The sequence below is a fragment of the Cydia splendana genome, chromosome 16 (assembly GCF_910591565.1).
Source record: "Cydia splendana chromosome 16, ilCydSple1.2, whole genome shotgun sequence".
NCBI classification, from domain to species: domain Eukaryota; kingdom Metazoa; phylum Arthropoda; class Insecta; order Lepidoptera; family Tortricidae; genus Cydia; species Cydia splendana.
The window spans coordinates 12846026-12918114 of NC_085975.1; the positions used below are offsets into that span (position 1 = coordinate 12846026).

A 72089-nucleotide genomic window follows, 5' to 3' on the forward strand; every position below is an offset into this window, starting at 1 on the left:
AATGATAACTGATAGTTCACTGATATGTGACATGTGGTTTTATTACAAAGCATAATTTACAAATGTTTTTACTACCTCACTTTAGTATGTCAGACAGTATTCTTATAAGATTCTAATTTGTTTACACACATGATGTGCTAAAGTTGGCCTAGTAGTTGAGTAGCTAAAGTACATGGCATACATGGTATACTATATGAATATAAAACACTGTAGTAATAGTAGTAATAGTAATAGCCTTTATTTCATGCGTTTTTGTTACACTTTCATTGTTATTACATTTATTTATTAAATTATTTTCTTTAACTTTTATTGTTTTTCAATTTATTTTATTCATTTGCATGTCGCGTGTGCGGAAAAGGCCTCCCCCAGTTTTTCCCATTCCTTTCTATTCTGGGCTGTTCTCCACCAGTATCTGTCGAAATTTCGTAGCTCATCTCTCCATCTTGTATTCGGTTTTTTCTGTTTTCTCGGTGTGTCTATTAGTAACCATTCTGTGATATGTTTGGTCCATCGGTTATCTTTAGTACGACATATATGGCCAGCCCAGGCCCATTTACTCTTTTTTATTTGCATGTATTACATCTTTTACCCCAGTTTTCTCTCTTATAACTTCATTTCTGATTCTGTCTTTAATTTTAATTTGTAACATGGACCGTTCCATTGCCCTTTGACAAATTTTCAGTTTATGTGTGTGTTTCTTGATGGGGCTCCAGGTTTGGGCACCGTAAGTTAAGGTAGGTAGGACTGCAGTATCGAATACTTTTTTCTTAATGGCCATTGACATGTCACTCTTTAGAATTGATTTTAGAGACCAGTATTTTTTCCACACTCTACTAATTCTGTAGTCTACTTCCTTGTCGAGTCTGTCTTTGAAGGAAACTATTTGTCCCAGGTATGTGAAATCTTCAGCATATTCCATATTGTTTCTTCCAAGATTTATTGGTATTTTATCTCCATTAGTAATAATTTTGCATTTTTTCATAAAACACTGTATCTAAATATAACATTTCTTATGTAAAAGATGTACATTTAAGTATGGTAACCATACATCGGGGTTTTCGGTGCGGGAATGTTTTACACTAGCAAAATAGCAGGTAAAAACTGTAAAAAACGATACTAATTTAACATTTTTAAGCACATTTGGACCTTACTACCTACGTTTAATTCATAGTTTGGTAATTATTTTACGATAAACAAAGTTATAAATACATGAAATCATTCCCGCACCGAAAACCCCGATGTATGTTGATAACATAAACATAATATGCGAAATGTGTATGTATTCAGGTGAATACAACATATTTGTTCAATTTAACAACATGATCATTGTGTGGGTATCTATTACTGGCTGTACATCAAAATATTTTCATCAGTTAATACTCAAGTTCATTAGAACCATTATTAGTGCATTCTTTATATTCACCACTATCCTCTTAAGTCCCAGCCATACGAATGAAAGTTCCAAAATTTTCCACAAAAATTTGAACCTACAGTGTAGGAAATAGAGTTGACTTTTCATTGTTGGAAAATTGAACGAAACAAAGCAAAAGCGACTGTGTTCCAATTGAATAGGATTTAAATTTCATTGAACTGAAGAGGTACTGTAGGTAAGACCTTGGGCCTTAGGAGGCTACAGTTGTTCAGCATGCAACTTAAGTTGTACAGGGCAATCTAAATATAATTTGATGTCTCCAATACATGAGACTGATTTGATTTTAGCACCAAATATGTAGTTTATAAAATAAGAAACAATGATAAGCCCTTGTGAGTCACTTTTCAGTGATTAAATTATATATTTGATACACTGTAATTATCAATTTATTTTATCTTATCTTCTTTACATTAAACTCATCAAATTGATAACAAGTTGTAATATTGGTTTAACGAAGCCATTCATATTTTTATAGCAACATGTAAGAAAATATCTTCCTTCAGATTTCTAGTTCTCTTCTGTGTACTATATTAATAAATTCCAGCATATATTAATGTTTTTATGTGAGCATGTGACTGAAACACGCTTTGAAAGAAGACACTTTAGTGAATCTTTTAACTTATTTAGTGGAAACAAAACAGAGTAATGCAAGTAGTCTCAAAATGGAGTCCGTTCCACTTACTGTGCAAACCTAGCTAACTTTACATTACAAATCACATGAGAAACAATTTCTATCAACATACATTTTTCATATTAACCCTTCCATGGAAGAAAATATTTTCCTTCAGATTTCTAGTTCTCTTCTGTGTACTATATTAATAAATTCCAGCATACATTAATGTTTTTATATGAGCATGTGACTGAAACACGCTTTGAAAGACACTTTTCTAAATCTTTTAACTTATTTAGTGGAAACAAAACAGAGTAATGCAAGTAGTCTCAAAATGGAGTCCGTTCCACTTACTGTGCAAATCTAGCTAACTTTACATTACAAATCACATGAGAAACAATTTCTATCAACATTAATTTTTCATATTAACCCTTCTTTGCATGATTTTTTATTTTTGCCCGAAAAGAATATATGTGTCACGTAATTGTTTTCTGATTCTGGGAAAAATAGTAAAAAAAATTATATCCTCGATTTTCACTGCGAAATCAGTGTTAGAAGTTGCATAGGCTAAATCATATTTTTGTAAATATATAAGTATTAGTATGTGAAGTCCCCAATCCGCATTGGGCTAGCGTGGGGACTATAGCCCAAGCCCTCTCGCGCATGAGAGGAGGCCTGTGCCCAGCAGTGGGACGTATATAGGCTGATTATTATTATTATATTATTATAAGTATTAGTAAGTAAGGGGTATAGGAAAAAAAATACTGCCATCAGAAAGGTACACTATTTGTGATATACCTATCCTATGATAAAGTTTGTAAATATAAAATAATTACAAATCTGCCCAAAATCACATACTAAAAATCATCAACTTCCAGGTTTTTCCAAGTTTTCCGACATTTCGTCTTTAAACAAAAATACTGCGTAAATTTATGTAAAAAATCAGAAAATGGATTAGTGTTGGAAGTTGACAGTCTTAAAAATAAATATCAATCACCTCCGAAAGCACATTTCATAGGAGTGTTATGATGGAAATTTCCATCACCATGCAAAGAAGGGTTAAATTAAAAAGTAATGTCTTTTTCATCAATCTAGCATAATTCCTGCAAATTTCATACTTCGTATTGATTAAGCACAGAAAAGTATTTGTTTATTGTTGTTGGCTGTTAAGGCGCTACTGACAATCAATAGTGGCGTAATGCACATATATGTTAGTCTGTAAGGTATTTGTAATAATATGGGCCTTATTGCCTTGTGGCAAATTCACTGATCAGGATCACAGCATGTCTGGTCCAATTGGGGATCCTCTTGGGCCAGGCACCATGGCATTTCGCCCGCTTTACCACCCTATAGTTAGAGTCCCTATAGTAGTGCGGAAAGACAAGAGTCGTGGAATGTATGGGTCCCATACATTCCACGACTCACATGGCCACATAGCTATGTATGGGTCATTAGTTGCCTGAAATAAAGAAAATCATTCATTCATTCACAGACTCTAATCAACTAAGTACTAACAATGTCATATTCAATCTGTCATAAAAAATAATCAGTAATTTATTGATACTTGATAGGCTCAAATTGAAACAGTTTAATGACCTCATGCATGAATCATTGATTCACAATCAGTCACATTGTGCGGCTGTTTCGCTCCACTGATCGATATCCTTTGCATTGTTGTTTGTACAACACGAAAAAAAAGCTAGACGTTACTGCCATAGTCCGGAGAAACATTTCCGTCGCTAAAAGGGCGCAAAGTTCAATTCTTTTTTATAGATCACCTATAAAAAAAATGAACTTTGATACACTTTATAGTACAAGATCAAGATTCACACGTTTCTTGAATGAAGATTATTCGTACAATTTTACATGAAACTTACTCACGTTTCCAATAACAGTATGGATGTAATTTTAATTTATTGCATGTTCACCAATAAGTAAAAGCTTATCGTACTCTAGTCATACTCACACTTGATCCGTCCTTGCGCAGAGTAGCTAGCGGCTAGCACATCTTTCCACGACTCCCGCAACTTATCAATTCTCGCCAATGGGTTCTCGCGTGAGACGTGCTATAATGCTTGTAATCTAAGCGACTTTACACAGACTTTCAAGTGACAAAGTTGACGGGTGCCACTAATCGGTAACACACATAAACGTTATATTTTCATTAGTGTCCAACCAAAACCAGATTTTTGCTTAAATCTAAACCGAAGGCAAAGCTTCCGAGCCTTGCCTTCGGTTTAGATTAGGTTTTTTTTTCAAAACCCCGAAATCGCCCAATATTATTAATTATTTTATGCTCTTTAACGTAGGACTGGATCATGTATTTAGGTAACAACGTCGTATTATTAGATTGTCCCATTAAAAATGAAATAATAAACCAAAGATAGAAAAATAACGTAATAATACCGGTATTTTTTGTATGAATAAAAAACCGGTTCGGTTTTGCTCTAGTTTCGGCTGAAAGCGAACCTTCGACCGAAACATGGCGAAACGCGCGCGGCCGTTAGGTTCGGCAGTTTTTTGGCCGAAATAGAACCTTCGGCTGAAACATGGTACCTATACCTACCGATACCGAAATTTCGGTCGCACACAAATTTTCATAGACATTTACGACTGCAAAATCTCAGCAGTGTTAGCTTGACTCTAGCCTACTTGCAGTACCTATAGTTAGTCATATTAGCACAGCATGTGTGTTGTCATGGTTACGCGTTGAGTCATGTCCTCGTTGTTTACCAGCGCTGTGCACTTAATTATCATTATTGAGTGAGTAACATTTGTTTCCATAAAACAAGGTCACAATGATAACAGATTCTTTTTAGGCATATTTGTTAATTTGAAATTTGTGCAAATAAAAAATCTTTAAAAGATACGACAAGTAAGCGAAACAAAGTGATCATCAAATATTAAATGAATAAAGGGAATAATTTCAGCCTATATACGTCCCACTGCTGGGCACAGGCCTCCTCTCATGCGCGAGAGGGCTTGGGCTATAGTCCCCACGCTAGCCCAATGTGGATTGGGGACTTCACAATCTTCACATACACCTTTGAATTTCTTCGCACGTGTACATATGCAGGTTTCCTCACGATGTTTTCCTTCACCGAAAAGCTAGTGGTAAATATCAAATCTTATTTACGAAATATCATTTGATTATCAATTTATCAAATATTTTCGGAATAATCTATCTAGAGAGAGGTAGAATACCTAAGTGGCAAATTACGCACTTATTTGAAATGTTGATAATAACATACTACTTAGTCGTTTTCAGTGAAACATACAGTTGACTAAATATAATTCGCTCTGTACTCTTGAATAACGTGTAGTCGAATCAGTCAAATCAGTGCATATTAAATTTCGTCGACAATACTCTGCTTTTCCTCCATCCATAATAGTGTTGCAACTTAATTAGATCATTGCACCAAAGCTTTAGCACCAATCACTCATTAACCTCATTTGACTGGAGTATTAATACCACTAACCTGTTTACCAAAATAGTACACAAACGTGCATGCATATCGACGCCTGAAAGCAAACACGTAGTAACCCACAAAAACCAAATTGTTCACCAGAAACGAAAAACTTTTCGAGTTTTGAAAAAAAAATCATAACTATCTTGTTTATGAACATAACTTACTCAAAATTGGAGGCAATATTCCAAATTTTTTGGACTTCAATTTTATTTAAATAAATTTAATCGCAAGTTGTTACAAGTCCAGATTTTGTGGGTTACAACGTTTTGATATTTTTTACACAGTGCGCAAACTCGTAGTAAACGCCAGTACAAAAAATGTATGGGATAGCATATCCTTAAATTTTGTATGGACAGCAATCACGCAGTAACCCACCTGAATGTGACAAAAGATATCCGTAATAAAGTCTTAAACGTTGTGGTTTAGAAATTTTGAGTGAACAAAATGTTGTAACAATATTTGTTTTCTTTTTGTAAGCAATTTATAATGCATTAAAGGTATTGCCAAAAATTTTACCACACCCTTAAAAATGACTTTAATGGCATCTTAAAGTAAATTGCACGACATTTCAAATGTATACTTATAAAATGTGAAGATGTTTCCGGGATTCATAAACGAAAATAAACATTTGTTATGATGATTTGAACTATTAAAATCAATATGAGCATTCTTAAGCCCAAACAAAACACATAACCTTTGTTTTATATTCAAGAACATAATAAAATATTATAATGTTATTGTAAAATCAACTAAAAAATAAGAAGTCCACTTTGGAAAAGACATAACGTAATGGGAGATCAAAATCTAACCGAAGTATAACAACGTCGTTTGGTTAAAAAAAGTGATTTCTACATTCTCTTATAAAATAAAAGTCGACTTTAGACAAAACAAACTTTCACCAGATACCATAAGACCAAATTTTGTTTAAGTACCATAAAACCATAAAATCGATACACACACCGTAAATATAGCAATTTTACATGCTTACGATTGAAAAAAAAACTTAAGTTTCTTAAATAAAAACAATGAATTTATCCAAAATCCCCCTAATATTTTACTTAATTACAAACACGTCGACTCACTTTCACCCCCCGAAGCGCACAGAGCGACGGCGCAAACGTTCGAGTAATGGCCGCGATAGCCGCGTTAAAACGAAATAAGGCACAGGAGTTTAAACCTTACGCCCTTTTTTACTTGACCCTTGTAAACGTAGTTAAAGCATGTCTCTCAAATTTTAATAGTATGAGAATTTGTGTTAAACCACTACTCTACTAAACATTATTTCCCGCCAAATAGCGTAACTGCAAGACATTCACATTCATGAGCGGCAAACACGTAGTAACCTACATTTGCGTCAGAACAACGGAGGTTGTAAATGACAAAACTAGAAAATGTATGTGCTGTAAATACAACGATTTAAATTATTGAGTTTTTTTTGCCATTTACTGCGTGTTTTCTGAGTAAATTTCAAGAAAAACGAGAATGTTAGTGTTCCTATTCCTATTCCCCATTTTTCATCGTATTAGCACGTGGATTAGACCTATCGACGCAGAAAAATTTAGAGATTCCAAAAATGCAATAAATTTTTTTTTGACCTTGTGTGGGTTACTACGTGTTTGCTTTCGGGCGTCGATATTTAGAGCTATTACTGGTAGAGTCGGACCAACTCTGCAAGGCATTTGAAATGACAAAATGTGGCACTATCATCATTGGTGTAAATTTTCTGATGAAAAGAAATGATAATATGACGTTTATAATGACACTCCTTCACTTTGTTCTATTAAAGTCGGCACAAAGTTATATAGCTTATCAATCAATCGTCAATAATAATTTATTTCAAACCAGCTTAGACGGACTCTACTTAGTTTGATGTCAGAACCTTTGAGAGCTTCAAGTCTTAACAGATTTATGGGTCTGTACACAGATTCTAAAATACAAGTTGTCCTATGCACAATAGTTAACACCTTGTGTGCATTTATTTCATTTATGGTTATGACAGGTTAGATATTAAAAGAAAATGATTAGGAGTTTCGGTCAGAAAATTAAGCTATAAGGTCGGAGGACGTACAGGGATTCACCAGACAGTTACTCGAACCTAGAACGTGGACCCTTAATGCTATTATTTTAATTTCGTTAAATAAACAATACATTTTCTAATTTATCCAGGTGCGTAGCAAGTGGCGTGTGATATGGTGATGGCGGCGGGCGGCATGGGCGATGCGCGCGAGCGGCTGCCGGCGCTATGGCGGCGGATCGAGGACGCGCATTACAGCTACTTGGAAACGGATGACAGCCCGGAGAAGTTACAGCAGAGGAAGAAGCTGGAGGGTGAGTGTGACGGCAATATTGCGCAGCTACCGGCACTACGGCTACCTCGAGACGGACAACTGCCTCGAGAAGTTATACTAGTGGTAGAAGCTGGCGGGTAAGTGTGACGGCAATATTGCGCATCTGCCGGCACTACGGCTACCTCGAGACGGACAACAGCCTCGAAAAGTACAGAGAAAGAAGCTGTAGGGTGAGTGTGATGGAGCATGGAGCGGCTGCCGGCGCTGTGGCGGCGTATCGAAGACGCGCACTACAGCTACTTGGAGACGGATGACAGTCCCGAGAAGTTACAGCAGAGGAAGAAGCTGGAGGGTGAGTGTGACGGCAACATTGCGCAGCTCCCGGCACTACAGCTACCTCGAGACGGACAACAGCCTCGAAAAGTACAGAGAAAGAAGCTGTAGGGTGAGTGTGATGGAGCATGGAGCGGCTGGCGGCGGATCGAGGACGCGCACTACAGCTACTTGGAGACGGATGACAACCCCGAGAAGTTACAGCAGAGGAAGAAGCTGGAGGGTGAGTGTGACGGCAACATTGCGCAGCTCCCGGCACTACAGCTACCTCGAGACGGACAACAGCCTCTATGTTCATATCGCTCGAATCCGAGCCTACTTATGGAATTCTATTCAAAAACAATGCCAATTTTTAGTAGGCAACAGTCCTTTATAATAAAAAAACTCGTTAAATCCAGTTTTTGAATTAATCAACGCTAAACGCAAGTTGTCTAACATCATATTACGTTGTTGTAGGCTACATAATGGAGTACCTGTCGATCGTGCCACACGAATGCAAGTTCGGTCTCGCGGAGACCGGCAAGGTGTTCCAGCGGACGATAACGGAACTGTCTCAGTTCAGTGCGTACCGCGCCGGGCAGGGCTGGGCCGCGATCGCGCGGTACGCGGCCAACCTGCTGGCGCAGCCCTGGCGGTTGGAGTACCGGAATATTAGGGTAAGTGTACATAGTACATGTTGTTTTAAGGATGCAAGCTCGGTAGAGACGACAAGGTGTCTAGCGGACTATAACGGAACTGTCTCAGTTCAGCGCGTACCGCGCCGGGCAGAGCTGGGCCGCGATAGCGCAGTACGCGGCCAACCCGCTGGTGCAGCCCTGGCGGCTGGAGTAAGTACCGGAATATACGGGTAAGTGTAGTTTAGTTTAGGATTTGTCGTCAGTGCAAGTTTTGAAGTTCGATCTCGCAGAAACCAGCAAAGTTTCAATGAACTGAAATATCCCTGGCGGTTGAAATGACCGTAAATCAGTATGAGTCACTGATAAAAGTCATTTAGTGCGGCCTTGACCGATGGAAACTATCTAAAACCAGCAAAGTAGTAGTTGGTGGTGATTACTGCGAGCAAACACGAGTACTTTGCCTTTTTCTTGACTCCGCATAAAATAACCTTTGGATATCGCGCAAGAATGGCAAAGGAGAATATTGACTTAACTAAGCGATCACTGTTCAAAAACAGATTGAAAATTGATAGTCTTGAGCGTGGTTGTAGATCGCGGGACTAACCATGTTTTACGATAATACATCACCTTTTTTCATGTTTTCACAAACCTTTTTATCAACCGTTACAGTTATACAGCGGGTTCTACAAGCACGAGGTGGAAGCGCACATGGTGGGCGCGGAGAGCCTGCTGCAGGCGATGGGGTACCGCGCCGCGGGCCCGGGCCGGCTCGCGCTCGAGGGGCCCGTGTGCCCCGACATGGCCGCCGCCATCTGCAGGGACGCCATCATCGCGCAGTGCGAGTGCCAGGTGGGTGCCAACAACTATAATAGCCGTAACACACTACCGCACCGTTCAAGGTCACGGTGCGCCGCACCCGTAAGTGAAAGCGAGAAAGAGATATCTGTTTCTCGCTCTCATTTATTCATGCGGCGCACCAAGGTCGCGGTGCGGTGCGGTAGTGTGTTACGGCTTTAATCTGGCACAACGACCTTGTGAGCTAAAAAGGCGGCAAATAAAAATGCTGGCGTTGATCTTCCATAGAAATTTGAATTTCGCGCTTTTTTCTACTGACAAGTTGGGAGTGTTTGAGTATAGTAATTATAGTACTAAGAGCGCGATGCATCCTCACTATAGCTGTCTCACTCCAGAATTAAGAGCGTGATGGATCTTCAGATATAATATCTAAGGATTAGCGTTCTCTCGAATTTAAAAGCCTAACTAAATAGATGGTAACTTACGATAGAGTTCGGCATTTTTTGACAACTGTGAAAGAACTAACGTGTAGGTAGCTGTCAAATTTAGGACATGATTTTTTATGCAGCCTTTACACCAGTTCTATTATTTATTATGGATTACTATCCAACTCATGAGATGATGTGACTTATCGAGAGATGCTGATCCATGTTTTATTTATTTTAATTTAATAACACTTGAGAACTTTTGATTGCGCTTTTGAATAACTTAGTGTATTATGTTAACAGATAATGGCATCTGTATGGGAGGCGGTATGGAGCGGCGGCGGGCGGTGCACGTGGCCGAGTGTAGCTAGAGAGCGAGCGGCGTGCGCTTCTAGCGCAGCGGCGACTGCGGCGAGGCTGCTGGCACCCGCGCAGGGGCAGGGTTAGTACACAGCCATACATTACAGTTGTGTGGAGCGGCGGTGGGCGGTGCACATGGGCGTCCGTGGCCAGAGAGAGAGAGGCTTGCGCTTCTAGCGCGGCGGCCACCGCGGCGAGGCTGCTGGCACCCGCGCAGGGGCAGGGTTAGTACACAGCCATACATTACAGTTGTGTGGAGCGGCGGTGGGCGGTGCACATGGGCGTCCGTGGCCAGAGAGATGGAGGCTTGCGCTTCTAGCGCGGCGGCCACCGCGGCGAGGCTGCTGGCACCCGCGCAGGGGCAGGGTTAGTACACAGCCATACATTACAGTTGTGTGGAGCGGCGGTGGGCGGTGCACATGGGCGTCCGTGGCCAGAGAGATGGAGGCTTGCGCTTCTAGCGCGGCGGCCACCGCGGCGTGGCTGCTGGCACCCGCGCAGGGGCAGGGTTAGTACACAGCCATACATTACAGTTGTGTGGAGCGGCGGTGGGCGGTGCACATGGGCGTCCGTGGCCAGAGAGATGGAGGCTTGCGCTTCTAGCGCGGCGGCCACCGCGGCGAGGCTGCTGGCACCCGCGCAGGGGCAGGGTTTATTTATTTATTTATTTAAACTTTATTGCACAAAAGAAAACTTATCGTACAAAAGGCGGACTTAATGCCAAAAGCATTCTCTACCAGTCAACCTTAAGGCAAAGCAGAGAGATTGTGGGCGGTGCAACTGCTACTACTACTAACACAATTTAATATAAGGACGCAACGCTAATTAAAGAATTTTAACATACACATACGCAAGTACATCAAAATATACACGATACATATAATAAAAATATAAATATACATATATATATATATATATACCTAACATTAAATATATACAATAAAATATATAACTTATATAACTAAAACTAGGAATCCTTCATTCTACCAGCAAGGAAAGCACGTAACGATTTCTTAAAAGCGAACTTGTTTGGGGCATTTTTAATACTAAGGGGGAGTCGGTTCCAAAGGCGCGCTGCCTGCACGCAGAACGAATCTGACATAAAGCCAGTGCGATGTGGAGGGATGGATAAGGACATATTGCCAGAAGAGCGAAGCTGACGGTTGCGAGAAACGCCGTAGTATTGAAAGAGGGACCTGAGGTATACAGGAGAGTGTGGATCGTTGAGGACAGAGTATAGAGTGCACAGCATGCGAACACTGCGTCGTTGACGGATGGGAAGCCAGCCAAGCTGGGAGCGGTATGAAGAGACATGATCGTATTTACGCAGACAAAAAATGAAACGAATGCAGTTATTGAGAAGGCGATCCAACTTATTGAGAAGTTCTTCAGTTAGGTCAGGATAACACACATCACCATAATCAATTATAGGTAGAATTAGAGTGTTTATAAGGAGAATTTTAGTCTTGATAGGCAAAAAGTGCTTTAGCTTATTTAGTGAATGAAGAGAACCCATAACTTTTCGGCTGACCTCAGAAACCTGCGCTTTCCAATCCAACGAACTGTCGAGCATAATGCCTAGGTCCTTAACACTGTGACTAAATTGTATTGGTGATCCGTTAAAGTTTACTGGTGCAATAGTGTCAAAGTCCAGTCTGGCCACCTGTCGAGAACTGCCAATAACGATGGCCTGGCACTTAGACGGGTTCACATAAAGGCCATACTGCTCAGACCACTGTTGGATGTGCAATAGGTCCAGGTTGAGCCTATCAATCGAACTCGAAATATTAGTCACTTCACACTGGTCGTAAAGCTGCAGATCGTCGGCATACAGGTGGTGGGAACAACGAAGGCCAGGTGTGATAAAATTTATGAAGGTGGAAAAAAGGAGCGGAGACAAAATTCCGCCTTGAGGCACGCCAGTCGCAAGATCACACCAATCAGATAGAGACTTGTCAAGCCTAACCGCTTGTTGGCGACCACCCAGATAAGTCGCGAACCAGTTAAGGGCTGTCGGAGACACATTCAGATGTTTGAGCAGGGCAAGGAGGATATCATGGTCTACGGTATTAAATGCGTTGGAGAAATCTATTAAAACGAGTATCGTGACCATTTGGTTCTCCATGCCCTGTCTGATGTCTTCCGTCACCTTAAGAAGCGCAGTGCAGGTGCTGTGACTAGGACGGAAACCTGACTGTAAGGGACTTAACAAGTTATGGGAGTGAATAAAAAGGGACAATTGCTTGTGAGCCACCGCTTCAGCTATCTTAGAGAGAAAAGGGAGGATAGAGATTGGCCGGAAATTGCTAAGAGTGGAGGGATTACTAACTTTTGGCAGTGGAATAACAAAAGCCTTACGCCAAAGGGAAGGGAATTCGCCATTGGCCAGTGAGCAGTTGATGATGTCAGCTATTGTAGGAAGCACACAGTCGAGAACGGATAGAATCATAAAACGGCTGACATCATCCCAGCCCACGGCTTTAGACTTGATTGCTTTTATTATGGTCTTTATATCAGAGACAGAAACGGGAGAAAAAGAGAAAAAATCTGAGACAGGGGAGGAAAGAGACGAAATGTTAGAGAGAGTGGTAGCCTTAATCCGATTGTCGAGAGTAACAGCAGAAGAGAAGTGTCTGTTGAGATCATTAAGTGAGAAAGTATCATTGCTGAACCCACTTGCAGGTTTTCCCAGACCAAGTGACTTGATAAACTTCCATACATCGGCCATAGACGAGGAGGACACATTGTCATGAATAAACCGTCGCTTCGCTGTACGCACCACCTGGTTGCAGCGATTACGGGCAATCTTAAAAAGTTTCCAGTTCTCGTCAGTGCGAGCACGCTTAAAGAGACTAAAAGCTCGGTTCCTCTTCCTCATAGCCAGACGGACACTCTCTGTGATCCAAGGGGCCGGCGGCCGCTTGACTCGTACGGTGTGAACGGGTGCATGTTTATCAAAAAGTTTCAGAGTGGCAGCGTTAAAAAGAGAAACCTTGGCGTCAGCTGTTGAGGCGGAGAGCACAGGTGACCAGTCAATGGACGCGGCGTCCTTTAAAAGAGCAGCAGAATCAACCTTAGCAAAGCTACGTATGTTTATCAGTACAGGTTTACATTTAGGTGGCTTGATTTTATACGAAGCAAATATGAGATCATGGTGCGAAAAACCAGGAGCTAAGAGCTGACCCTGTTTTGCGATGAGACCAGGAGATGAAGTAAGAATGACATCCAACCAGGTGTCAGAAGAGACAGTATGATGGGTAGGAGCCAGGGGTAGTACAGAAAAACTAACTGAATGAAGAATAGATTTCAATTTACGCGATTGTGGAGTGTCTTTGCAAAGGTCAGTGTTTAAATCACCCATGATCAGGTGATGTGTGTAATCTGCGCTCAGGGACTCGAGAATGTGCTCTAGATCAGAGAAGTAATCAATGGTAGGGGGACAGTAAACTACGCCCAAAACGGCTTTAACCCCTTTGACATTTATCTCGAGAAATATCCATTCCGCTTTGCCAGAGTACAGCGAACGAGTTACAGATAGAATTTTGTACGGAATGGAACTTCTGAGATAAATGGCAACACCACACAATGGGTTAGTACACAGCCATACATTACAGTTGTGTGGAGCGGCGGTGGGCGGTGCACATGGGCGTCCGTGGCCAGAGAGAGGGAGGCTTGCGCTTCTAGCGCGGCGGCCACCGCGGCGAGGCTGCTGGCACCCGCGCAGGGGCAGGGTTAGTACACAGCCATACATTACAGTTGTGTGGAGCGGCGGTGGGCGGTGCACATGGGCGTCCGTGGCCAGAGAGAGGGAGGCTTGCGCTTCTAGCGCGGCGGCCACCGCGGCGAGGCTGCTGGCACCCGCGCAGGGGCAGGGTTAGTACACAGCCATACATTACAGTTGTGTGGAGCGGCGGTGGGCGGTGCACATGGGCGTCCGTGGCCAGAGAGAGGGAGGCTTGCGCTTCTAGCGCGGCGGCCACCGCGGCGAGGCTGCTGGCACCCGCGCAGGGGCAGGGTTAGTACACAGCCATACATTACAGTTGTGTGGAGCGGCGGTGGGCGGTGCACATGGGCGTCCGTGGCCAGAGAGAGAGAGGCTTGCGCTTCTAGCGCGGCGGCCACCGCGGCGAGGCTGCTGGCACCCGCGCAGGGGCAGGGTTAGTACACAGCCATACATTACAGTTGTGTGGAGCGGCGGTGGGCGGTGCACATGGGCGTCCGTGGCCAGAGAGAGAGAGAGGCTGCCATACATTACAGTTGTGTGGAGCGGCGGTGGGCGGTGCACATGGGCGTCCGTGGCCAGAGAGAGGGAGGCTTGCGCTTCTAGCGCGGCGGCCACCGCGGCGAGGCTGCTGGCACCCGCGCAGGGGCAGGGTTAGTACACAGCCATACATTACAGTTGTGTGGAGCGGCGGTGGGCGGTGCACATGGGCGTCCGTGGCCAGAGAGAGAGAGGCTTGCGCTTCTAGCGCGGCGGCCACCGCGGCGAGGCTGCTGGCACCCGCGCAGGGGCAGGGTTAGTACACAGCCATACATTACAGTTGTGTGGAGCGGCGGTGGGCGGTGCACATGGGCGTCCGTGGCCAGAGAGAGAGAGGCTTGCGCTTCTAGCGCGGCGGCCACCGCGGCGAGGCTGCTGGCACCCGCGCAGGGGCAGGGTTAGTACACAGCCATACATTACAGTTGTGTGGAGCGGCGGTGGGCGGTGCACATGGGCGTCCGTGGCCAGAGAGAGAGAGGCTTGCGCTTCTAGCGCGGCGGCCACCGCGGCGAGGCTGCTGGCACCCGCGCAGGGGCAGGGTTAGTACACAGCCATACATTACAGTTGTGTGGAGCGGCGGTGGGCGGTGCACATGGGCGTCCGTGGCCAGAGAGAGAGAGGCTTGCGCTTCTAGCGCGGCGGCCACCGCGGCGAGGCTGCTGGCACCCGCGCAGGGGCAGGGTTAGTACACAGCCATACATTACAGTTGTGTGGAGCGGCGGTGGGCGGTGCACATGGGCGTCCGTGGCCAGAGAGAGGGAGGCTTGCGCTTCTAGCGCGGCGGCCACCGCGGCGAGGCTGCTGGCACCCGCGCAGGGGCAGGGTTAGTACACAGCCATACATTACAGTTGTGTGGAGCGGCGGTGGGCGGTGCACATGGGCGTCCGTGGCCAGAGAGAGGGAGGCTTGCGCTTCTAGCGCGGCGGCCACCGCGGCGAGGCTGCTGGCACCCGCGCAGGGGCAGGGTTAGTACACAGCCATACATTACAGTTGTGTGGAGCGGCGGTGGGCGGTGCACATGGGCGTCCGTGGCCAGAGAGAGGGAGGCTTGCGCTTCTAGCGCGGCGGCCACCGCGGCGAGGCTGCTGGCACCCGCGCAGGGGCAGGGTTAGTACACAGCCATACATTACAGTTGTGTGGAGCGGCGGTGGGCGGTGCACATGGGCGTCCGTGGCCAGAGAGAGGGAGGCTTGCGCTTCTAGCGCGGCGGCCACCGCGGCGAGGCTGCTGGCACCCGCGCAGGGGCAGGGTTAGTACACAGCCATACATTACAGTTGTGTGGAGCGGCGGTGGGCGGTGCACATGGGCGTCCGTGGCCAGAGAGAGGGAGGCTTGCGCTTCTAGCGCGGCGGCCACCGCGGCGAGGCTGCTGGCACCCGCGCAGGGGCAGGGTTAGTACACAGCCATACATTACAGTTGTGTGGAGCGGCGGTGGGCGGTGCACATGGGCGTCCGTGGCCAGAGAGAGAGAGGCTGCCATACATTACAGTTGTGTGGAGCGGCGGTGGGCGGTGCACATGGGCGTCCGTGGCCAGAGAGAGGGAGGCTTGCGCTTCTAGCGCGGCGGCCACCGCGGCGAGGCTGCTGGCACCCGCGCAGGGGCAGGGTTAGTACACAGCCATACATTACAGTTGTGTGGAGCGGCGGTGGGCGGTGCACATGGGCGTCCGTGGCCAGAGAGAGAGAGGCTTGCGCTTCTAGCGCGGCGGCCACCGCGGCGAGGCTGCTGGCACCCGCGCAGGGGCAGGGTTAGTACACAGCCATACATTACAGTTGTGTGGAGCGGCGGTGGGCGGTGCACATGGGCGTCCGTGGCCAGAGAGAGAGAGGCTTGCGCTTCTAGCGCGGCGGCCACCGCGGCGAGGCTGCTGGCACCCGCGCAGGGGCAGGGTTAGTACACAGCCATACATTACAGTTGTGTGGAGCGGCGGTGGGCGGTGCACATGGGCGTCCGTGGCCAGAGAGAGAGAGGCTTGCGCTTCTAGCGCGGCGGCCACCGCGGCGAGGCTGCTGGCACCCGCGCAGGGGCAGGGTTAGTACACAGCCATACATTACAGTTGTGTGGAGCGGCGGTGGGCGGTGCACATGGGCGTCCGTGGCCAGAGAGAGAGAGGCTTGCGCTTCTAGCGCGGCGGCCACCGCGGCGAGGCTGCTGGCACCCGCGCAGGGGCAGGGTTAGTACACAGCCATACATTACAGTTGTGTGGAGCGGCGGTGGGCGGTGCACATGGGCGTCCGTGGCCAGAGAGAGGGAGGCTTGCGCTTCTAGCGCGGCGGCCACCGCGGCGAGGCTGCTGGCACCCGCGCAGGGGCAGGGTTAGTACACAGCCATACATTACAGTTGTGTGGAGCGGTGGTGGGCGGTGCACATGGGCGTCCGTGGCCAGAGAGAGGGAGGCTTGCGCTTCTAGCGCGGCGGCCACCGCGGCGAGGCTGCTGGCACCCGCGCAGGGGCAGGGTTAGTACACAGCCATACATTACAGTTGTGTGGAGCGGCGGTGGGCGGTGCACATGGGCGTCCGTGGCCAGAGAGAGGGAGGCTTGCGCTTCTAGCGCGGCGGCCACCGCGGCGAGGCTGCTGGCACCCGCGCAGGGGCAGGGTTAGTACACAGCCATACATTACAGTTGTGTGGAGCGGCGGTGGGCGGTGCACATGGGCGTCCGTGGCCAGAGAGAGAGAGGCTTGCGCTTCTAGCGCGGCGGCCACCGCGGCGAGGCTGCTGGCACCCGCGCAGGGGCAGGGTTAGTACACAGCCATACATTACAGTTGTGTGGAGCGGCGGTGGGCGGTGCACATGGGCGTCCGTGGCCAGAGAGAGAGAGGCTGCCATACATTACAGTTGTGTGGAGCGGCGGTGGGCGGTGCACATGGGCGTCCGTGGCCAGAGAGAGGGAGGCTTGCGCTTCTAGCGCGGCGGCCACCGCGGCGAGGCTGCTGGCACCCGCGCAGGGGCAGGGTTAGTACACAGCCATACATTACAGTTGTGTGGAGCGGCGGTGGGCGGTGCACATGGGCGTCCGTGGCCAGAGAGAGGGAGGCTTGCGCTTCTAGCGCGGCGGCCACCGCGGCGAGGCTGCTGGCACCCGCGCAGGGGCAGGGTTAGTACACAGCCATACATTACAGTTGTGTGGAGCGGCGGTGGGCGGTGCACATGGGCGTCCGTGGCCAGAGAGAGAGAGGCTTGCGCTTCTAGCGCGGCGGCCACCGCGGCGAGGCTGTTGGCACCCGCGCAGGGGCAGGGTTAGTACACAGCCATACATTACAGTTGTGTGGAGCGGCGGTGGGCGGTGCACATGGGCGTCCGTGGCCAGAGAGAGAGAGGCTTGCGCTTCTAGCGCGGCGGCCACCGCGGCGAGGCTGCTGGCACCCGCGCAGGGGCAGGGTTAGTACACAGCCATACATTACAGTTGTGTGGAGCGGCGGTGGGCGGTGCACATGGGCGTCCGTGGCCAGAGAGAGAGAGAGGCTTGCGCTTCTAGCGCGGCGGCCACCGCGGCGAGGCTGCTGGAACCGCGCTGGGGCAGGGTTAGTACACAGCCATACATTACAGTTGTGTGGAGCGGCGGTGGGCGGTGCACATGGGCGTCCGTGGCCAGAGAGAGAGAGGCTTGCGCTTCTAGCGCGGCGGCCACCGCGGCGAGGCTGCTGGCACCCGTGCAGGGGCAGGGTTAGTACACAGCCATACATTACAGTTGTGTGGAGCGGCGGTGGGCGGTGCACATGGGCGTCCGTGGCCAGAGAGAGAGAGGCTTGCGCTTCTAGCGCGGCGGCCACCGCGGCGAGGCTGCTGGCACCCGCGCAGGGGCAGGGTTAGTACACAGCCATACATTACAGTTGTGTGGAGCGGCGGTGGGCGGTGCACATGGGCGTCCGTGGCCAGAGAGAGAGAGGCTTGCGCTTCTAGCGCGGCGGCCACCGCGGCGAGGCTGCTGGCACCCGCGCAGGGGCAGGGTTAGTACACAGCCATACATTACAGTTGTGTGGAGCGGCGGTGGGCGGTGCACATGGGCGTCCGTGGCCAGAGAGAGGGAGGCTTGCGCTTCTAGCGCGGCGGCCACCGCGGCGAGGCTGCTGGCACCCGCGCAGGGGCAGGGTTAGTACACAGCCATACATTACAGTTGTGTGGAGCGGCGGGGGGCGGTGCACATGGGCGTCCGTGGCCAGAGAGAGAGAGGCTTGCGCTTCTAGCGCGGCGGCCACCGCGGCGAGGCTGCTGGCACCCGCGCAGGGGCAGGGTTAGTACACAGCCATACATTACAGTTGTGTGGAGCGGCGGTGGGCGGTGCACATGGGCGTCCGTGGCCAGAGAGAGAGAGGCTTGCGCTTCTAGCGCGGCGGCCACCGCGGCGAGGCTGCTGGCGCCCGCGCAGGGGCAGGGTTATTAGTACACAGCCATGATACACAGTTGTGAGGAGTGGCGACGGCGGCGGTGGCGGGCCACACGGCTGCTCTACTTCACAAATAAAATATTACTTACTTAGATGTCAAATTAAAGACACGAATTTTTATTAACCTCTACCATTAATAACACTGTCTGTGTGTACAGTTATCTGCAGAAATAGTTGACCCGTCCTGCAAACTAATTTCTATGCAGGGGGGGTCAGTTACCTCTGCAGATGGCTGTACTTTTTGCTGAAAATTATAACTGAGCCTTTATACGCCCCACTGCTGGAAATAGACCTCTCATGCGCGAGAGTCGCGAGAGGGCTTGAGCTATAGTCCCCACGCTGGCCCAATGCAGGTTGGGGACTTCACATACACCTTTAAATTTCTACGCCATTGAATGCAGGTTTCCTCACGATGTTTTTCTTTCCCGATCTTGCTGAAAATTTCAAGTTATTTTAACCTTTTCGACGCCGTGGCAAACACAAAAGCTGTCACGCGGACGCCACGTCACCGAAGTGTCAAAACTGAAATTGAACTTTATGCATATGCATGTAAGTCTATCTTGCTCTGTGGTCTGTGACCGATTAATCAGTATTTGGCGTTGGACCTGCGGTGCGGATATATCGGTCATTGGCGTCCAAAAGGTTAAATAAATATGTCACCCAAGTTTGTCCACATTTAACACATTCAGTGCCAGCCCGAGCTACGCGCTACGAGCGTAGCCGATAACACGGGAAAAACCGTATGTAGCGAAAAGCGCCTACGAACAGTGAACTCCCCTAGGGAGTCGCTGGCACTGAATGTGTTAAGTAATCAAAAAAAAATCTTTGTACTTGTTTCAGAAATCTACTCAAACATCCCCGTGACAGTACCCCTCGAGCCGACCGCCCGACGCGACTACCCCTCCCCCCTCGAGTCCCCCTCCGAGCTGCCCACCCCCGTCCTCCCCTACATGCTCCCCCCCATGATGTACCCCGACATGGCCAACATGGCGAACATGGCCATGCCGCCAGTGCCAATGATGACGTACCCGGTGCCGTACTTCTATCCGATGCAGGCGCCCTATATGATCCCTACGCCGATGTACGCGCCGATTAAACATGCGAATAATGTGCCGGTTAATGGATATCCGCCTCATTACAGGTACGTAGTAGTAGTAGTAGTAGTAATCACTTTATTGTACACAACACAGGTTTACAAAAATAAATTACAGTAATGGAAGTACAAAGGCGAACTTATCCCTATAAGGGATCTCTTCCAGCTAACCTTCGATTAGATGAGAGGAAAACTCCAGTCAGGTCAGATAGACAAACTTACGGGATGTACAGTAATATTTAGAAAAAGTACGTAACGTATTTTTGAAGTTTTAATTTTTCTATTCTAAGAAACATACAGGATTGCAATAACTCGACGACCGGTCGGACCTAGTGGGTAGTAACCCTGTGAAGGCGACGATCCTGGGTTCGAATCCCGGTAAGGGCATATATTTGTGTGTTTTCTTATGTATATAAGTATGTGTATCGTCGCCTAGCACCCATAGTACAAGCTTTGCTTAGTTTGGGGCTAGGTTGATCTGTGTAAGATGTCCCCTAATAAAAAAAATGCTATTAAATCTCTTTCGAAAAAAATTGTCGCCATCATTGCCTGTTGTAGGATACTATTTATGTCTTTTTTTCAACCTTTTACGGGGCTAGCAAAGGTGAAAAGCGATTTCTAGTGAATTTGATCATTTACATTATGAGAATAATTAAAAAAGTGTAAACAATACAACGTAAATTTGTTTTTGCGAGTTCCCGATATTTCGGCGCTGTTGCTAGTACCATCTTCACGGGGTAACTGATGTGCTAGTTAAGGTCTACCCTTTCTGCTTCAGTTCATGATCATCAGAAGGTTGTTGAACCGCAATAATTGATTTCTTTGTCTGTACCCAGGTACCCCGCAGTGCCAACAGCTCAGCTCATCGAACTAGAAACCCCCTCGATCTACGAAAACGGAAAATACGACAGACACAGAGACGACGACCGACACAAGAAAAGCAGGCAGCTAGAAAGCTCTAGAAGAAACAGCACTTCCAAATCAGGCTTCAGCGATGTCTCCCTACCAAGCTTACCGCGATCTGATACCCAACCGGCCTTGAGTAAAGCCAGGGAAGATGGCATGGGAACTTATGAAAGCTGGGACTATGTTTTCAGGAATCTATCCAGCAAAGATCAAGAAGGAGACAGCAGGAGTCGATTCTCACCATCTTTAGACAGAGACTCCAGGACACTGGATAGGTTAGACAGAGAAGAACGTAGAGCGAAATACCAGCCAACAACTTTGGACTTAGAGGATGGTTTACAAGCCTTGAATCTCGACCGGTCCTATGATGAAGAAATGTATAGAACGGCGAAAGTAAATGAGAATTTAATGAGGCTAAAGCAGGAGCAAGAACAGAAGAGAGCGAAGCAGCTAAAGAAGCAGACGGAAGAGAAGAAGATAAGGAAATCTGAGCCTGTAGGTAATCCTACAGCAGATGCGCTAATAACGCCTAAAACAGCGCCTGATAAAATGAGGTTACTGACTAAGAAAGATGTGAAAGATAGGAAGGATGTGATAAAGCAGCAGAACTCTGTGAATGGGTCGGTGTTGAGTGCAGAGGTGAAGAAGGTGAAGAAACCGGTGAGGCCGGTGGAAGAGAAGCCGAGGAGTAAACCGTACGAGAATGGGCACGCTACGTCGCATTCCAAATCTAATTCAGGTTAGTTGATTTTAGCCTCCCAAAGGATGGTGTCCAAAAAAATTGCCAGTCAACTGTCAATTGCCAATTGACTTTGAAATCAATAGCGAAGGAAATATGGTTCAATTTCATTTGTTATTAAATCTACGAAACAATTGTTTATTCCAATTGAAAATGGTTTAAATTACACAGTAGTACTGATAGAACCGTGGGCCTTACGAGCTTATTGTAATCGTATAAAATCTAACTTTAACGAGAACGTTATGAGTTTTATGATACAGTTTCAAGTGTGATAAACATATGATTTATTTTACTATCAAAAGTTCCGATTTAAATTGACTTAATTGAAACATCTGATCATAATACTGTATTTCATTTAATTTACTGTATTACAGTATCGCGGAGTTTAGAAGTAAATTTTAAGATTTGTAATTTCAGTACATTTTAAGTAAAAAAAATATATTTATTGACACACAAAGGGCCTACGTTTTTATACAATACTAGATGAAAACCCGGCTTCGCTCGGGTAAAATAAATAATAGTGATAGGTAATACTCATTTTGAATTAAGTAATTATTTACTTTTAGACTTCATACCTTCATCAAGGCGGTTACAAACCTATCTCATCTCAGAAAACTTTAAATCCGTAACATACAATCATAACTCGAAAAAATTACTATTCCGATATATCTAAAAACAAATATGTAATTAAAAAAACCTAATCCGCTTTTCTGGTAGCAGTTCGGTTCTGTAAGGGTCGCAGTTCTAACCTAACTTACTTCTGGTTGCAGTTTGGTTCTATAAGGATCACAGTTTTAACCTGACCCACTTTTCTGGTCGCAGATCGGTTCTGTGAAGGCCGCATTTATAACCTAGCCCACTTTCCAATCTCAAAAGAGCCTTCATGGCACTAAAGTGAAAGTATGGAAATTATCACTACTATTTCATTCTTTAATATTAATGCCTATCCGTTAATATTAAATTCGTTTATAAAAAAAAAACTGAATAAGTGCGAGTCGGACTCACCCATCAAGAACGGAACACTTTTTAATATTTGTTGTTATAGCGGCAACAGAAATACATCATGTGTGAAAATTTCAACTGTCTAGCTATCACGGTTCATGAGATACAGCCTGGTGACAGAGGGACAGTGGAGTAAACTGAAATAAAGGTTCCGTCACACCGGCGCGATTTCAGAGCGGGGCCTGAGCGTTTTATATGAAAAAGCGGCGCGCCCCGCTCACGCGCCGCACGCGAAACGCGCCTGTGTGACGGAGCCTGAAATGTCAAACCTGTGCTCGCGCACGAAGGGTTCCATACTTTTTAGTATTTGTTGTTATAGCGGTAACAGAAATACATCATCTGTGAAAATTTCAACTGCCTAGGCCTATCACGGTTCATGAGATACAGCCTGGTGACAGACAGACAGACAGACGGACAATGAAGTAAAACTGAAATAAATGTCATATACCTACTAAGAAAAACCGGCCAAGTGCGAGTCGGAATCGCTAATAGGTTCCCGTTTTTTAGTTACCCTTCAGGTACGGAACCCTAGTATGAGTGTAATAGATTTGTAACCGGTCAGCAATGTGAGTCCCTTGGAGAAGCAGAGGTCTAGTCTAAACCCCCACTTACCATCGGCATTAACAGCCTTGTATTCTTGTTTGCCACCAACATGTCATATTAAAACATATTAATAAAAATTTACTCGGTCAACAATGTGAGTCCCTTGGAGAAGCAGAGGTCTAATCTAAACTCCCACTTACCATCGGCATTAACAGCCTTGTATTCTTGTTTGCCACCAACATGTCATATTAAAACATATTAATAAAAATTTACTCGGTCAACAATGTGAGTCCCTTGGAGAATCAGAGGTCTAGTCTAAACTCCCACTTACCATCGGCATTAACAGCCTTGTATGAGTTATATGCTTGTTTGCCACCAACATGCCATGTTAAAACATATTAATAAAAATTTACTCGGTCAGCAATGTGAGTCCCTTGGAGAAGCAGAGGGAGTCTAAACTCCCACTTACCATCGGCATTAACAGCCTTGCATGCTTGTTTGCCACCAACATGTCATATTAAAACATATTAATAAAAATTTACTCATTTCATCAGTCATATCCAGCCTAGCATTACATTGGCCCCGCTTAAATATTTCTTTAATTTGTTTTTAGTATTTGTTGTTATAGCGGCAACAGAAATACATCATTTGTGAAAATTGAAACTGTCTAGTTAATCTAGTTATCACGGTTCATGAGATCTTGAGATACAGCCTGGTGACAGACAGACGGACAGCAGAGTCTTAATATTTAATAGGGTCCTGTTTTTACCCTATGGATACGCAACCCTAAAAAGTGACCAAGGCCTCCAGTGCCCTAGGCTGGAATCAAAGCAGCGTCCTCTGCTATTGCAGCAGGTGCCTGTGCCATTCTGCCACCGGGCCACCCACGGCGGCATAGGTCGAATTTTTCCAAGTATACTTATGCACTACTTACTGAAGGCTTATGGAGCCTCGCCATCCCTAAGCCTAAATTAAATATTTTCCGAAAATAATTTGTTTTGATCTAATAACATATTGGAGTCCTCGTAATAGGGGTCCCGTTTTTACCCTTTGGCTACAGAACCCTAAAAATCAACCTTGTTTTGGTACTATGTACTACGCTTCACTATGACTCTGAAATTTTAGCAGGAATGTCATTGCTTTTTAATAATTATTTCAGTCTGCCTTCTTGGCATAGGCCTCCCCCAGCTCTCTCCACAGCTCTCTATCCCTTGCCGTCCCTATCCAATTAGGTCCCGCATGCTTCTTTATGTCATCCGACCACCTCATTATTGGTCTCCCTTCTCTCCTTTTTCCATCTCTAGGATACCATTCCGCTTCCTCTCTATCCCACTTATCTTTACCTTCCCTTGCCATATGTCCAGCCCAACCTGTTGCAGTCAAAAGTGTGAACTGGCCAAAGAACTTTTAACCGACAAAAACAGGCAAAACTGCTTTTGACTGAGCATGTTGGTCAAAAGTAGTTTTACCTGAAAATCATACCTATTTCTGGCAGCAGTTTCGTTTTTAGGGTGTAGCAAAAAAAAATAACCCTAACCTACCTATCTCTGGGAACAGTTTCGTTTTTTGGGCGTAGCAAAAAAATAACCCTAACCTATCTCTGCGAGTACTTTTGACTGATAGTAACAGTCACAACACAATTACTATTAACCAATGATTTTCAGGTAAAACTACTTTTGACCAACATGCTCAGTCAAAAGCAGTTTTGCCTGTTTTTGTCGGTTAAAAGTTCTTTTGACCAGTTCACACTTTTGAATGCGACATATATGTGACGTTCCACGGAAAAAGGTACCTTATGAGGGTTTCTAGTTTCGGAGATATGAAATGTTTTGTAAAGAGGTGAAAAAATGCTCAATTTTTTTTTATTGTGTGATCTGAAACCTTAATGCGTAACGTTTGTTTACCTGTTTTTAGGGTTCCGTACCCAAAGGGTAAAACGGGACCCTATTACTAAGACTTCGCTGTCCGTCCGTCCGTCCGTCCGTCCGTCCGTCCGTCCGTCCGTCCGTCCGTCTGTCACCAGGCTGTATCTCACGAACCGTGATAGCTAGACAGTTGAAATTTTCACAGATGATGTATTTCTGTTGCCGCTATAACAACAAATACTAAAAACAGAATAAAATAAAGATTTAAATGGGGCTCCCATACAACAAACGTGATTTTTGACCAAAGTTAAGCAACGTCGGGAGTGGTCAGTACTTGGATGGGTGACCGTTTTTTTTGCTTTTTTTTATTTTATTTTTTTGCATTATGTTACGGAACCCTTCGTGCGCGAGTTCGACTCGCACTTGCCCGGTTTTTTATTTTTGTTATAAGTTAGTTATAAGCCTAGTAATGTCGTCTCAGAGTTTAGTAGAAAAGGTACCTTATGGAAAAAAGATTGAAAATTCCCAAAAAAACTAGTCAATACGGGAAAAGAAGTTTGGTAGAGAACTGTATTAGCATTCTGCAAAACTAATTTGATAATTTCAGTTCTGGTTGGGGCGCCTCGCAAATATTATAACCGTACATCGACCGACATTACAAATCCAAGTAGCCTGCTATTATACCAAAGTTACTCTCGTCAAGTCTTTCTTAACTAGAATAATCTTCATTTGGTTTGGTCGCATGCAGTAAATCAGCCATTGGTTTGCTGAAAAATGCCAATACCCGACGCATTACCTTATGGAATATCTGAGGTCATTGAACCTCAATGCCGCTTATCTTCAATAGCAACCGAAATATATTATTGATAAGAAATAGACGATTTATACCATCTTAACCCCAAAATATTATTAGTTTATCCTAACTGTTCCATCATCATCATGCCTCATCATGTAACTTAATCACAAGGTACCTTTTCATTACATACAAATTATTGGTCTTTTTTAAGATTATTATGACGAAGAACTAATTAAATTTGGGGCAGTTTAATGTAAATTAATATTTTCTATTCATAAAAGATAAACTGTAATATGATTGATATTTTGTAGTGATGTATTATTAGATTTATTTCCATAAGGTACCTTTTCGTAAATGTATGGAGCAAATACTGTTATTGTTATGTAAGTTTAAAGTGGCATAAGGGGTTAAATATAGTATTTAGTTGGGGTTTTAGGATTTATTTCATTTGAATGACAGAATTTCTTTCATATGTGCTCAGAAAAATTGATTGTGTGTCACATTAAAAGTAAAAATATTCAATTTTGTGATTTTATATGAAAAAGTCAGAAAATACATTTTCACCTCTAAATCGGTATTGTTTTTTGCTTAAACTGTCTGTCAGTGTCGTTTTCTAATAGATAAAATTTAAATCTTGAGAGCTCATTGCAATCAATCGTGAAAATGAAATAAAACTTTATTTTCAAGAGATTGGCTAGTATACACATTTATAAATCAGTCGATATCAAAAGTTTCTATTTGCATTACAGAACAAGTCGCAATATTTTTTTAATCTCACATATATAAGGTATTATTATTTGTAGTCAACTATGTAACTTACTTCAGGAACATAGTTTTTTAGGCGGCTAAACTTAAAACTTCTCTATCGTAAAGTTGCTAATTTCACAACATTATTTTCAAAAAATCATATCTCTGTAACTACACAACCTAGAAGGTTGATCTTTTGTGTTATCGACAGCTTATTTATTGTAGATTACTGGGGTATGCATAACTCCATACCCGCCATAAGGTACCTTTGACCGTGGGACGTCACATATACTATCTATATATCTTATTATATTTAATCTTATATTCAACTTACATTGACTCCGGAGATAACTTATTAGCTTTATGCAGTTGACTTTCCAATTCACCGATACACCTCAAATTTGATTCATAGTTTAAAGCACAGTTATTAAATATGTCCACAATACACTGTAGCTTTTTGCACTGTTTCACACTGGCAATGTACTTAATTAGAGTGAGTTACAGTCAGCTGGCACTTAACTCAAAGTTTCTTTGAACAACGTCATTTTCATCTCGCTCACTTATTAGTTTATCACAGCTGCTTCAAGGTTGCTTTCACTTGCATTTCCAGGTAGCTAGTAGTGCCTTGACATGTAAGAATATTTGGAATCATTCTGAAATATTAAAATACAACTGAGAGACCAATGTTTATACTAAACACAATACACCCATGGAACGCTTTGAAGTTCAAATCTCGTTACGTTACGATGGCGTTTGCACTTTGCACTATGTTCGGTGACTATTTTTTATTGTTAACACACACAATACACTATTTAACAGGTTTTTATCACGTCTGGAGTACCGGATAAAGTATTTTCGAATAACAGCCGTCGTTGACGTCTAGGCAGTGTTGCTATCGTCTTAAAAGCCGTAACCATGGTATAATAATATACTCCGCCTGGTACTCCATTCCGAGATTCGCGTATGACCTAACTGACACGCGCCTACGTCATCATGCTGTTTACAGGTTCTCAAACTTTGAAATGTGGGAGAATTTTAACCAACGGTGAAAATTATTTTAACGGCATTAATTTTAAGTTATTCATGTGGAAACATAGTAAAATAAAACAAATCTAATGTATTAAATTAAACTTTATTTATCTATACAAGACAAACGTTTAAAAAACTAATTCACAGTTACACATTACCAAGCTTACGACGTGAAAAGTTTGGAAAACACTGCGACTGCTGACACTGAGCGAGAAGGAAATAACAATTAACACGCGTTCGACAAGGATGACGGTCAGGGCATGAAGTTATCTAGATCCGAATTGTCAAATGTGCCCAGCGCTATCCTGTGTTGCCAGTAGTATAAACAGAATTACCCGAAAGTCTGAAATTTCTTTCGTGAATCGGAAGATATTGCTAACGAGTAATTAAAAATGACGTGTTATTGTAAAATTTAAGCTAAAATACATATAAATGAAAATTATAAAATTATAAAGAAATATTTTAACTTATTAACCATAGGTATAATGTACCCATGTAACATGTTATGTTGAAATAAAGTGGCAATGTTATTGTGACGTAATCGCGTGTCACTCTGGGAATGGAAGACCATGTTTTATTAGACCATGGCCGTAACAGACTATCGCACGTTCTGGCTTAAAAACAAATTTATGTAATAATTATACCGGTATACATATGGATATATGAAACGAAACTTAATGCAAATAATAACCATTATACATACCGGAAAGTCATCAAATAAACAGTAATATTCGTCTCGCTTTTTATTAAAAAAAAAAACGACCAACCTAACTTGTAAGCATGTTTGCAGTTTCTAAACGCAACGCATAGCTGTCAAATGTCAACCAACAAATTGAGCCTTTAGTATTGTTTGTCGAAATTTTTTCACTTTTGAATGCAAAATACGCGACAATACGAATTTTGCGGATATATGTTCTCGATTCAAAAGTGATATTTTTTCAAGCTCTTTCGATTGAGCATAATTTCTTTTGGTTTTTCTGTCAAAGCGGCTCGCGTTTATTAATATAGATATTTGATTTATGGGCGAAGAAATTATAGGCAAGCTAAAGGGAATCGGGTGCCACGAAATCATCGCCACTGTTGTGTATACCGTAATTATTTTCATTACAGTATCAAGCACAACACCGAACTACGACTTGAAAGCACAACTAGTAGTATCCCTAGACGAGACGGACTCGCGACCTTCACCCCCGAAACAGAACGGGCAAAGACCGGCCAGCAAGGCGGAGTCGCGGGCAGAAGACAAGCAGGAACGGTGGCAGTGCGGGACCTGCACATACCTGAACCAGGCCAGTCTACAGGCGTGCGAGATGTGCGGTAAGTTAGCACCTCCAAAACAGAACGGGGAAAGATCGGCCAGCAGGGCGGAGTCGCGGGCTGAAGACAAGCAGGAACGGTGGCAGTGCGGGACCTGTACATACCTGAACCAGGCCAGTCTACAGGCGTGCGAGATGTGCGGTAAGTTAGCACCCAGAACGGGGAAAGACCGGCCAGCAAGGCGGAGTCGCGGGCTGAAGACAAGCAGGAACGGTGGCAGTGCGGGACCTGCACATACCTGAACCAGGCCAGTCTACAGGCGTGCGAGATGTGTGGTAAGTTGGCACCTCCAAAACAGAACGGGGAAAGACCGGCCAGCCGGGCGGAGTCGCGGGCTGAAGACAAGCAGGAACGGTGGCAGTGCGGGACCTGTACATACCTGAACCAGGCCAGTCTACAGGCGTGCGAGATGTGCGTGAAATACCACCCTAAGTGTAAGCCTGAGTGGACGCTCGAAGCGGAGCGTTCGGCGGGGCGTGCAGCGTGGCGTCGGGCTCACAAGTGATTTGAGCAGCGTGCACTAAGGCCGCTTCTATACGTTTGCATTTGTTAACATGCACGCTGCACGCCCCGCCCCGCTGCACGCCCAACTCGAGCGTCCACTCAGGCCTTAACCTAAAGGACGTTCTATACTTTACAAAATCTGCTCGCGCTGCGTGAACTGCGTGAACTGCGTCGCCTGCGTCCCAGCATACGCCTAGCCTTAATACCATGTTTATTTCCAGGTAAATCAAAGCGCGGTCCTTCCATCCAGCCGCTGCAGTCCGGCGGCCGCGAGTGCCCCGCCTGCACGCTCGTGAACGCGCGCGCCGCCGGCGCCTGCGACGCGTGCGGCACCAGCCTCGACCACTGCCCCACCTACATATAGGCCCCGCATCTACTGTAGGGGGCAGCGATCGGTAGCGAAGAGCTGGCCCACACCAGCCACACAATCGTCCTTACACCGACGATGACAGACCTCCCCACGCGGTGGAGAGCGACTCGCAACAGCCGTCGCAGCCAGAAGGCGGACACGGCCTCTCATACCTCCCTTAAGGGAGATATCGAACCACATCCAGTCCAGTATAGGGGGCAGCGTAGGAACCGTCAGAATTTTGGCGCGAGGCGTAAATGTGTCGTTTATCTTGAGCCCACAAGATGGCAGAACCTAGACACAAGGAAACGTACCGACAAGAACGGTAGATAGTACTTGCTTTGGTAATGTACATGCGCACATATGTTTACGATTCGGGCCACAAGATGGCAGACCCTCCGACGCGCACGGTCCCTATAGGCGCGGTGAGACATCACTTACCTGGGGCCAGACGTGGCTCTCCGCGATTTCGTCGCGTCGCTACAAGCAAATGCGGCTCACACCACTTTTTACTGTTTCACCAATCATGTGCTAGGCCTACAGACGAAGCCTCAAGAGCTGGCAGCTGCAAGATTTGTAAAATTGGTTTTCAGACTACGGCGCTGTGATGCTTGCACACGGTGCATGTAGCTGGATCGTGCAAATGATTTTCCTTAAAACAACCTTGCGATTGAAAATCGCGTTATTGCGCCCAAACGGCAATATTGGTTCGATACGGGGTCTCTTTGTTTGACATAATTATTGAAAGTCATAATGTAATGATTGTCAGATTATCATTAGTCATAATTCTGAAACCTATAGATAGGTTAGGTTAGGTTTGTTTTATGGCAATCCTGAAAAGTTACGCGTTTCTGAGAAAAACCAAATGATGACTAACGAAAATGTGGACAAACAATACATTATGACTTAAAACTTTATGTGAAACAATAGAGACCCATTCGATAAACATAGTCCCCATAGTCCCCATAGTCTAAAAAACGCCAATTTACTAATTTACTTACCATTTTTTACGATACTTTTAAGATTTATTTTTAAGCGCGCTTGCGATATCGTAACATTTAAAGTTTTACCATATTATAGGCTTTATAAATTCTGTTATAGGAACTTTATTAAAGACTGTTGCGTTTGAACCTACCTACATTGATCTTGCCTTATTAGTATTACGTAAATCGTCGTGCGTTTCTTTTCTTCTACTTGCATTGTGCGTAAGATGCGACCAGATTTCTTGTTAATTTTTTATTATTAATTATTTTTTAATCAGGTCTCTCCCCAGTTATATGTACATCGCAACCATTTAGCATGACTAGCATCGTTGGCAAAACGCCAACATACCTTCAACAGTAGGCCGAGCACATGATTGGCGCGACAGTATCTCGCGGCGAGATAGACTAGGTACCCGTCTTTTTCTAACTAAATTAATAAAAGAGGGACGAGTAGTCTATCTCGCCGCGAGATACTCATGTGCTAGCCCGGCTGGTTACATTAATCATGCTAATAAACCAATTTATTTCTAGTACATTTATCTGTTACGATGTGGCATCATAAATGACTAAGAACAGTCCCGCTGCTGTCACCTGCTTCAACTAGCATATCAAGCAGAGCTGCGCGGGCGCACGTGCATTCAAATTAGACTCTAATCCCAACGCATTAGGTGCATAGTCCCGTGCGCTCGCGAGCCGAGAAGTTTTACCATTGCCTTTCTATTTATAGCATTTATATTCTGCGTTCTTACCTTAATTAAGTCTCTTGCGTGAGATATTTAACCCTAAAAACTTTATAGGATGTTATGGTATGGTACATTATATTGTCGTTACTCAGATGTTGAATTAAATTTGCTCACACGGCCTGTACAGGGATCGGATAACGGTATTTTTTTTGTATGGGAACGAAAACGGTATTTTTTCATTCTTTGTTAATTATTTCATTTCTAATTGGGCAATCTAATAATACAAATTCGTTGCCTAAATACACAACTGAGTCCTACATTTCGAGTATAAAATAATTCGAAAAATATGGGTTTTTCGATGTTTTGCAAAAAACCGGTTCCGATCCCTGCCTGTGTATAAGGATGCTGATTTTTGGTAATTGTGGTCTAGGGTGGTATAGGATGGTTTTTTTTTCACGGAGCTTGAGAATATTGTTTAAGAAGTTAGTTGTGTAATTGCTCAAAGATCATATATATTTTTGTTTCTTGTAGGACTCAAATAACGTGTTTCGTAGGTCAGCATATGATATTTATATGTAGGTATACCTAAAAGGTTCTGGACAGGCTCTGGACAGGGACGCGTGGAGGAATATGGGGGAGGCCTATGCCAAGGGCAACCAGACAAAACGTCTGCGGAGAAAGGCTAGCAGTAAGCAGTAAGTAATACCTAAAAGGTAGGTACTGTATCACATACCAACCTTTAATATCGACATAATACCACCCTTATGGTTGACTTGAATCCTTATATGAAAATGTATTGTGACTCTGAAACTAACAGATATTTATGATAATATAGTCATGAAATATGTATCTATATGTTACAATATACTCTACCAAAAATCATCATTTGTATGCAAGTGTCGTTACATTCAGTTCGGCTCAGAGTTTTCAGAGGCTATAACAATTCGATTTAATATAGAATAGTAAAAGCAATTTAATACGGTATTTTTAAAAAGAGTATTTATTTCATTTAATTTGATACAGGGTAAACGAATATAAAAATATAAAACTAGACATTTGATGTTATACGATTATTATTTTACCGAAAGTCACGATATGATAGAACTATTGGAATAATCAGAAGAACAACATTGTGATTGTTTACATTGCGATAAGCTATCATTAGAGACTAGTATTCATTAAGAACTCTCAACCTCCAACTACGTCTTGTGCCTCATAACTTTTGTAGATGGCGCCACCAAAAGCATGGCGCAATCTACAATACATACTACAGTGCTCTACATATGACTCTTCATATCATCGCCCACACTGTTAACTGTGGACCTTATGCCTTTTGTAATAAGGGTCATCGATGTACAGTTATGACTTGTTGTGTATTGTTGCTGTTTAAGCCACAATGATGAGGCATACGACTTTTAGAAATTGATAGTTTGTATTATATACCGGTCTCAGCTATCATATGTAATATTATTGTAATAATAGTGTTCGTTTATTCGCCTTCTAAAATGCTTTAAAGTTAGTTGGAGATTAGATAATGCTTTTATTTTCGTTTTTAATAAATTATTGATCTGTGTATATAACTGTTAGAACTTGTAAATAGTAGATCTTAAAATATATTTATTTAGAGCGCAGTTTCTAATATGTTAATGATGGTTAATCTATTAGCGTACCTAATAAACTGTTGCTAATAATTAGTGCCCAGGAACAGGGTGAAACAACGCACATACAGGTAGCAACAGGAAGTATTTATTTTAAAATCTAAGGCTGGGTAAAAAAGATATTTGTTTACGAAATGCAGAAGTTACCGGTTTTGACCAGGGACCGAATTTTCATCTTAAACGGTAAACCGATTTTAATTTCGGTGTCTATTAAAGTAGGTTTTGTATAATTGACTAATCTTATACTTATGAATGTACCTAACTACCTAAATATCCTTTTATGATTCATCCAAACATTGGACGATAATTTAAATTTAACGAATACCGGTATTGGTAGTAATTGCCCCTGATATTAACTACTTTTACAAAAGACTAACTGTCAAATATCAATATGTGCGGTTTTTCGCCCTATATCCGGGTTAATAATAATAATGGGGTAACGTAACATCATTTTGAGGGTGCATAAATATTGTTAAACACTAATGTAATTTTATCGTCACGTTTTATACAAAATAACTATTACGCCTTTAGGCGTGTAGAGGCTATTATGCTGCATATGTTCTGTTGGCAACTACAAATCGCTGGCCCAATATTATAGGGTTCTATGTTTCACTTTTATCGAACTGAAATTGGAACATTGTCACAGTGACATTAAGTCGAATTTCAACTATCTTAAAAATGTAACATAGAACTTTGTAATATTGAGACAGCGAAATGAAGCACAGATAAGTAATGCATAAAACTGTACAGATTTTCATTTTCTAATACTCAATTAAAATAAATGAAAAATACATCTTTTTCAAAGTTTTTATAAGGTAAAATTTGCACTTGTGCGACATCATATTTAGAGTCTGTCTATGCTAAGTCTTCACCGACTTTTCATGGACAGAAAGTGCTCATACGGGCTCAATCTCGCACCGAGTGCATACTGCAGGCCACTTTAATTAAAACAATACTTATATATAAAAAAAAAAAACCTGTTTACTACTGTAATCTGGCTAAAACGTTGCTAACAGGACATACCAGTAGGAGCCGCTGCAGATTAGTATCTGCGTTAAATCCTATGCACAGTGTAAACATAACATAGCGGTCATGTACGGCGGTCAACGCACTATGGACGTGTATTTTTCTAATAAAAAGTAGATTTTCTCATGTGACAAGTCTAGTGGAGCAAGTGCCCTTCCAAGTCTCTAAAATTAGTAAAATAAGGGTCTCCCCAGATATATCGACGCGGTAGCGGCAAAAAAGCTTTTATGTCTACGCAATATTAAGGACGAAAAACACGTCAACGCGACGGCAGGCGTCGGCCGAGCCTGACGACGCCTTTTTCGCTCTTACAAAGCTTTTTTCTATCGGCTTTGTCTAATTCCGCGTCGATATATCTGGGGAGAGCCTTAGATATACTTAGGGCCTGCCACCTCGAATCTAAAAACGATATCTGCCTCTGTCGCTCGAATATGCAAAAGCGATAGAAAGGCAGATAATGATTTTCGATTTTTCGATGTTAGCGGCAGGCCCTCTTGCCCTAATGACAGGGGAAAGTGCACGCATTTACAGATGTACGTAATAGTGCATAATTGTTTTCCATTGTATTTTCTCGGAAACGTTCGTATTTGTCATGCTACGTCAGTCAACCTCAGTACTTTTTGTACCGTGACTGAATGAAATAGCAAGACACGTTCGTACATTTTCGTGAAAAAAAACGATGGAAAATAATCATGGACTACATCTATATCTATGCTTGATAATTGAATTGCGTTTAGTTGATCGAACGACATTACGAGTAAATTCATTGTTGTAATAGGTCAGAGGAACTGACGTTTTGCAGATAGAAAGAATTATGTCTAAAATAATAAACTATTGTTTTACTATTTTGCCTTTTATTGACTTTATAGTGCCTCTTGTTTCAATCCTATCGATCTTCGAGCCAGTGGCGTAGCTAGCATGGGTGGCACCCGGGGCGGAAATTGTGGGTGTCACCCCAAAATTCAATCAAAATTGTAAAATATGTTTAATATTTTACAATGGCTACAAATATAATGACCACCAAAAAATACTTTGGTACCCTAAATAAAAAAATCATGATAACCAAAAAATATTTACTGAACACCAAAAAAATAAGGCCTAAAAATACAAAAGTACCACACTTTAATTACGACTGCACTTCAAATTGTATTCAAATACCAAATATATTGAATGATCACCAAAAATCATTAATGATCACCAAATCTTGAAGACCAAATTAATGCGATATTTTCACCTAAATAAACCACTATGATTACCAAAAAATGTATACATATTACTAAATAAAGTAAACTGATGCCAAAATGACTAGCCCCTCCCGCTCAACCCCCCGTAGCCCGCACCGCATACCTACCTAACCTAATCTACTTTTCTAGTAGCATTTAGTTATGCTACTAGAAAAGTAAGTTAAACTGCTATCAGTTACGTGGGTTAGGTTAGGTTAGCACTGCGACCCTTACAGAAACGAAATGGTACTAGAAAAGTAGGTTAGGTTAAGTTTCAACTGCTACCCATACAGATACGAAACGCTACTAGAAAAGTGAGTTAGGTTAGGTTTGAACTGCGACCCTTACAGAAAAGAAATGCTACTAGAAAAGTGGGTTAGGTTAGGTTTGAACTGCGACCCATACAGAAACGAAATGCTACTAGAAAAGTGGGTTAGGTTAGGTTTGAACTGCGACCCTTGCAGAAAAGAAATGCTACTAGAAAAGTGGGTTAGCTTAGGTTTGAACTGCGACCCTTACAGAAACAAAATGCTACTAGAAAAGTGGGTTAGGTTAGGTTAGAACTGCGACTGTTACAGAAATAAAATGCTACTAGAAAAAGGTGACGAAGTGGATTAATTAATTTAATAGGATAACGATATATTAAATGTTTGCACATTTTTAATTAAAATGTGGTTACAATTTTTGTGATCATTTACTATTTTTGCGTTTACAATAATTATTTTGGAGCCATTTGCTTTAATAGGATAGCAAGAATTAAAAATTTGGTTATCATTTTACATTAAAATGGAGTTCTAATTTTGGTGGTCATTTACTATTTTTGGGTTTACAATGATTATTTTGGTGTCATTTTCTTAAATAGGATAGCAAGATGTAAATATTTGGTTATCATTTCACATTAAAATGGGGTTTGAAATTTGGTAATCATTGACTATTTTTGGGTTAATAATGATTAGTTTGGTGTCATTTCCTTTAAAAGGATAGTAAAATGTAATAAAATTGGTAATCATTTCACATTAAAATGGTGTTATAATTTTGGTGATCATTCATGATTTTAGGGTGGTAAAATAGATTTTTTTGGTATTAAATTTTACTAAATCTGGTGATCAGTTAAATAGCAGCCTTTTACAATTATAAAATTACGTTTAATATTCCATAGCTCACAATTTACTCCATCGCTTTCATTTTAGATTCCATGAACTCTCAATAGTCCACACCCTGGCGGGTGTTGCCTCTGCGCGCGTTCTATGACACGGGCAAGGACAGCATCCGCTCGGTGTAACCCACATTTCATAAGTGTCATAAGGGCATCTACATCAAATCTACATGTTGGCTTGGGCTCCGCGCACGCCTCCCAAAGGTCCGAGTCATCATTGTCCCGTGAAAGATATACAAATAATTTACGTTAAAAAAAATTAAAAACTTTTTTTTGCCAAGTGCGCGATTTCAAAGAGATTCTGTAAAATCCCATTTCACAATGAATTTCAAATAGTCCAGAGTCACCCAATTAGAAATAGTGACATAGCTTCTCAATTACAGAAATAATCACATAATTAAAAAAACTTTCTGAATAAAAAAACCTACGAGGCACCAACATATTATTGTTACATACCAGGAACCCCGAGAGATTTTAACCATGCATTTCTGAGGCCAAAATAAGGAAAAAATACTAAAAGAGTTTACGTCAATTTCCCCAAAATAAAATTGTATTTCGATTTTTTGTACATAAAATGTAAATGCTATAATTTGTAAAACTGACACCCAAAAATAATTTTAACTTTTTTTGTCAATTACAGAAATAATCACAATTAAAAAAAACTTTCCAAATTTGCGAAACTTTCCACATGAGAATTTCTCGGTAACTTCTGAGAATGTTCTCGAGAACGAGAATTTATTTATTTATCGTAGTTTATACCATGAATATTCACGATAGTTTAGGTGTAGTATCCTTACCCCCAGAAAATTCCGACTTTTGGTCTACCGCTTCCGGTCAGAAAAATTTATGACGGCCCGGCCAAACGGTCAGACCTAGGTGGGGGGTGCTCGACCAAATGTCATATTGACGCCGCCATGTTTTTTTTTCAATATGGCCGACTTTTTTTTTAATTTTTTCAAGTTTGCACTAGCGCGCTGAAATTTTGGCCACGGAATCTCGGGATCTCCTAAATACCTATGAAAAATTGTTTTTTTGGAAAAATGCTACAATTGCGGGAAAACTGGCCACTTTTATTTTGTATGGCAACTTTTAAACGGTGCGTGATAGGTGTGACTTGTGTGATAGGTGGGGGGTGCTCGACCAAATGTCATAGAGGGCCCCGAGACAAAACAAACTGCATAAAAAAAAATGGCCGACTTTTTTTTTTAATTTTTTTCAAGTTGGTGCGAGCGCGCTGAGATTTGGCATGGCGGGAGATAGAGGCCTCTAGATTCCTATGTCAAAAAAAAAGTTTTTTTGGAAAAAATCCAAGATGGCGGAACAATAATTTCCATGTTCTGAGAACATTCTCGAGAACGTTTCCGCTTTTTGGGAATGTTCTGCAATTTGTACATTGCTATGCTGGTGCTACTGGACTATGAAACTAGGCGAATTCCAAAACAGTTTATAGGACATTTTAGTCTTTAAATATGATCAGGAATATTCTGTCAAAATCTCTCGGGTTCCTCGTGGGCATGTTGTATATTATTTCCTTAATGGCGGTTGTGCAATCTGCCACAGTTTTACGAATTTTTATAGATGGCACTACTGATGTTCACGGTCGGGTGTCACCACTGAAATATGAAACCTATGGAAGTGAAACGTCAACGAATAATGCGTGCCACTGTGACGTCATCTTAGGACTAAACATGGCGGTTTTAGTGCTGCCCAGAAGATTTTTACTGTTACTAGGTTTTATCGATACATCGATACCTTTTTAACGTTCTCGGCTCATTTTATTTAAAATACTAAGTATGTATTATTTGTGCAGTTTATGTTTTAATAGGAAGTAAGTAAATAAATAAAAATTCTTTATTAGTATATTGTTATGTGAAAAGATACTTTGATTGAGTAAGATGTGTGGAGTCTAGGACAATTTCGTGCTTCAAATTTGACAGGTAAACGAGTTGACGCTGTACTACTCAATACATATTGCGATTTTTGCGGTAACACTGATTTTCAAAAGTTGACGTTTGACAACTTAGTGACTGCAAAACACATGGCGCAGTACAGCGCCATCTGTTTTGGATGTCAGAATAAGTGTACGTGTTTTTCTTGGACTTTTACCTCTCTATTACAATCAATTTTGTTGTGTTGCTAACCCTGAAGTCTGTAACACACTACCGCACTGCACCTCGACCTTGGTGCGCCGTATCTATAAGTGAGAGCGATACAAAATTCAAGCTTATTAAGCGACGGGTGAAAAAAAACAAAACACCTTCAGAACATTTTTTTATTACAAAAATAAGGAATGACTTCCGCTCTTCAACTTCTTCAACATTTATTCAGCAAATAGGCCACAAGGGCATTTTTATACGTCAACATTGAATTTACATACAAGCAAAAATAATAACAATACATTAACCATTTTATAAATTACAACTATATGTATATGGTCTCTTAATGTCGAATTATATAAAAAAACTTTAATAATGATATGAAAAAGCCCGCAGGGCAGCTTGTGGAGTAACGACCCCACGGTCCCGAGTGCTCCTGAGAGTCGGTCAGGGTCTCCATCTCCAGCTCTTTCTTTTTATGTTCATTTCTTGGTAAGCTATAAAAATGATTTAATTATTAAATTAAGATAATTTAGTTGGTTTGAAGCGGGGTAGCATGATAAAATAAGAAAATATAACTAGGCAATCATAATATGTCGATATCAAAGTCGATAAATAAAGTACAACCCTAGCTGAAATGTTTACATTATTTAAGCGTAAAAATATAGTTAAATAAATCCAATCACTTCATGATCTATAACTGCACAGAAGAACCTTGCTATTTATAATGTGAAACATCCTTAAATTTCCCAGGAACATTAACAATAACCAATATTTTTCATGTAAATTATAGCGTACCTGTGTATGGTTAAAGATGGCTGATTTGGTGGTTTTCTTATGCCGCACCCTAATAAACTACACACTGGCATATTCGCGACGTAATTATTCACATTTGGCTTCAATTATTTTCAATCACAAGCAAAATATTGAAAGATAATTAATAATTTTAATTTTCACCACGACTTTTTGACAGGACAAGTACCGGCTGAACTGACAGACAATGACATTTGCGTGACTAAACATGGCGGATTTTCGGCCGCATTAGGTATTTACGTATTTTCATGGAACACTTTATGTCCGTACTGAAATACTGTCACCTTTTTTTGCTATGGGTTACAGTACTGAGTAAAAACGAGATAGATATATATTTATGTGTGTGCCGTCAAAATGGGTGCTATTTCTATAAGCAATTGTACGTATAGAACAATATGTCTTGTCCCTATTATATAGGTCTATGGGTGTCACCCCCCAAATGGGTGACACCCGGGGCGGGCCGCCCCCGCCGCCCCCCCCTAGCTACGCCACTGCTTCGAGCAACACGGGAGGGAGGCGGCATTCGCACTATTTCCCCTCTGCCGAGGTACAAGATTAGCGCGTCAATCTAATCTAGCGCGGGTAATAAAACTAGTTGCACTTGGATTTTTCACTAGACCGAGTCCAGACGCGCGCGTGAACACTGCTGCACAAAAATGCCTGTTTGCTCGGTTTTTTGTTATAATAAAAAGAGGTCGGGGACATCAAATTTACAAAAAGAAAGTGTTACATTTCACATGTAATATTTTTTTTACATATCATACGTTTAATTACATTCAAACACAATTATTATATTTTAGTCATGAGACTGTTGAGTAATTGTTGGATTTATCGATTTTGCTCGCTCAGTACAAATTGCGGATCGGTCGAGCGACAAATCCGACTTCTCATCTCTCAGAATACAATAACATACTTCAACGAAAATGTGTTAGTGTGGGTGTTGTGACACTTGTCACTCGTCCGTACACAAAAAGAGATCGAGGTTTGCAAGATTTGTCTTTGACGTGTGTCATGTTCTATGTATTTGTGTCGTCATTACAGATTGGATTTTGTATGTAAGTGTGTGAGAAGTGCGACTGTGTGCACCTTTCCCCCCGCGAAAAATGGCAGAAAGATTTGTACGGTGAGATATCGCTTGGGCCCCTCCCTTCCGATGTGTCGGAAGCCGGTGTTGCTCGAAGCTATCGATAAATAAACAATAACACATTTATATATGGATCATGTAAACACAGGTCTGAAATAAGGCATTTTTAGGGTTCCGTACCCAAAGGGTAAAACGGGACCCTATTACTAAAGGGGCCCACTGAATAACAGTCCGCCGGACGGTATCGGCCTGTCAGTTAAAAGAACAAAATTTTGACAGTTCCAAACAACTGACAGGCCGATACCGTCCGGCGGACTGTTAGGCCCCATTCGCACGACAGCTTAAAAAGCGTTGCGTTAAAACCCGACGTTGGCGCTTTTTTACCGTTTCCAATATTTGTGTTCATATGAACGCTTAAAAATCACTTGTGAGTCGTACTGCCACGTACGCATCTCAGAAAAGCCATACTTTTTTGCTATTACTACTAATATAGCTTGAATATTTCAGGAATTTGTAAGCATAAGTTGACATTTTTAAGGTGAAACTAATAATAATCTTGACGATTGACACCAAAAATTGACACTTGACAGCCAACTGACAGCAGCGCCGGCGCTTTTTCAACGCTTGTGAGAACAGATACACGGATTTCCATATGGTCTATTCAGTTTGACGCCAACGCTCAACGCCGAAAATCGAACAGTGCTCGATAAAAAAGCGCCGCGCTTAAAAACCGCCTTCGTGTGAATACATACATGGTTATCCATTTGTGTCATTCAAACGCTTTTTTAACGCGCGTTGAAAAAGCTGCCGTGCGAACGGGGCCTTAATCAGTGGGCCCCTTAAGACTCCGCTGTCCATCCGTCCGTCCGTCTGTCCGTCCGTCTGTCACCAGGCTGTATCTCATGAACCGTGATAGCTAGACAGTTGAAATTTTCACAGATGATGTATTTCTGTTGCCGCTATAACAACAAATACTAAGAACAGAATAAAATAAAGATTTAAGTGGGGCTCCCATACAACAAACATGATTTTTGACCGAAATTAAGCAACGTCGGGCGGGGTCAGTACTTGGATGGGTGACCGTTTTTTTTTTGCCGTTTTTTTGTATTATGGTACGGAACCCTTCGTGCGCGAGTCCGACTCACACTTGCCCGGTTTTTTAGAACCACCCCACACTAGCGTCTCACGAGCGTCGGCGTCTATTCAACTCTATGGCTGCTGCTCGACGCAACGTTGACACAACTGAGCATCAACGCCATTTTACATAGCGCTGACTAGACGCCGTAGCCCAAAAGACGCTATTAGTGTGGGGTCGCCAGTGTAAACACAAAGATTCTTGGATTATACTTATAAGACTAGCGACCCGCCCCGGCTTCGCACGGGTTAACAAATTATACACTTAAACCTTCCTCAAGAATCACTCTATTGATAGGTGAAAACCGCATGAAAATCCGTTCAGAAGTTTTTGAGTTTATCGCGAACAATACAAACAGACGCGACGGGGGACTTTGTTTTATACGGTGTAGTGATGTGTAAAGTCAATAAAGTAATGGGGCAACAAGTTTGATAGCTAAATAAGAACACCGTGAACAAAGTTTTGTACGGTGCTCTAAAAATGACACTTATACTCAATGACCTTTTATTTATGTAGACGTGTGACGTTCATAGTTGACAAAACTAAAATTTGATCCAACGATTTTGACAACTTGACAGGTTGGCGTCACCCATACGACTAACTAAATATAGGTTCCGGAACCTATATTTAATGGCTCACAATCGTGCGCCTGGTACCATATCTACCTCAAGTTACTTACATCTATGACTATACTATGGTTGTCTGTAAAGTCGGTTTACGGATGATAATTTTGCGTGATAACGTCATAAGAAAACATTACCATTACATTACGTGACGTTACCATGGAGATCTGTCCACAACCTGTCCACAACGTTACCATGGAGATTTGTCCACAAGTTCCACAACGTGACACTTTTTCGTGCTTGCTACCGAGTTGCTACCGGTGTTCATCGATTTATAAGACGTTATCACGTCAAAAAGATGGTGCTGTAGGGAGCCATATATGTGGAGGAACCTAACTAAATTGTTAATACACCTTTTATCAAGTAGAGTGACCGCATAATTTACGGAGCCATTTGTATTAATTGTCTAATTGACATGAAGCATGAACTTGTCTTAAACTAAACCACTTAAGTTTTAGTACCAAATAGACTATTATTTTCGTAGTCGACATCACAGAGTACTTTTATGTCGACAATCGAGTAGCGGAATTATCAGTACCTACTGCTACTTGACAATATATGTTGTACCGACCGAAAAATCTAATGCTCAACAATTGTCAGTTAATATTATAACCAGATTAACCGGAACTCTATTTCCAACTGCTTCTGCTTTTAGTATTAGTTGTAAATTGTTGTTCAATAAAATTTTCGTGAGTCGCGACACTAGAGCGTTTTAGTATCAAGTAGCGGTACTGATAATTCCGCTACTCGATGCTAGATGTCGACTGCGAAAATAATAGTCGTTTTGGTACCAAAACTGATGTATATGGAGTGAGCACTCTATTATTACTATATTTCGCTATGACTAAACTTTACACGTGCGTGCGCATGGCGGTAAAGCAGCGTTATCGTAACTATGTTACAAAACAGACTAAACAAAACTGTGTTCTAATCGCAGTATCAGCGCACATGGATAGGGTTATCCACGTTTTTTGACCCCTTTGAGTTTACCACTTAGTTTGTTAAACTTTCGTACTGTGCTGATAGGCACCCGTTTATTTTTAACATGTTTCCAAGTCTAGCAGCTTACGGAATTACAAATCTATATTTTTTTTATTCGTTTTTAGGGTTCCGTACCCAAAGGGTAAAACGGGACCCTATTACTAAGACCCGCTGTCCGTCCGTCCGTCTGTCACCAGGCCGAACCGTCTCACGAACCGTGATAGCTAGACAGTTGAAATTTTCACAGATGATGTATTTCTGTTGCCGCTATAACAACAAATACTAAAAAGTACGGAACCCTCGGTGGGCGAGTCCGACTCGCACTTGTCCGGTTTTTTTAGCATTAGGACAAAGGTACACAATTAATCTTGACGTGTCTTTTTATTGAAAAATAGTCACGGTAAATATGTAACAATTATGAATTATATACAATTATTTACATTATTTTGCTTTCTTAAGTAATAGTTACTGATTTTTAAAAAGCGTTTTTCATATAAAAGACACGTCATGATCGCGTAGTCTTTTTCTAATGCAAAAAAAAACGAACTATAGTGAATATGCGGCTAAGAAAAAAGAAAGCTTTAGCTAACGTAAAAAAAAGATACAGCCGTATATGCCGCAAAAAACGTATAGGTTTAGTTGGTCAAGCAGATCTTGTCAGTAGAAAAAGGCGGCAAATTTGAAAAATGTAGGCGCGAAGGGATATCGTCTCATAGAAAATGTGAATTTCGCGCCTTTTTCTACTGACAAGATCTGCTTGACCAACTTTTTAATAATTATATTTATTTATAGGGTACTTTCCGTTGACCTAGAACTATGAAATTTGGCAAGTAATATAGTCTTATACTACTTACTAAATACCTACCTACAGGGAATAATCTGAAAACTATGTAAAAAATAATAATAAAATGTTATTTGTACGGAACCCTCGGTGGGCGAGACGGACTCGCACTTGTTCGTTTTTTTCAGTAGATTCATGCATCGAGTTAAGTATTTACTAACAATAATTACAATAAAAGTTTTTTCGATTTTGTACTATTTATTACTGGTTTGGGAGTCGATCATAATCACAATTCACATTTTTTACATACACAATTAAAAAAAGATTAATATTTATGTCCGTATCCACCGCTACCGTGGCTGCCACCGATACCGCCCTGACTTCCTCCTCCGAAGCCTCCTTGACTTCCGCGGCTACCGCTTCCAAAACCTCCTTGACCTCCGCGGCTACCGCTTCCAAAACCTCCTTGACTTCCACCGAAACCTCCCTGACTTCCACCGACGCCTCCCTGACTTCCACCGAAGCCTCCCTGGCTGCCACCGAAACCGCCCTGTCCCTGGCCGTATCCACCATCTAGCCCAGAAAGGTGATGACTGCCATGACCTCCGTGGCCACCGTAGCTGCTGCTGCCGCTGCCGAATCCTCCTTGGCTACCGCTGCCGAAACCTCCTTGGCTACCGCTGCCGAAACCTCCTTGGCTACCGCTGCCGATACCGCCTCCGTGGCTACCTCCACCGAGACCACCTCCGTGGCTACCACCACCGAATCCCCCTTGACTTCCTGTTAAAATAATGAAACGTGATGAAAGACAATAGAGGTTTAAAGTAACTTTGAAACAGTGATACTTAAGATTTAACTCGTCTGGTTTAATATAAGCTAAGTTACTTCTAAATACATAAGTATCTCCAAGAGTTCGTAAAGGCCGATGCACGTATGGACACTGGATACGTAGAAATACATAAAAGATCCTAGATACGCGTTTGTTTTGGCTAAGTTGTAGTGATATGTATTGGCTTATTCATTTATATCTTAGGTTACAACATGCACCCGTACGCGCATAGCAACATTGTTACTTAAATAATACTTAATCTAAATTATATCCTAAAGCTCTACATTATTGACTTTAAAACTGTAAGGTCTGTATGTAATGAGACTATAGACCGACCGCTTAAATGAGTCTTCGCCTGCGCGGTGTGGGGGCGACGGGGTAAGACGACTAAGGGTGCATGGCGTGGAAGGTGCGGGCGCCGTACGCCTGCCGCCCGTACCTTTCCCGCCACCTTTAGTCGCCCTACCCCGTCACCCCCGTATCGCGCAGGCGAGGACTCATTTAAGCGGTCGGTCTATAGCATATATAGTGAGAAAGCCTTACCGAACCCACCTTGGCTGCTGCCGAAGCCACCACTTCCGAGACTACCGCGCCCGCTGGAACCGTAACCTGCTTCAAATAAAGAAAACATTTTTAGTAGAGGATCCCGTAATAAGGTCGTCCTTCACTGATCTGATTACCGGATTAAACTTATATTTTATCAAATAAAATATGCTCCTAAACATACGGGTATATCAAGAGGGTTGCCTAAAAAATATGGTCTTATGGCTATTTTAAATTAAAGTTTCAAAAATAACTTTTTTTTCAGTTTTACTGATTAACCAAAGGACCGAACTAAGTTCAAATGGAAAGTATACAACATACATAGTTGCCTATCTTTTTCTGGTCCCTGGTTGCCGTGTACAAACAGGTATATGTTGATCCATAATTGCACTCATCTGTCTACCACTTGATATTGTCAAAATGGTGGCAATTTATTGGTTGGAGTCGCGAAAATCTGGTCATAAATAAGGGTTGCCAGGTTTTGAAATGAAAAAAATTAATCGAGTTGCAAGACCGAAGTGATCCCAAAAGAAGGGAAGACTGTTTAGCGATAACTTTAATAACGAATTAACTGACCATGTAGGATATAATAAGTAGGTAAGTTAATATATAGGTACTGTGTATTTGAAGTCGGATTCTTACCAGGGTAGGCTAGGGCCGCAGCCAGCAACGTCGTCATGATTATCTGTGTAACAACAAATTGATATTTTACGATTTGATAGATAGATAGATAGATAGATGTTAAAGGTCGTTCACCGACATATATGTGGGTGGCATGGAACGTAATTTTGACTCGAAGTTCCATTCAGAGAGTCTTATGTATGCGTGTAGGTAAGTAGGTACTTACGTATCATCACGTTTCGCGCTTGTTGAGCCATTGAGGGTCCAAGCTAAATTGGTTGTCAATTACGCTATGGAATGTCCAATTTAGCTAGAACCCTAAATGGCATAACAATCACGGGGCCAGTGAAACCCACTTTAGGATTTCCTCTAGTTTAAATTTCGAAAAACATATTTTAATAATATTTTTTCTACTGATGACGGCAATGGCTTGACAGAGTGAGAGTCAGGATGGCGGGTGTACCCAAATAAAAATAAACAAAAAGCATACCATATTTTAGTACCTAATTTGTACTATTTGGTACCTCCTTCAAAAAAATTAGTACCTCACGGTATTTAAAGAAATTACCAAAAAACATTACACCCGCCATTCTGACAGTCAGAATGGCGGGTGTATTTTATTACGCAATGATCCCGCGATTATTGATAAATTCTATAAAAGCCAAATTTTAGTACCTTTTTAGTACTTTCATATTCAATTATAAATTGAGCCATTTTATTTGTGGTTTCCGAGTTTTACTCATTTTACACTTTACATTGCTATTACAATTTTGCAGGCGCTTTAGTTTTTCACCGTATCGATTTCGTTTTTAAGAAAAAACGCTACGCTATAACTATTGTTATTACGCCAGAATTTAGTACCTTTTACGTTTAATTTGTTACCTTTTCACGATTAATCTGTTCGGTTCAATTAACTATGAAAATTAAGTCTTACAAATGGCCAGGCGCCATGTCAAAGAATTCTTCCTATGAAAAAATTCTGCTCTTCATTGTGCTTGTAATTGTGTACAGTCGCCAACAGATATATCGGAGCGGCCGAGGTGTTCACAATATCTGAACACGCACTCTAACGCCTTGACAATAGAGGCGTGTTTAGATATTTGTGAGCGCCTTGGCTGCTCCGATATGTTTGATGGCGACTGTACCTAATACCTACTCTTAAGTATATTATGGTGATTAATGAAATAAAACCCGCAAATTATGTCTGTTTGTCGGTATATGACTTCTTTGTGGGATCCCGTTGATGTCCTTTTTAGGGTTCCGTACCAAAAAGGTACAAAAGGAACCCTCATGGTGCGACTCTGTCCGTCTGTCACATCGCTAAATATCGCTATCTCGAGAACTACTGAAGCTATCGATATGAAATTTGCAATGATTATTTATTTATGAATTTTTAATAATTATGGAAAACGCCCAATATAAAGAGGGGGCAAAAATTACAAGTCTAGTTACTAGGTCGAGTGGGATATCATTTGAAAGCGCTCGAATTGAACATTACAAAACATTTCTTTTTCACAGTGAAAAAAAAAATACTTTTGAAGGAAAAATGTGTAAAACAAAAACTATTAAGGTCAGTGTGGCCAAATCCGTCAGAGGAGTAAATTCGTCCAACAACATTTGCGGCTATTCTAACAACAGTATGCACTTGCTGACTTGATCGATAAAGCAGAGAGCATATTTAATAACAGTAGTCAAAAACAGATCACAACAGTAGTCAGAAACAGCGCTCAGTCGCCAGTAAATGAAAAAAAAAACGCTATTAAAGTTCAGGTGCGCTCCGTACTTGATATCGAGCTAAGTGTGCTGCTCGGTTATGTAAAGTTGGGATGAGACGATGTAAGTTAGGCCTTAATAATGGCTTATTGCTCGGTCACACTGCGGTTTTTGATCGGGCGGTTGTATTGGACGTAACCAACAGTCCGCAATGTAACTAAAATCGCATGCGAGTTCGCGCGCAGTCTAAATCAGCCCTTAGTATGTTTATTATTTTTCGATATGCATGTTTATCCGTCTTTTTATCAATTTTACATGATAATCTCTTGGTGCATGGGAAACTATGGATGGTTAAAATTTGTGTTTACAAAATTATCGAGTGGACAAATCCGTCAAATAAGAAACGGGAAAAATCGTCATGTGCCGGAATTTCCCTATTTCATATATTGCCAAACTTTTTTTATTTGATTGCGGTGATGCGAGATTTTTACTGAATTGTCAAATTTCTCATATAAATTCGTGGTAGATTTCGTAGATCAACCTAAGATATCTGTGCTGTATTATTTAAAATTATAAAATAGATATTATTTTTAAACTTATTTTTAATGTTCAATTTAAAAATAGGACGGATTTGTCCCAAAAATATATTTGAGAATAAAATCTAAATTTAACCTTAAATTGAGTTCACTAAGGTTTAGTTTCGATTAAGGGTATAGTGGTATTTATGTTCACTTGACGTACCTACATGTTTGTAATACGTCACGATACAAGAAAAATCGTTGGTTGACGGAAATGCCCCAAACCCTAGGGAAATTCCGTCAACTGACATTTCTTTAAAAAACCGGCCAAGTGCGAGTCGGACTCGCACACGAAGGGTTCCGTACCATTATCTATAAAAACGGTCACCCATCCAAGTACTGACCCCGCCCGACGTTGCTTAACTTCGGTCAAAAATCACGTTTGTTGTATGGGAGCCCCACTTAAATCTTTATTTTATTCTGTTTTTAGTATTTGTTGTTATAGCGGCAACAGAAATACATGATCTGTGAAAATTTCAACTGCCTAGCTATCACGGTTCATGAGATACAGCCTGGTGACAGACCGACGGACGGACGGACGGACGGACAGCGGAGTCTTAGTGATAGGGTCCCGTTTTACGGAACCCTAAAAACTATGACGGAAATGCCTAGTAAGAGTGGTGGGGTGAGGCCACGGCGAGGCTCACTCGCCAGAAAAAATAGAACAAAATGGATCCACTCGATTAATTTACTGACTAATCTACTCGACTAAATTGTTGGTGTTCAGACACGTAATACTCACCACTCGCCACTCGACTAATGTAGTCCGAACTAGGCTAGACATTGATACATCAAGGCAGTTTGTGTACAAGTGGCTTAACCGCGAAACGCGAAAATCGAAACTTCGTTATCTGCCTCTCTATCGATCGAATATGCAAGAGTGATAGAGAAGCAGAAACCGAACTTTTGATGTTCGTGTTTCGCGGTAGGCCCTGTGATGGTGCTAGTGACGCCCCCTACGCAGAGTTTTGCGTAATATTCCCTGTGGGGTCGCTTTCCGTGCCATATTCATACTCAGACACAGCGACCCTTTCAGAAGAAAAACTGTACCAAGTCGATAGAAAAACATCATGTAATAGTTAAATGAAATTATATTGCTGTAAAAGGTATGTATTTCAATCGTATGTATTCTTAACAAAATCAACGGGATCCTACAAAGAAGTATATTCATCACACTAATATACCGACAAACAAGCGCTGAAGCGCTGGTGGCCTAGCGGTAAGAGCGTGCGACTTTCAATCCGGAGGTCGCGGGTTCAAACCCCGGCTCGTACCAATGAGTTTTTCGGAACTTATGTACGAAATATCATTGATATTTACCAGTTGCTTTTCGGTGAAGGAAAACATCGTGAGGAAACCGGACTAATCCCAATAAGGCTTAGTTTCCCCTCTGGGTTGAAAGGTCAGATGGCAGTCGCTTTCGTAAAAACTAGTGCCTTCGTCAATTCTTGGGATTAGTTGTTAAGCGGACCCCAGGCTCCCATGAGCCGTGGCAAAATGCCGGGATAACGCGAGGAAGAAGGACTAATATACCGACAAACAGACATAATTTGCGGGCTTTATTTGATTAATCACCAATTCACCATATACTTAAGAGTAGGTATAGGTACACGGTACGCGGAATTTTTTCATAGGAAGAATTCTTTGACATCGCGCCTTGCCATTTGTAAGACGTAATTTTCATAGTTAATTGAAATTAACAGGTTAAACGTGAAAGGGTAACAAATTAAACGTAAAAGGTACTAAATCCTGGCGTAATAACAATAGTTGTAGCGTAGCCTTTTTTCTTAAAAACGAAATCGATACTGTGAAAAATCGAAGCGCCTGCAAAATTGTAATAGCAATGTAAAGTGTAAAATGAGTAAAACTCGGAAACCACAAATAAAATGGCTCAATTTATAATTGAATATGAAAGTACTAAAAAGGTACTAAAATTTGGCTTTTATAGAATTTATCAATAATCGCGGGATCATTGCGTAATAAAATACACCCGCCATTCTGACTGTCAGAATGGCGGGTGTAATGTTTTTTGGTAATAACTTTAAATACCGTGAGGTACTAATTTTTTTAAAGGAGGTACCAAATAGTACAAATTAGGTACTAAAATATGGTATGCTTTTTGTTTATTTTTATTTGGGTACACCCGCCATCCTGACTCTCACCTTGACAGACTAGTTACCTACATCTTATAACCTCCTAAGCAAAGAATATAATACTCACTAGGAGAAGAACGATAACTCCATACAAAAAAATGTCCCTTTCAAAAGTTCGTTTATACTACTAGCGCTCTGGTAGGATACCATTGTAATTAGAATTGACAACCCGTTTAGCCTAGCGGGTATTGGCAGTAATCCTGTTCAGGAAGCTAATGGTCCTGGGTTCGAATCCCGGAGAGGGAATTTCTTTTTGTATTTTTTCTTTTTTGTTGGGGTCAGGTTTTTAAGAGCCCATCAACGTGCACACTGCTAAATAATCGTGATTATTTAAATTTAGCGACAGGTATTTCAAAAAGGGGGCCACTACTGACTGTATTGTGTATTTAAGTACCTTTTGAATACACCAAACTAGTTTTTATGTTGCTGGATTAGTCGATCTATGAGCTCAAAACAAAAACGGCCGTTTTAACTTTGGACGCGTAGATTGACGAATCCAGTAACATAAAAACTAGTTTGATGTATTCAAAAGGTACTTAAATACACAATACAGTCCGTAGCGGCCCCCTTTTTTAAATACCTGTCATTAAATTTAAATAATCACGATTATTTAGCAGCGGCGCTAGTGTGCACGTTCATGGGCTCTTAAATTAGCATATCACAAAAAAATTAAAAAATACGTTAAAAGGTAATGATTAGGTACTATATTTAGAAATTCGTCAAATATAAAAGGCAACAAAAAAGTATATTAAGATATAAATATTTTCATTCCTATTAGGATTACTGTATATATGTTAGGAGCAATACATATGAATACATACATTGATATGGCAAATGATTACAAGTTGTTATTACATCTATCCGGTTATCGGACATTTTCTGCTTCACAGCTCCGCGTAGCGTTCTTGTTCACCGGTATCCCGGTAGTCTGGATATGCGGCAGATACGTGCCCTTTGAGCTTTTTCCAAGAAATCATATGACGGCCCAGGATTATATTGTTATCTCACGCTCAAGCCATCTGCTGATTCACTCTCTAAAACAAAACAGTCACAAATTAAACAATATAATCTAACTGCCTAATTACTAACGTCGCTAATTGCTACCGGGTCTAAATTTACCAGCTGAAACAATGTGAGGTTTTACATCTATGATAAATTTTGATTAAAATTTCGGACGCGATATAGCATCCGCGGGACTTACGGGGATAGTAAGATTAAATTATTATATTTTAATTTGGCAATTAGTACGCTCATTTTTATTTAAAGATTAATATATTTATGTATTTCTTACCTTGAAATTATCGCTGTTTCTGGTTTACCACAACGGGTTAATTTTAACTAAGTCTGTGCGAAGACGCATTTAGATATGTTGCTCGTACATATGAATCGTTTTTATTTTTAAAATTAATAGGTAAATAAATATATTTCAAGTGAATAAATCGTTTTATATGAAAACTGATATTTTTACGTTAAATGACTTTAATGACAGCATTGACATTACAGACTTTTGTCTTGCCTATGTTCTTACCGGCCAGACCCAAATCAAGGCCTATCAAAGAGGCCTATTGACAAAGATTTTTTTTAATTTTATCATGGAGGGTAGAGGCACGTCTACCCTTCATAGATTTTATGAACATAGACAAAGACAAACTGAAATAGATAATAATTTACATATGACTTCAACTACTTCATAAAATACAAATCAAAATATATTTGATAAAATAATTGGATTTGTTCCTAGAAATCGTATAGACGAAGCCAGTTCTAGCAATGTTGCTGTAGTAAAATATTTTTATGGTAATTACTGGCAATCCTCCTCTAGGAACGGAGCACACATGCACAATTATGAAGGGTCACGTCATTCCAAGGAAGTCAATAGGCCTTGCTCCTAAGACCCAGTGTCATTTTTGCAGTTTTGAATTTAGAACCTTCTTTTATTCCATTATAATTTGTTCTTTTTAAAGGAACTTAGGACTTAGGCCCACTTGCACCATTCCACTAACCCGGGGTTATACGGCTAAACCTGGAGTTGCCATGGTTACCCATACAATTTGACACTAGGTTAACGGTTTAACCGCTTAACCCCGGGTTAGTGGGATGGTGCAAGTGGGCCTTAGGAGGATAAAATATTGCATAAAAATAAACAAGCACGTAAATAAACATGACTCACCAAGAACTTCGCCATCTTGCTAGGAGGTATTAGCGTGATCTGATCCTGATTGAAACTATGCATTTCTGATCTACACCGAGGCTTAAATACCATCAGAAACGGATCATCTCAGCCCGACCTCTAATGACATCCAGTTATCTCGTTGACGTGTTTAGATGCATATTCATATAGGTAATTATGTTACATATATATACAATGCTCTTTATTACTCTAAGTATATCGATTCGAAGAAAACTGGACCGAAATAACGAGGAAAAGAAGAGGAAAAATGGCGAAGTGTTTACCTACAAGTTTCGGGCAAAAATATTTTTTGGTATAAATACAAGTACCTACCTAGCCTGTCCGGTTTTCTTTAAGTTCACAGTTCACCATAGTGTTAACTATGGCGTACCGTAAAATGGGGTGAGTAGGGAGAAAACTGACATTCAAACCTCTATAACATTATATTTTTACATATGTAAACTGAATGGTATATGTAGTAAATGTTCCGGACGTTTGTATTTTAGATTTTTTATGATTTTGGGTAGTTCCATTTCATAACTTTACCGATAAACACAAAATCCCTCCTCACCCCGTAGTACCTCGTAGTGGGGGTGAGATGGGATTTCATACAAAGGTGATTTTGGAACATTGTTGGATCGATTTTTTTTCTTATGAATAACACTATAGCTCCGTTTGTAATACGAATACATTATTTAGGTAGCAGTAGCATTTAAAAACCATCTCACCCCCCTGGCATCCCTTTTCTCCCCATTCATACCCCACCTCTCCACGGAATCCCTACTCACCCCATTTTACGGTACTTGATCTTAGAAAAGCGGGTAGGTTATACCTAGATACCTACAAGCCTGAAGGATGACTCACGCTAGACCGGTGGGCCGGAGATTCCAGCGCTTCGTTTCCTATGGAAAGCACCACGTGATCACCGATTAGCCGTCATAGAAAATGACATTTCGGACGCCTTGGCCCGGTCTAGCGTGAGTCATCCATTAATCGTTGACTGTAGTTTTGTTTGTACAATCGATACTATACATGTACTATGTATAATTGTATACTACATACTTACTATAGTATTTTTCAAACAGCTTGGGCAATGGGCACGGTGACAAATGTCATCTCCATACAATTTATACCTATAACCAGGCGTGTCTCACTCCGCGATTTCGTCGCTTTGCTATAGGTAGCTAAAAGTACATCCGTTCGGCCCCAATTTTGGGGTTTGCCATAAGCCGCGCGTGGCGCTGTCGCCACCTAGCGGCCATATCTGTGCTGATCGTAACAAACGCATTTTGTTAGAGAGTGAGTCTTCTGTACTTAGTACTATTATTTATTCTGTGTGTGTGTTATAACCTTAAAACGATAGAAGGTAGGATCCTATAGAAGTGGTATACGCGTGCCTCCGTGAGGGACAAAACATAGGCAATGCGACACTGTGATTGGTAGAATTTATTTGTTGCCCAACATAGCCCATACTAATTTAAGGTGGGGAATAAAAAAAAATGTGAGACTGTGACAAGGACAAACAATAATAGCGCTTTCGCTGCTACTCCTACTGAAAGATAAGTACATCAGACTATCCCGTTCGCTCATTTCCCCCACCCATCATGCCTTATCCAGTTAAAATACTAGATTCATGCCTTAAAACACAAAATGTCGGCGGATTGACGAGGGTTGGCAACGCCCATGTAACACCTCTGGAGTTGCAGGCGTCGATAGGCTACGGAAACTGCTTACCATCAGGCGGGCCGTATGCTTGTTTGCCACCGACGTAGTACATATATAAAAAAAACTTCACTTACACATGCAAGAGGGGCTTTAGTAATTTTTTTTACCTACATATATAGCTCATATACTGCAACTAGAGGTGTTCGTTGCCCAATTAGGTACTTATTCTTGTGTTTCTACGAATTCTGTTAGAAGGAAAATAAAGCTACAGAGTTAGACGAATAATTTTATTGATGATAACCCGAAGATCATTGCTGCATAACAAACTTTGTCGATAGGGACTGTCCCGCCCGCGCGGTGTAGCACCGGTGCGGGTCATCATCATCATCATCATCATCATCAGCCTATATACGTCCCACTGCTGGGCACAGGCCTCCTCTCATGCGCGAGAGGGCTTGGGCTATAGTCCCCACGCTAGCCCAATGCGGATTGGGGACACCGGTGCGGGTACTTAGTTGAAATTTGGTATAGGTATAGTTTGAGTCCCGGGGAAGGACAAAGGGTACTTTTCATTCAAGAAATCAACCTTAAGCGAGTGAAAAGGGGGGTCGAAGTTTGTATGGGGAACCAACAAAACGCAGATTGAGTAGAATAATAGCTACCTTAATTACTAATTCCACGCAGACGAAGTCGCGGGCAAAAGCTAGTACATATTCAATATGAACATCGTTATTATAACATATTAAGCGCCACTTGCACCATTTCACTAACCCGGGGTTAACCGGTTAATCCTGGAGTTACCATGGTTACCAGTACTAAATTTGACACTGGGTAACGGTTTAACCGCTTAACCCCGGGTTAGTGGGATGGTGCAAGTAGCCCTATTATAACCTATTACAAGAATTACCTAGGCTTATTCTAAACGGCCCTCTAATGTTGCAAATACCATAGAAAAAAAAACTTTAAATGTATTACTGATTTATGATTCGTTAAATGACTTGTTTTGTATCTTATAATACAATATTAAACATACAAAAAGATTTAATTATGAGAATTCTTGTCGTCTTTGTGGTGGCCGTGGCTAAAAGCAACTTGGGCGTTGCTTAAGCTGCTACCTCCAGGAGCTCTTGGAAACCCTGAACTACGGTGTGTTCCTCTGACCTGGCCCTTGATAGGGCCAGGCTGGTGATGACTGTGGCCGCCTGTGAACGTACATAATACGAGCTGGATGTAAACTTATTATGTAGTTCGAAAGTAGGGTTACTTTCACGAGCTATTATAAACCGACCGCTTAAATGAGTCCTCGCCTGCGCGGTACGGGGGCGACGGGCGCCGTATGCCTGCCGCCCGCACCTTCCCCGCCGCCCTTTTTTTTTTATTTATTCTATAGTAAAATCTTACATTGAATCAAACAGAAAAGTGCCGTGAAACCCTATCGGGTTAGTACCGACACAACATTCGTGGATAGGTACATTTTACATTAAACATTGTTGTGATACGTAGGATAATCAAAAGATATATAAAATTACTTAAGTTCTACGATAAATAAATTAGCGGGTTAACTAAATAGCTCCCACTCGAGTACGCAACCGGCCGTGCATTCCTTATCGCTGTGCGGTTTACGTGTCAAGAAAGTCTTAAGCGGCTCAGGTTTTCCTTAGTATTAGGGCGTATGCCATTAATTGAGTAAGCGTTAATTACAATAGATCGAACGAGTTTGAGTAAGCAGTTAAGCACCGAGTGGGGCGTACAGCGGTTACAGGATGATCTAATTTATTCAGTTAAAAACCTCTGGTAAGAATATTTCAGTTAATGATAATTATATTAATTATGTAGTTAATATTAAGCTTTTTTATTATTATTACGTTTTAACATTGTTTATTTAATATTGATATGGAGACCAGATTGAGTAATATATAGGTAGTAATATATATATATATTGAATGCTTTATGTAGATAGGTTTATGTTGAGACGCCATCAAGATAGTACTTATTTAGTAAATTATTTTTATTTTTCTCGTTTATAGTCTTTTTTAAATTTATGGGTAGTTCGTTATATAGCCTTGGTGCTATATATGCTATTGTTCTTTCTCCGTATTTATTGTTACTGTTGATAGTTGTAACTTTCTTTTGAGAAATCTTTCTTATATGTATTTTTGATTGAATAGGTTTCATTATTCGTTTGTTATGAATGTTTTCCATTAAAATTAAGAATTTTATTTTACATTGAATGGGCATAACTTTACAAAATTTAAACAGTTTGCTATAGTCGAGTCGTCTCTAAATTGATCTTTTATTTTTCTGGGAACTATTAGTTTTAGTTGGTTTTAGTAATCTTAGTTGTAGGTTGTATATTTTATCTAAGTAGCTTTTGAATGTTCTGCCATAGCTTGTAAGCCCATATGCTATGATTGATTCAGCTAGTGCATTGTACATGTTTATTAGTATTTGTATGGTATATACTTTATATCTAATGACTGAAAACTTGGAAAGGATTGCTCGCAATTTATCGCATAAGGCATCAATGTGTGGACCCCAATTAAAGCGTTCATCTATAATAACCCCAAGATATGAGGCTTGATTAGTCTGCTGTATTGTTGGACACGAGCATCTAGGAGAGCTGTCGTTCAGTGTATGAAGACAATTATGGTTGTGAGCTATCAGGTTAATATTCATTGGTGCTAATCTACGACTTGAACAGATATGTATTAGCTAGGTTTTTTGGGCATTCAACACAAGCTGCACAAGTCCTGCATCATGGGACCACTTGCTTATGGCGGTGAAGTCAGCTTGCAGTTTCTTAAGGGCCACATTTAAATTTTTGTCCGATATGACCAAACACGTGTCATCTGCATATTGGTAGATGGAACAGTGTTTGATTACGCTACCCGCATCATTCACGTACGCTAGATAATGTAACGGACCGAGTACTGATCCTTGTGCTGTGCCGATTGTCACGTCAACTTCTTCGCTCATAGAATTACCTATTTTAACTTTATAATTTCTGTCGCTGAGATAATTTTTACACCAGTTAAGTACAGGTCCCCTTATACCAGTGTTATCTAATTTTTCTATTAATAGATCATGTTTTAGCGTGTCAAAGGCCTTACTATAGTCTTCGTTAGTCGTCCTACCCCGTCGCCGCCGTACCGCGCAGGCGAGGACTCATTTGAGCGGTCGGTTTATAGTGCCGCTAGTGCTGAGACAGAGAGTAAGTTGTTAACTTCTGTGTTTAAGCGCCACCTGACGAACTGGCTTCTATACTTAACGCAATATTGATTTATAAATATTGAACTCCATTGTTATGTTTATGTTATTAGAATTTTGTTATTAAGGGGCGGCCACGCCAATGACCTTCGATCTGAATCCCTTAGTTTTCTGTAGCTTAATTATCATATTAGGTAACATCAGCAATGGCTTTAAGAAATATTTAGTACCTATCCCATATTTACTTCAATTCATAGTCTTCGAGATATTTGGCATGAACAATTTTAGGCCAAAAAACTGGTTTTCTGGCCATAACTTTTGTGTTAATTAGTTTAAAATTAAAATCTTAGACACGTTTTTCGAGACGTCAAATGCGAACCCATATATGTAGATTTCGTATATCTAAGGTACTTCATAGCAATCTAGTTACGAAAAACGTGTTTTTAGACAATGTTTAAAAAAATCATATAGAAATAAGTATTAATTTCTTTCCGAATCGGGTAGACAAAAATGGAGATAAAAGATTCGATCGATGAAACCTCAGGTAGCCCCTTAAAATGATTGATATGATTTTCACGCTTGCATGATGCAGGCAAGGTACACAGTAAGTATGTATATTTATAAATAGTGTTATGTATTATCCAATTACGGCGTCGTAAAACTTCTCATTTCGCATAGTCGTAGAAGGAGTTAAAAAGATGGTAAATATGGTCTCGATTCTCGGTCGTCATTGTGGTTTGTGAATAGTATACTTGAGAAAGGCCTTACCTCCCTCTGGCAGGCCGCTGCCCAGATGCCCACCACCTATCAAATAAAAAATAGAAGATTTAAGGATGACGTCTGCATTTACATGCAAATTTAATCCTTTACCGCATACGGAGCTGGAATAATGTATGGTGGATATGATATTCAACTCTATTGACAGCTATTAAAGTTCAAATTTAAACAAATATTTTTTATTATATGCAGTAAGGGGTAAATAGTAGGTACATTGTGCAACGAGGGGAGTTAGCGAGATTTTGTAAACGAGGTCTATAATTCCCGACAGCCGCAGGCTCAATATATATGTATAAACCTAAGCTTTGAACGCAAGAACGCAAAATTTGAGAAATCAAGGTTTGCCAAGACTGCTAATAAATACCTAACAGGTAACAGGGGTAAACCAACGGGTATTTTTTCAAGAAGTTGCAGTTCTGAAGAAGAACATTTGTATTCAAGTCACTTACCAGGGTAAGCTATGGCCGCAGCCACCAACACCGCCATGATTATCTGTGCAGAAAACGTTGATAAAATATTCTGTGCGAAAAGAGAAGAATCGTGAAATGTATGGGCTCCCTTACATTCCACGACTCTTCTCTTTCCGCACAGACTAGTTGTAGTATAACGTGACGAATACGTATAACATTATGTGAGATGATTTTTTGTTCTCAAACCCTAACCTGTTAAGCAAAAGGCATTGCTTTTGTGCGCCGCGGTGTTAACCTAATTTTTCATTAGGTAGTAAGAAAGATCAAGCCCAATCAAGACAATTTTAGCGTTCTACTTATAATATGGTTCAAATTCATGTATTTTTTATTTTACAATCCATTTAAATATTGTGTTCATAAAAATACAAAGGGATAAAACTTATCAGGGGTTATCCTATGTTAGGGGCGACTTATGAAACTAAGCAATAGAGTGTTCAAAGCTTTGGAACGAACTCCCAGAGTACGAGTGTCAATGAATTTAAGAAATATCTGGGAGACCGAGCTTTGTACGGAAAACATATAAATCTCAAAAATGCGCGTTTTCCCAGAGATAAAACCTAGCTAGATCGATTTTCCCCCCGAAAAGCAAATTTCATCGAAATCGTTAGAGCCGTTTCCGAGATCCCAGATAATATATAGGTATATATACACCGTGTTTTTTTTGATTTCCGTTAATTTCAAGGGTGCATTCCTGAGCTTAAATCAAGTAACTTTCCCAAAGACACCGATGTTCTAATTAAGTCCATTTCGGAGATAATCCATAATTTATTTTTTTCCTATACCTCCTCTACAAGCGTGTACACTTGCCTTAGGGCCGGCTTACATATTGATTAGTGTTTAGAATGAGTTCATACATTTGCTACTAAACTTAAGTACAATCTCGGTCGATTGATGTACGAAATGACATTGATATGTCACAGATTTCAATTGTTTGGTTGAGTTAAATGTAATGCCCGTGTTACAACAACGCTATATGCTACATTTAATTACTTTTTAAACAAAAAAAAAAAACAAAAAAGAAAACAAAAAAATTTTTTTTTTGAAAATTAACTATGCCATTTAGTTCTTATAAACGTACTTAACTATACCCCGAAGTTAACGGAATTCAATAAAAACACGGTGTATAAATACCTGTACAAGAATTGCTCATTTAAAGGTATAAAATAAGATAAATTAGATAAGCACAATGCAAATTCTAGTCCACTACTGAAAACTCGGTTGATGACTCTAGGCATTATCAGATTTATCAGTAATTTCAACTGCCGGCCTGCTTTACAAATAATACCTAATAATAGTAATAATACATACATACATACAAATAATACATACATTTCATTAAAGTGTCAAAAGGGCCTCTACGTGTTGGCTTCGGCTCCGCGCACGCCTCCCAAAGGTCCGGAACACCATTGTTCCGTGATGGGAAAGACATACAAGTAATAATACTAATAATAAATAGACTTACCAAAAGCTTAACCATTTTGCTATGAGGTATTATCGACGTCTGATCCTGATCGGAACTATGCGATTTTATTTTCCATCGTTGCTTAAGTACCATCGAACTGAATCGACTAAAAAAATATAAGTAAAAATAACCTTCTTTGTTGACGCGTATTTATTTAGCTGTGGGGGTTTCCCACAGACCGACCACATAGACACCGCATTCACCACACATATATCTACATGTATATGTCGTAGACCGACGCTTAAATGAGTCCTCGCCTGCGCGGTACGGGGGCGACGGGGTAGGACGACTAAGGGTGGCGGGGAAGGTGCGGACGGCATGCGTACGGCTGTCGGTCTATATACATTACAGTGAAACCTGGATAAGTGAGACTTCAAGGGACGAGCAAATTTGTCTCACTTAAAGAGGTATTCCACTTACCCATCAGGCTCTCAGTTAGGTACAAATAAAATTCTGTCTCATTTACAGAGGGTCCCATTAATGGAGGGTGAGAATAGAGGATATTTCAGTTATAGAGGTGATTAATAAGGTATTTTGTAAACATTATGTATTATCTTTAAAAATAAATAAGGTAAAATAATCCATGTCCCTAAATATTTTTTTAATATGTTTAAATTTTTATTCGAATTTATTTTGAATGATTCTACAAAGGATAGATTTTTGTTCAATACCATTTGATACGGACTTCATTGCGTCTTAAAACTTAATTAAATGAAAATTATTTATTGTTTATTCGTGTTACTTATCAATATTTTAGCTTTCGTTTCGATAGTTTTAACTACATAAACTAACTAAATGAAACTTGAAGTCGTTTAGACACAATTAAGTAAAATGCGGAATTTGTACTAGATAGACTAAGAGTTAGTAAGAATACGGAAATTTATCAATAAAATCCAAGTTAGAGAGGTCATAGATGTACGTTATCTCAGATACAGAGATCAATTCCTATAAAATAAAATAAAAGAACAATTTAGAAAAGTATTTTCAAAGTATCAAGGTCTCGGCCCCCAATACCATTTTGTGGCATTCGGTGTCGAGACACTGGGGCCGTGGGGTCCAAGCGCTCATGTTCTTTTTAAAGAACTGTCGAAAAAGCTGGCCGATACCACCGGTGACCAGAGAGCTGGCAGCTTTCTCTCGCAACGCATTAGTATTGCCATTCAGCGAGGGAATGCTGCCAGCATCTTTGGCACAATGCCGCGGGGGCCTTTTTTAGATTTACTTTAGTTTAGATTAGTTTAGTTTTTAATTTTAGGTAGTTTTTAATTTTAGTTAGTTTTTAATTTTAGGTAGTTTTTAATTTTAGTTTTTAAATTTAGTTTTTAATCTTTTTATGTTACTCATTATACTGTATTATTTTTATCGAACCTTATTAATTAATATTTAATATTTTAAATAATGGTAATTAACAATAAAAAAAAAAAAAAAAATTTAGAAAACGTAGTCTTATTAATATTGTCTCAGTAAAAGAGGTAAAATACACTCTTTGTCTCAATTATAGAGGTAAATGTGACTATAAAATCACAACAACTAATCCCAGTTATAGAGGTTCGTTTTATCTCACTAATTCAGTGCTAAAGTGTCGGGACCGCGCCATGAGTCCCAGCTATAGAGGTTTCCCACTTATCCAGGTCCCACTTAACCAAGTTTCACTGTAGTTCCTTCGCGTTCATCGTCATCATAATTTAAGAGCATGGCTCTTGTCGGTGGAGTAGACGCCAGTTTTCGCGGTCCTCGGCCAAGTTCTTCCGGTCCTACAGGGACAGACACGACCACGACATGACATAATTTGCTTTTCATTTTAATTGCTGTGTATAGCTTATTGCTATTCCTCTTCTAGCTTCGATATTGTCTTCTAATATAGTCTTAACTAGCGACCCGCCCCGGCTTCGCACGGGTTAATAAATTATACAAAAACCTGCCTCTTGAATCACTCTATCTATTTAAAAAAAAACCGGACAAGTGCGAGTCGGACTCGCCCACCGAGGGTTCCGTACTTTTTAGTATTTGTTGTTATAGCGGCAACAGAAATACATCATCTGTGAAAATTTCACCTGTCTAGCTATCACGGTTCGTTGAGATACAGCCGGGTGACAGACGGACGGACGGACGGACAGCGGAGTCTTAGTAATAGGGTCCCGTTTTACCCTTTGGGTACGGAACCCTAAAAACCGCATCGAAATACGTTGCGTAGTTTTAAAGATCTAAGCATACATAAGGACAGACAGACAGCGGGAAGCGACTTTGTTTTATACTATGTAGTGAAATAGGTGATCGTGTCTAATCAAGTGACCTTTCATTTTGCCTCAGTAGGTTTAGAATAGAATAGAATAGAATAGAATAGAATAGAAAATAATTCTCTTCTCCCCAACAATTCGCAGCACTTATCGTTCGTTTTTTTCTCCGTCCAATACTAAATTAGTACGCGAGCGCTTAATATATGTGTGGTGATCTCGATTGCCTTATGTGCTTGCGTCTATAGTCTGTATCTTTAGGTATTTAAATAAAAGTAAACAAACAATTTTGTACATTTTCGGGTACTTAAAACATTTATTGGTTAACCGACCAAATACAAAACCGCCTGGATCAGTCACTGAACAACCTGACTTTAATCTATTTGATCATGTAATGTTTTCATCCACCCTCGACTGGCTTAAGGAGCCATTTGAGGGTAGATTTTGTTTAAATATCTAAAGATACAGAGTATAGAAGTTGAGGTGGTCTGTGGGGTTGCCCGATAAAACAACAAGTTTTGATTAACCCCTACTGGTTATGGTAATTGACGAACTCACCAAGAAACTATAGTCTGGCGTATCCTAAAAGGAAATAATAAAAAAACCGGCCAATATTTCCGAAAATATACTCTTTATCAAAAAATGGGTTTTGAAGACCCTCGACCCTTTGATAGGCCAATCTAACATAACCCCACAACATAAGACAAAAGTAAAAAAAATCCAAAAACAAAAAAAGAAGTATTATCCTAATTTTTTATTTATTTTACTACCTGCTTTACTAAATAACATATTACCATCAGAAACGGACCATCTTAGCCCGACCTCTAGGTAATGAAATCTTGTAATCTTGTTTGTTGACTTGTTTTGATCCATATTCATATGCAACATAAACATACCATATTATGATGCTCTGTATTATTCTATATCAGAGTATTTAGTAAATAAGGACGAATAAAGGATGACTCAAGCTATACTCTGTATCTTTAGGTAGGTACCTATTTAAATAAAAGTAAACAAAACTCAATTATAAATAATACTGTATAACTGTAAAACTTTGCCCTTTAACATAACTTTGCCCACCGCATCACAGTTCAGTAAAAGCGAAATAAGTTAAAAGTAGTTACAGATACACTTTCTTCACTTTGTATATGTAACTACTTTTTTTCACTTTCTTCAGAAAGTGTAGGTATCTGTAACTACTTTTTTTCACTTTCTTCAGAAAGTGTAGGTATCTATCTGTAACTACATTTAAGTTATTTCGCTTTTATTGAACTGTGACGCGGTGGGCAAAGTTATGTTAAAGGGCAAAGTTTTATAGTGATACGGTATTATTTATTATTGAGTTTCTAGTAATTCTGCGAGATGGAAAATATAAATAGAGTTAGACGAAGAACTTTATTGGTGCTAAACCGAAGATAATCGCTAGATCACGACTTCTACACTTAGTTCGTTATGGCACGTTATGGTAATCACTGAACTGTGTAGTCCATAAAAGTTTCTACTTTTTTTTTAAATTAGTTATACATTAGTCGTTAAATATGGCTTTTTTGTAACATATAAATTTTTGGCAAAAATGTCATTTTTGGCGCAAGCTTTTATTGCTAACTGTACTGTAATACTAATGGTACTTTACTTTTCTTTCCACAGGCAACTTACTCAGCTAGACAATTCTAACAACGCCTAACACAATTAGTTTGCGTTGTTTTATCACAGAGCTCCTATGGCCACCTGTCTTCATCATCAGTTCAGCTTCATGGCATCATAATATTGCATTGTCATCCGATTTAAATACCTAACTATATTTGCAAAATTACAGCTCAGTCGGAAATCGGGAAGTGGGTCTTTAGCTTCCCAGATTTGACCCACACTAACGAGGTACCTTACATACTAACTAAGAGGGCAAATTAAATAAAAGCATGATAGATTCTGTGAGGATAGCGAAGAGTCGTGAAATGTAATGGGGCCCAATACATTCCACGACTCTTCTTTTTCAGAACAGACTCTATTACAATATTAAACACAAAAAAATATTTAATTATGAGAATGTCTATATCTGTCGTAATCGGGTTCGTGGTGGTATTGGCCACCCCCTTCATTTCCGTGGCTCTCATGTCCTTGGCTGTGGCCATCGAAGTGGCCATCGGAATGACCGTTATGGCCGCCTGAAAAACGAGCTAAGTGTTAATTTATTGGTTCGAATGCAGGGTCACGTTCACGAGATAGAGGTGAGAAAGTGAGTACGTTGTTAACTACATTATAATGAGTGTATTCCCATTTGTCCCCGCCGGGCACAGATGGGATTGATGGGAATAGGCGCTTAAATAAAATTAAATAAATATTATAATTAGATGAGCAGCTATGTCTGATGTAGCAAAATCTACCCACAAAAAAATACTGGTCAAGTGCGAGTCGGACTCGCGTTTCAAGGGTTCCGTACATCAACCAATTTTTAACACTTTTTTTTGTACGTGAAACGTGATGTTAGTGAAACGTCTTGAAAAACCCGAATGGGTCAGATCTAAAACCAGATGTAACATGAAGTGTTACGGCGCGGTGGCTTATATCTCTGCAACTATGCAAAGTACTGTAGCTTGGATAGGAAGATTACATGCCGAACAATACAAGTGTCCAAATGCGAAAACTGAAGGCAGAGCTCCGCGTTGAGCTGAAAGCTCTGAGCGTCCCACTGTGGGCTGAAATTCGGCTCTCATTGACATAGAAACCGAAGTTGTTGTTTTTATGTTTTTTGATTGAAATAGATTTTGTCTAGTATTGTTATGGTAACCTATGAATTTTAGACGATTTGGAATGAAAATTGTCGATTTACGAATTTAAAAATAAAAATGTATGGAGCAGGAAAAAGAAATCAATGTTACTCAAGAACCACAAAACAAACGGTAAGTAATATCCTCGCAGGTGGTTAAACTACGAATTATTTGTAATTTTTTGGCATACTACATATATATCCGTCACGGGTGCGTTTTTTTTTAAAAACATTAATTGTTTCTATGGAAAAAGCACAAAAACCAAAGTCAACATTTTACAATCTTTTTGATTGAAATGGGTTTTGCCTAGTGTGTTTATGCTAAGTTATATTATAAGTTTCAGACGATTTGAGTTGAAAATAGTAGTTATGAATTTAAAAAAAAATGTATGGAGCCGGAACAAAAAATCTAAATATCTCCAGAACCGCAACAACTCTAAAAGTACCATTGCGACCGTGTGCCAGATACAGCCTAGTCGCATTTTTTGTCTTCAGTCCGACTCACGCTTGAACCTACTAAAGGCACGCCTCATAGGGACGCTTCGGGCCTTCGGTCTTATGCGGCTATCGGCCTACTAGGGCCTTCGCAATAGCTGTCTACAACACGTTTCACATAAACCATTGCGACTGTGTCCCTAAAAAAGACTAACCGCATTTTTGTTCTTAAATCCGACTCACGCTTGACTCTAGATTTCTAATAGGTTTTCCTGTCATATTTAGGTAAAGAACTATTGTGTGTACTTTTTTCAAAATTTTAGACCCACTAGTTTCGGAGATAGAGGGGGGGGGGAAGGGTCATTTTTTGTTTATTTTCTTGAATAACTTCTAAACTTTTTATTCTAAATTTATAAAAAAAATATATTTGAAATTCTCATAATGAGCCCTTTCGTTTGATATGTAACACGATATAGTTTGCAAAACTTTGTTTTTTAATTTTCTCATTTACCCCCCAAAATTAAAGTAGTCCCTATGTTTAAAATTTATTTGTTGACGTTACATGTCCGCCTTTGGGTCATAGACTTACATTATGTGTACCAAATTTCAACTTAATTGGTCCAGTAGTTTCGGAGCAAATAGGCTGTGACAGACGGACGGACAGACAGACGCACGAGTGATCCTATAAGGGTTCCGTTTTTTCCTTTTGAGGTACGGAACCCTAAAAATCGGTAAATACTCACTCTCTCCTCTCATCTACTCAAAGGTTAACTGGAAGAGATTTTTGGTACAAGCTTTTATCGCTAACCGTACTTTTCTTTCCACATGCAACTAATTCCTCGATAACGACACAATTCTAACACAAAACAATACGACAACCTCAAACACAAATACCTATAGTTTGCGTTGTTTTATCACAGAGCTCCTATAGCTGTCTCCATCATCAGATCAGCTTAATGTCATCATAATATTGCAATGTCATCCGATTTACATATGTTTGCAAAATTTCAGCTCGATCGGAAATCGGGAAGTGGGTCAAATTAAGCTTCCAAGATTTGACCCACACTAACATACATACCCCATTCATATCCGTGGCTCTCATGTCCTTGGCTGTGGCCATCGTAGTGGCCATCGGAATGACCGCTATGGCCGCCTGGAAAAATCACAAGCTATACTCTGTATCTTTAGGTATTTAAATAAAAGTAAACAAATAATTTGTATTTTCGGGTAGTTATAACATTTATTGGTTACCAACCAAATACAAAATGCCTGGATCTGTCACTGAACAACCTGACTTTAACCTATATTCTTTGATCGTGTAATGCTTTCATCTACCCTCAACTGCCTTAAAGAGCCGTTTGAGGGTAGATTATGTTTACTTTTCTTTAAATACCTAAAGATACAGATGTTAACTTATTGGTTCGATAGTAGGGTCACGTTCACGGGATAGTGGTGAGACAATGAGTCTTAGGTATTTAATACAAGATGCGTTGATGCGTTCGAATTCGAAGCGTCTGGAGGAGCCATAAGATAAGTCACATCTTAGTTTATCGAAGTAAGACTTCAGAATTATACTATTCTAAACCAAACATACGACCGACGGCGTAAAACTTCTCATTTACACTTGCATAGACGGGTTATTCCCACTAGTTATCACCATGTTCTTACCAGGGGTAACTACTGGGAATTTATCCCCACCTTTTACCACTGGGAATTATTTTTCCCAGTAGTTACCACTGGTAAAAGGTGGGATTTTGTTAAATTACAATACCAATAAAAACAGAAAAATAGTATAGTATAAATATAGAGTGCTTTAATAAATAATTATAAGTCGATTAGTGTTTCAGTAAACTGCCTTATAAGTGATCAAACATATTAAAAAGTTTAACCGGTACAAGTGCAAAGACTAAAATGTGAATGTAAGGATAAATTTAATCATCCGTTTACATACAATATATATACAGTGGTACTACTAAACGAAATTATTAACTAGCTTAAATCTAAAATAGGCCCCTGAGGCATTGTACCAAGGATGCTGGCGGCATTTCCTCGCTGTATCGCAATGCTGATACGTTGTGCGAGGTAGCCGCTAGCCCTTCGGCCCATCATCCGTTTAGATTATTTTACAAGTGATTTTATTAGGTAATTAAACAGTTTATTTATGCTTTAGTATTTTTGATAATTTTCAAGTTAGTTTACTGAAATGAAACGCATACATTAATTAAAAAAAATGGCTGAGTCATACATTTTTGCTGGCCTGATGTTGATATTTGTATGGGAGAGTAAATGTTATTAGCCTTTTCGATATTGGTTCCATAGTAGTAGTTACATAGTAAAAGTTGTTCAGTATGACCTCCAAATTATTGCAGGTGACTATAAAAAAAAAACAACCTGTATTTATACTGTTTTTATTAGTAATCAAATCTAACAAAATTTTGGTGCTAACTATTGCGAAAAAAATCCCACCAGTAAATTACCAGTGGTAACTACTGGGAATAAAAATTCCCAGAACCGAACCGAGATTCAAACCGAGTTGGTGGTAACTACTGGGAATTATTTTTTCCAGTAGTTACCAGTGGTAAAAGGTGGGAAAAAATTCCCAGTAGTTACCACTGGTAAGAACTTGGTGGTAACTAGTGGGAATAACCCGCATAGACCAGCGCAGCCTGGGTAGACTCCCTACCAAGACTACAAGGTGGACTGACTACCTGGTAAAGGTCGCGGGAGTCCGCTGGATGCGGGTGGCGCAAGACCGGTCACTGTGGAACTCTTGGGGGAGGCCTATGTCAAGCAGTGGACGTCCTCTGGCTGATATGATGATGATGATGATGACACTTGCATAGTCGTAGCAGGAGTGAAAGAGACGGTAATATGATCTCGGTCGTCAATGTGGTTTGCGAATAGTACCTATAGTGAGACTGAGAAGGCCTTACCGGACTCTCCGCCGTAGCCGGTGCTCGCGTAGCTCACAACATGGCCGCCGTTCGCATGACCGCCACCCCCACTGCCACCGCCCCCACCGATCCTGAATCCTGAATAAAAATAATAACAATCAAGAGCTTCTTAGGATCAATTGAGATCTGAAGACTAGGGAATATAATAGGGAAATGTAAAGGATGATTCACGCTAGACCGGGCCGTGTCCGCGCCAGAGCTTCCGGCGCTTACTTTTTTATGACATGATGACAGGTGATCACGTGATGCTTTCCATAGAAAACGATGCGCCGGAAGCTCCGGCCCGGACACGGCCCAGTCTAACGTGAGTCATCCTTAACGCGCGTGTATGTAAGCTCGGTCAGCCGAAACGACCGTATACGCGCAGAAACATACGTTAGTCTTAGGGGTCACAAAACCGTGCGTATTTTAGAAAACCGGTTTTTGGGTTTTTGTGAAAGAGTAAATCCGGGTTTTCGGTTTTTTCGGTGATTTCGATTTTACGTATTAATTTGTAAAATAAGCAAGTATTTTTAGGATCAATGCTTTAATATTAGGTACCTATTTACTGTATCTTTACCAAGACCATCAAATTCCATCAATAAAGTATTTAAAGCAATTCTAAAACGGAATGGCTAAGGAAAATATTATATGACAATGGCGTTGACACTCCTCCTGTGTCTCCTCAAGTCCTCCTTCTAGAAACACACAGCGCTGATGATGCCCAACTCGCTAAACGAGATAATATACTGGGATTTGATTTGGTAACGGCATGAATCATTACACCATAAACAATATAGAACTACAACATACGCCCAGTCTTCTCTTACTGCCCTGGTCAACGTGAATTCAAATAACATCGATGCCAACAACATCGCCACCACGATTATTCAAATCGGCGAAACGCGAATATGCAGCATATATAAGCATCCACGTAGCTGCTGGCCTACTCCACGCCTTACTTGGAACATCCATCCCTTTACATTTGAGACTTGAATAGCTACCATACCACCTGGGGATATAGGAAATATGATGCCAGCGGAGAGGCGATCATAGACTGGGCAGATAGGAACAACACTTTTTTTTAGCCGTTTCTAACAAAGGCAAAGGAACGTTCGAAGGAGCTCGATGGAGAAGCGACCACAACCCGGACCCAGTCTTCACAACAAAAGCAATAGACGGTACCCCAGTGGCCGCGCCGAGCGGTACGTGCTAGCGGATTTCCCACATTCTCAACACCGCCCAGTATTAGTTGTCATAGGTCTGAAAATACCGATGGTTGAGTCGTATCTCGCCTAAAACCACCTCGCGGGTGTTTGCTTATGCTGGTGACCTGACACCTGACCCTTGTGACACAAGAAGACAGCTTGGAAATGGGACAAAATACCCTGGAAAAGGACCCAAGTCCTAATATCTATTAGATGACTATTTCTCTCGGTGGCGTTTGTGCCCCAGCGCTTCCAAGACCGAGGTGTCCATCAATAAGCGTTACTACTACAACGTTAAACTAGGGAAATTAAGGGATATTTAGTGAAAATAGCTGTTTATTTATACAATTAGTGCGTACTTATAATGTATTGTATTGTTCTAAATTTAATAGTAAACTCTGAAGTGCTTGTTGCTCATCAAAATAATTAAATTATGTATATAAAACTGTAAAATCGAAAAACTTGAAAAAGCCGGTTTTATCAAAGTTAAAACCCGGTTTTTGCAATTGGCTGTAAACCCGGTTTTTCCGGTTTTTTCGATTTCGGTGAAACCGGGTTTGTGACGCCTAGTTAGTCTGTAACCGCCCTTAGTATCCGAGTCACTCACCAGGGTACGCTAGGGCCGCTGCCACCAACATCGCCATGATTACCTGTGCAGAAAACGTTGATAGAATGTAGCTACTTTATTGACCGAGCGTTAGGGAAGGTCTCCGTTTCAGCTTGGTCAAAAATGCTTTCCTATGTCCAGATGTCCTCCCCTGCAGGTCGCATTTCCCAACCGATTCTCGTGATGAGCAGGTGGAGCATTCCACGGGCTGTCCCGTACAAACGCGTTTTGTTTCATGTATTTGAACTTTTTTTTGGCGTTTAAATCTGATGATTATTCTTCTGTGCATATTTTTGACCATTTGTCACAGAAAAAGAAACTTTTATACCTGTGTAAGCGTAAGTCTTCAGAAAATTTGCGTTCGTAAGGGACAACGGTAGACAATTTCATGTAATGCTCCAGGTGCGGTAAGGTGGTTGTACTAGTGCTCGACATGCTAATGCCCATTAGATGACACCCTGCTGTCACAAGTGTGTTTCAAGATGACATGTACTGGGACCGCGTCGAGCACCAGTACCGCCACCTTAGTTGATATAATTTTTTTGTCGTTTCAATTTTTGGGAAATGTTAAAAATGGTGAAAATTGACATAAAAGACTTAAGTGCCAGAAGGGTCTATGGCACTTAAGACCATTGTGAGTTCGCTGAGATAATAAAACAACGAAATAAGTTTTTCTATTTTTAAATTTTTAAGCTTATGAATATATTATTTTACCCCCACTTTTTATTTTACAAATTTTACAATCCATTTAAATAGTGTATTCTTCCTCGCGTTATCCCGGCATTTTGCCACGGCTCATGGGAGCCTGGGGTCCGCTTGACAACTTATCCTAAGAATTGACGAAGGTACTAGTTTTTACGAAAGCGACTATGCCATCTGACCTTCCAACCCAGAGGGGAAACTAGGTCTTATTGGGATTAGTCCGGTTTCCTCACGATGTTTTCCTTCACCGAAAAGCGACTGGTAAATATCAAATGATAAATCGTACAGAAATTCCGAAAAACTCATTGGTACGAGCCGGGGTTTGATTGAACCCGCGACCTCCGGATTGCAAGTCGCACGCTCTTACTGGCCACCAGCGCTTCAATCCATTTAAATAATGTGTTGGTAAAAAAAAAGCCTAAAATTTATCAGGAAACTGAACAATATACCTACATAAATCGTAGATTATTGTTATATACTCGTATTTACTTAAACGTATCTTTAAGTAAATAAACAACTCACCAAAAGCTTAGCCATTTTTCTATGAGGTAGGTATGGTCGATGTCTGAATGTCTATTTATAACTATACGATTTTGTTTTATATCGTGGCTTAAATACCATCAAAAATGATTCATCTGAATCTGGACACAAAAAAAAATAATTCGATACTTAACGTTGGTTGATGACGCTTTTAGGTTTAGCTGTGGGGGTTTCCCACAAACTACATAGACACCGCACTATGAAGCGTTTACAAAGAGCTCGACCTACCTACTACCTACCTACCTACTATACACGTTCCATAGACAACTAGAAATCACTACAGGCAATCTAGTCGACATAAGCAGGACATTCTTTGTCTTTAACACTCAAGGAGAAGACATGTTGAGTATAATATCCTAATTTTCG

General features: G+C 41.1%; 2 protein-coding genes across 5 annotated transcripts; one reads left to right on the forward strand and one right to left on the reverse strand.

The window, feature by feature from the left end:
- The first annotated feature begins 8054 nt into the window (after positions 1 to 8054).
- LOC134798310 (uncharacterized) lies at positions 8055 to 30307 on the forward strand. 4 transcript variants are annotated; one of them, XM_063770709.1, is made up of 9 exons: positions 8055 to 8152; positions 8590 to 8789; positions 9420 to 9599; positions 10274 to 10412; positions 19821 to 20121; positions 20910 to 21718; positions 28811 to 29158; positions 29743 to 29885; positions 30291 to 30307. In XM_063770709.1, the coding sequence occupies exons 2-8, from the start codon at positions 8598 to 8600 to the stop codon at positions 29883 to 29885; spliced, it is 2112 nt and encodes a 703-aa protein (XP_063626779.1). In that variant the 5' UTR covers positions 8055 to 8152; positions 8590 to 8597; the 3' UTR covers positions 30291 to 30307. The 4 variants fall into 4 exon arrangements, with proteins under 4 accessions (XP_063626779.1, XP_063626778.1, XP_063626781.1 ...); XM_063770708.1 differs by lacking the exon at positions 8055 to 8152 and adding an exon at positions 8278 to 8356; XM_063770711.1 differs by lacking the exon at positions 8055 to 8152 and adding an exon at positions 8278 to 8356 and having other exon boundaries at positions 28811 to 29017.
- Positions 30308 to 44349: 14042 nt separating this feature from the next.
- On the reverse strand, positions 44350 to 52827 carry LOC134798311 (uncharacterized). The gene is made up of 4 exons (XM_063770713.1): positions 52720 to 52827; positions 46127 to 46169; positions 45494 to 45550; positions 44350 to 44892 (listed from the first exon to the last, which is right to left on the reverse strand). Exons 1-4 carry the CDS (start codon positions 52810 to 52812, stop codon positions 44438 to 44440), a joined length of 648 nt encoding a protein of 215 aa, XP_063626783.1. The 5' UTR covers positions 52813 to 52827; the 3' UTR covers positions 44350 to 44437.
- Between the last annotated feature and the right edge of the window lie 19262 nt (positions 52828 to 72089).

What these genes read in the sequence shown, in the direction of transcription:
- LOC134798311 (XM_063770713.1), bottom strand. Translation starts at nt 52,812, where the DNA reads ATGGTATTTAAGCCTCGGTGTAGATCAGAAATGCATAGTTTCAATCAG. An exon ending in GCAAGATGGCGAAGTTCTTG is followed by an intron (nt 46,170 to 52,719) that starts GTGAGTCATGTT and finishes GTTGTTACACAG; the next exon opens with ATAATCATGACGACGTTGCT. An exon ending in TGCGGCCCTAGCCTACCCTG is followed by an intron (nt 45,551 to 46,126) that starts GTAAGAATCCGA and finishes TATTTGAAGCAG; the next exon opens with GTTACGGTTCCAGCGGGCGC.
- LOC134798310 (XM_063770709.1), top strand. Translation starts at nt 8,598, where the DNA reads ATGGAGTACCTGTCGATCGTGCCACACGAATGCAAGTTCGGTCTCGCG. An exon ending in TGGAGTACCGGAATATTAGG is followed by an intron (nt 8,790 to 9,419) that starts GTAAGTGTACAT and finishes CAACCGTTACAG; the next exon opens with TTATACAGCGGGTTCTACAA. An exon ending in ACAGGCGTGCGAGATGTGCG is followed by an intron (nt 29,159 to 29,742) that starts GTAAGTTAGCAC and finishes GTTTATTTCCAG; the next exon opens with GTAAATCAAAGCGCGGTCCT.